A 72,089-nucleotide genomic window follows, 5' to 3' on the forward strand; every position below is an offset into this window, starting at 1 on the left:
GAACATGACACAAAACAGGAGAAAGACAACCCTGGCCCCCAAGGAGCTTGTGCTCTCTGGCTGCTCTGGTTCTAGAAGTGACAGGGCTTCTGTCTCCCACTGGGATTATGGGATTTGGCTCAGTGAGCACATCCCCTACATGATCAGAGGGAAGACCCCTTTGTCTCTGAATCCTGCTCCTCTAATTTGCAAATTCTCACTTATAAAATAAGAGGTTTAACTTATGCTTCCCCACCCCTCACCCCAGCCCTAGCCTCTGTGTCAGTAGTTTGGAAACTTTCTGTCTACTGTTTCACATACGTAGATGAAAGGTGTGCTCACATGTGGCATGCTTATTTGGGTTCATCCCAACTTTTATGGAACTGCAATCCATTTGTAGGTAAAGAGACACGTACTCCGAAGCATTTTAATCATCTTAACTGTCATAACCTTTAGTGAGTCATCTGCAATGTGAGAACATAGGGTCAGTGCCAAGCACAGAACTTATAATGTCACTGTCCAGTAGATAGGCCACATGGAGCCCGCTGTTGAGGAGCTCTTGTTCTAGGTGTTCAGGAAGCTGGGTGTGGTCTATTATTATGGTCTGTGGAGTAGGAAGACCTGGAAGGCCCAATGGTGGAGTTTGTGAGTGCTGCTCCAAACAGCAGTCCAGTCTCCAGTTTCACGTGGACTGGAGACCTCTGTTCATTTGTGGCTATGGCTACTGAGACCTATTAGCAGCTTATTAGATGGCCAAAGGGTATTTTCTCTAAGAATGTTTGCTCGTGATACAAACCAGAGCTTCGTGATTATTCCAAAACCCTTGGCAGAAAGAGGTTCAATTAGATTTGGATCCATTTGGCTTATTATAAACAATTCCATATGTACTGACACAAAAAGGAAGAACTGTTAGGTTTTTAAAATGTAATTTCAACTGTGGAAATTTGTGAATTGGTACACAATTATTTTAAAATTTGAATCACTTCTGTGTGAAAAATTTCTGGTCTGTGATCAAGAATTCGAAGAAGTCATCATTAACATACCATGGTCAGGCTGGGGACATAGCTCAGAGGTAGTGCGTTTTCCTAGCACACAGAAGTCCCTGGGTTCAATCCCCAGCACCACCAAAAGAAAAAGACAGTAATTGCTTGCAGTCATTTGAATAATGATGAAAAATATTTATTTTTAAAAGTTATGTTAATGGAAGTAAGCTTAATTTCTCATGAGAAATTTAGAAACATTTATTTGGAAGTTCTATTTAAATTCAATATTTAATATAAACCTGAACACTTTGTGTTTCATCATTATTATTCTATAGAAAGAAAAACTAAGGATTTTTAAAAAACTAAGCCCCATATAGGCAGTCTCAGATCCTCCCCACCCAATCCTATCTTGACAAATGCTCTTATTTGTCTGGGTGCAATATGAAAGAGCTTAGTAATCACTTTTCTAGAATGCAGATGATCCATGCCTTGATTCACTGGTTGTGAAAAGTTGCTATTCGAGCATTTTAAAATGTTCCATGATGTCCTTCAAACGGAGTGAGTGTTTTAAATCCTTTCTGGACATTTTTCTCATACTTAGGTACATGATATGAACTTATAAGAACCACAATGTTCCCTAATATTTACTGAGTACCTACTGTATTCAGCACCACACTGAGTGCCTCATAAATGTTATTTCCTTTCTTTCAAAAAATACACAAAAATTTTTCAAATTAAATACTTAAATATAGGAAAAATTATGAGAAATGGAAAAAATGGAACAAAAATCTTTGTATAAATAGGGAAAGGTGGAGGGGGTGAAGGGAGGGCTAGGAATGGGGAAAAAATAAGAACCAAGATGCATCATGTAAAGGTACAGTTCCCAATGAGAAATGTGATTGTGTTGTATACCTACAATGTACCAATAAAAGAATTTAACAACAACAAAAAATATATATATATTTTATATACACAAAAGCTTATATGTAATATGTCTGCAAGTTTGAGGCTTAGTACTATAATCTATCACTAAAGAAAACATTATGATCCTCACCACAAAAAGATGAATATCTTTTTTTTTTTTTTTTGGTACCGGGGATCGAACTCGGGTCCTTGTGCTTGCACTTGCGCATCAGGTGGCGAAATCACTGAGCCAAATCCCCGGGTATAACTTTATTATCATTCACTAAACACACACATATGCAAAAATTGAAACTATTCAAAGAAAAACAATGCAAGGGAAAAAAACTATAATATTCAAAATGAACTCAACTAAAGCAAAACTGAAATGTACTTACACATTTTTCCATATAATTTTTTTTAAAAATCTCAAGCATTAACAAGACATCAGAAGATGTGATTTGTTTTAGAAAGATTTTCAAAACTAATGTTGGACAAATAGTGGTCTGGAGAAAAAATTCTAATTAACTAGTAGACTCCACATAGGTCAATTTTTTATTTAAATTTCAATACAGTCATGGGACACGTGATGATAAATATAATCTGAGAAATATGTTATTAGGCAATTTCATCCATGCATATCACAAAGTACCACACAGAGTGCCAACTTCTAAGTGCAAACTGAAAAGGTGTATGTCAATCATCTGTGATGGCCTCTTTATATTATCCAAATACGCAGTTAAACACAAGATGCATGAGGCTACCACTGGCATAACAGCACACAGTTTTACAGTAAACTCTTTTATATAAGTAGGATTATGCTCTAAAGGATGAAAAACACAGCATGTTGTAATAAGTACCTGAAACAGTAACAGTCATTTATCACGCTACTGAGTACTGTGTACTATACATAGCTGTATGTGCTTCTTCTGGAAACATACCCTTCTCTCCTTTGATCTTGGTGACTCTTCCTTCCCAACCCACTGATGAGCTCCAGCCTAGTCTCTGTCTAGATCTCTTCCTATAGTTTTAAACACAATCTATATGTGATTTCTTTCCAGATTCCAGCCTGTAAACTGATCTTTCCCCTTCCCCTCCTGCCACCCCTACCCCTTTGAACCTTTTCTTTGTATTTCAAATTATCCTTTATTCGTTTTAATCATATTAATCCTGAATTACACTTTCAGTGTCTCACACTAGAGAAACTATTCGGTATGTACACATGTGTGTCCTATTTATTTCACTTAAGAGGATGGCCTCAATATGCATCCATTTAGCTATAAATGTCTCTAGTTTCTCATTCTTTATGGCTGAGTAGTACTCCATTTTATAAAAAAAAACAAAACACATCTTCTTTAGCCAGTCTCCAGTTGATGCACACTTGGGTTGTTTCCAAGATTTAGCTATTACAAACTGTGTTGCTATGAACATGGGTGCACATATATCACTGTGGTATGATTCTTTTAATTCCTTTGGGAAGATCCCCAGGAGGGGAAGAGCTGGGTCAAATGGGACCTCTAGTCCTAGTTGTTTGAGGTATCTCCATACTGATTTCCACAGTGGTTGCACCAGTCTGCACTCCCACCAACAGTGGAGAAGGGTTCCTTTCTCCGCACACCCCCGCCAGCATTTGTTTTTGGATGATTTCTTTATAACAGCCATTCTTTCAGGGGTGAGGTGGAATCTCAGTGTTGTTTTCATCTGCATCTCTCAAATAACCAGTGATGTTGAACATTTTTTCATTTATTTATTTGCTGCTTTTACTTCTTTTTCTGATAAATGTCTGTTCATTTCAGATGCCCATTTTTGAATTGGGTCTTTGAATCTGGGGGGTCTGATTTTTTCCTGTTCTTTATATATTCTAGATAGTAGTCCTTTGTCTAAGGTGCAGCTGCTGAAAATTTTTTCCCACATTGTAGGTTGTCTCTTACCTCTGTTGGTGGTTTCTCTTGCAGTCCAGAAGCTTTTTAATAAGACAAGATCCCAGTTGTTGATTCTTTGTGCTAGTTTCCATGCTATTGAGGTTTTGTTCATAAAGTCTTTTCCTATGCCAATGTCTTCAAGAGTTCTACCTAACTTATCTCCCAGAAAATTTAATGTTTCTGTCTTAATATTTAGATCCTTAATCCACTTTGATTTTAGTTTAGTGCATGGTGATAGGTATGGGTCTAGTTTTAATCTTTGGCAGATTGAAATCCAGTTTTTCCAACACCATTTATTCAATAGACTATCTTTGCTCCAATGAGGATGGTTGGCTCCTTTGTCAAAGATGAGGTGCCTGAGTATAGCTGTAGTTGTTTCTGCATCTTCTAATCTATTCCACTGATCCTCAGGTCTGTCTCTTTGCCAGTACCATGCTGTTTTTATCACAGTAGCTTTGTAGTATAGTTTCAAGTTGGGGATTGTAATACCCCCAGCCATCTCTTTGTTGCCTAGAATTTCTTTTCCTATTCTAGGTCTGTTCTGGTTCCAAATGATTTTTTGGATTGTTTCCCCTAGTTCTGTGAAATATATTGATGAATATCTATTGCTCCTTGATAAATGAGGTGAGACACAGAGAAAGTCACAACCCAAGGCTATAGAACAAATTAAATCATTTTGGGTAATTAATACTTGACTAGAGACTTAGATTAGCATGTGTCTAAGGTCCATAGATATACCAATTCAGGAGTCAAAGACCTGAATACCCATTGCAGATGCGGGGGGGGGGGAGTGTTTACATTAATATGATAGATGTTAGAACCAACTACATTTAATATATGAGAAATGGACCCCTTTCCACCATAACTTCTTTAAAAGAAGAAAAGGATGGGGAAGAAAGAGGTGGAGGAAGAAAAAGAAGAGAGTTTGTAGAAGCCTGAGACAAACTCAATAATATAATCATCTCAAATCTCATCATATTTTGAAGCCATGACTTAATGAAGTTGAATGAAAATATTAAAGCTATAGAAAGATATCCAATTACATGAAAATTCAAAAAAAAAATCTATAACTATGCATGTCTCACTGAAGCACTCCAGGAATGTGAACAAGATATTCTATGACCAAAAACACAGACCACAGTGGCTCCACTTCCCTTGCTGTGACAGTGCTCTGACCTGTGTGGCGGTCATCAAAGACACACATTAGCCATTGCGTGGGGTGAGGCCTTCCCTAGAAGAAAGGAAGACAGGACTTCTCTACCAGTTCCCTTTCCACAGGCCCTGCAGGGCTGTCAGAGGGGTTGCGTGGGCCTCTTGCTTGGAAGGCCTTCAGATTGACATGACCAAGACAAGAGAAGATGAGGCCTAGAGGACAGAAGTTTAGATTAAAACTTCATCTTGGGGAAGAACAAGGGAAATGCCAAGAAATTTCATATTTTTACCATATCAGTTCACTGCTGTGGGAAGGAAGAGGGATTATGGTGTCTGACAAAGCTGTGTATATGACAGGTAACTGGGTTCATACTGCATCTTCTAGGGAAATTTAAGCATGACCATGGTGTGACAGGGGGGAAATTGTGTTCAGTGGCAAGCCACTGGTAAGTACATAGCTAAATGTCATTAACAACCTTTCTCTGAGTGCCATGCATGTTGTGTCTGCAGAAATGTTATTATTTCTCCTTCATTTCTCATGGATGGTGGCCAAGAAAATAACAAAAAGAAAAAGTGTTACTTGAAATAAATTTATAACAAAAAAAGATTTAATGTAGTCTTTAGTGATTTAGAAAAAAAAACAATAAATTTGATAACTTGATGACACCTGAAATAAAGGAGAAAAAAAATAAGAAAATTGAGAACCACTAAACTAAATGAAAAATTAGCATATTAGTGTTCTCCAGAGAAACAGAGAACCAATAGGATGTTCACAGAATTAGTAGAGATTTATTTTAAGGAATCAGCTCAGTGATTGTGGAGACTTGATAATTTCAAAATGTTCAGGGTAGACTGGCATACTGAGACCCACGAAATAGTCACAGTTCATATCCAAAGGCATCTGGCAGAATTTTTTCTTGCTTAGGAGAAATGTCTTTGTTATGGTAAGGGCTTTCACTGATTGGATAGAGCACACCTACATTATGGGAAGGGGATTTGCTTTTTTCTAAATTCACTTATTTAACTATTAATTCATCCCCCAAAACATCTCCACCAAAACACCCAGAGTAGTATATGACCACATGTCTGGGCACCATGACCCAGACAGATGGTACATAAAATTAGCCATCACAACTAGTTTATAGAACTTATCTTTGTTTACTGCTTTATATCTCTTACTAGACATTTACAGCCATTATTTCCCTTAATCTACTCAATACATTTTTTATGGTTTAGCAAGCTGAAGTTGAAATGTGGAATAATTCTCCAGGCACACACAACTAGTTAGTGTTGAACAGCTCACTGAATCCACTATACCACTCTGATGGCAGTGGTGACACAGACTCCAAGTCAGCTTCTGACTATGCCCCTTCCATGGCATCAGACCCTCCTTCGAAAATAATAACCCAAGCAAGACAGACTAATGTGACCCAGTCAGCAGAAATAATTTAGTTCCAGCATTGAGGATGGCAAAGAAAAGGGGATAAAAATAGACAATACTTCTTATATTCTTCTTTTTTAAAATATATTATCTATAAGCAATCGTTTTTCTCATGCCTTTGCATTTTTGTTTTGTTTTAGAGATCATGTGGTTCTAACCCTGAAAGTCTTGTCTTTTAAATGAATATTCTTTTAAAAATCAGATTCATACATGGCACTTTTACACATTCACTTCATTGAATATTTGTTCAGTGATTAATGTATGTCAAGGAAGGTGAATCCATAATAAAAAGCTCTGGAAAACTACACAGAATTGTACATGCTAAGTGATCCTAGTTATATGAAGTTCAACAGCAAGTAAAACCAAAGTCAGAATAACTATCACCTTTGACAGGAGGTACTGATGGCCTGGGAATAAATAGACAGGAGGCTTCCACATGCTAGAAGCAGGCATGCTAGAATCAGGGTGGCTGTTACATTGGTGACTATGCTTGCAAAACTCACTGAGCTGTTCACCTGGGACTTGTGCACATTATTGCCTATATATTATTTGTCAATCAAAAAAAGATATAAGTTGGGCCGGGGATTTAGCTCAGTGGTTCCACTGCCTGCCCCACAAGCCCAAGGACCAGAGTTCAATTCCCAGTTCTGGAAAAAAAAAAAATCTTTTCAAAAGAAGAAATGAGTTATACTAGCATTGGGTTCAAAAAGCATCAGGAAGTGCATGTTTCCATCCACTTACTTTCCCACGTAAGTGGGAGCAGAAGCAAAATGAGAAGGAACCCAGTGACTAAGGTGGCAGAGGACAGAATAGCCCAGAAACAGAGGCAGTATGACCATAGGATAAGGACTTTCTGGTCAGTAGAAGTCTGCACAGCAAAGTCCAGCTCTGGGACGGGGTTGCAGGTGAAAAGGAAGTTAAGCAATTGTGTTTGTCATAAGGAAACCACTAATATACTCTTTCCTGAACATCCTGGAGAGGAGGGAATACAAACTCCTGTATATTCTCAAAAGAATGAAGTGGAACATGACCTACTGTACTAACAAGCCTTGGATAAGCTAAATTGCACTTTTTGTAAAAGCATTGTATCCAAAATTCTGGAGCCCCGGGATGTGGCTGAGTAGATGGGGTCTCCTGTGGGATCCTTAAGGAGGTGGTGTGTGCTATGGGGGATCCATTGCAGTTACCTGACCTTCTAGTAGGATGCTCTGCTATGAAGGAACATCCTGAGTGAACGTGTCTTGCCCTTGACTTCAGAACCTTTTCCAGGAGAGACACGGACTTCTATTTACATCTAGGAATAAAAGAACTAAAGGAAAACAAGGTTCTCATCCCTCCTCCGCCTGCAGAGTCAGTACTGACACAAAGGAAATGTGATTGCAGGCGTGGGTTTCTGGATGATTTCTAAGAATTGCTTGGTTTTGATGAAAAAAGATTTCTCCCAAATGGGATGGGCTTGGATTTCCCAATTGCATGCTGTAGTTGCCATGGGGGGCCAGCCTATCGGTGCTCTGCCCACTGCATGCTGTGCTTGACTCTGGAAGCTGCTGGTCAAACCCAGTATGGCCCACAGCCCGGCAGCTGCCTTTGGTTGGTCTCTGCTGCCAGGCTGAGTGCAGAGGGCCTGGCCATGGCCCCTGAGGACTCTGAGAGGGAAAACTTGTGACTAAGAATGCCCCACTTTTGGTTTCTGGATAAGCATGCTCAGGGCCATTGGGTTTGCCAGTTTAAAGGGCCAGCTGGGGCCTCTCTGGTTCCCTCTGAGTAGTGTTTGTGATGCAGGGGCGGTCTGGCTACAGACTTCTGGAGGCCCAGGCTTCTCAGTGAACTGAGGAGTGTGTCACCTTCTCCTGACCCACAGTTACCACCACCAGTCTAAGAGAGAGACCAGGTCTTTACTGTGTAGGGATATGAATGTAGGAGTCCATGCAAGTTTAACCGAGTGGCAGTCTTTTCCTGTGTGTTATATCCCTCATCCAATCCCCATGTCCTCCCCAGCTCCCTCCTTCTTTCTCTTTTTCTTTGTTCATTCATAACCTTATTTACTTTCTCCTCTAAACTGCTAATCTTAACCTTTTAACTGAGTTCTTCCTTTTCAATATGGACACTAAATTCATGGAGAAACCAAGAACAATTCTTGAAATTATAAACATCAGAATGGGGGACATTGCTATGTGACAAACCATGAAACACAAAACTTTGGACTATTATCTACTGACTGCCAGGTACTGAGTAGAATGCCTTGGAAAACCAGGATGGAAGATCAGGAAGGAAAACTGAGTGCCACACATGGAGGATGGCCAACATTTACTGTACACTCGGTATGTCAACTTCCATACTGAGCCCTCGATGGCAATGAGTTCAACAAGTTTCCCATAGCCTTGTTAGGAGGAACTTGTTTGGTTCTATATTGTGGAAGAGAAAACTGAAGTTTAGAAAGTTGAAAACTTGATAGGACCAAGCAGCTAGTTAGTGGGGAAGATGGTACAATCTCAGAGCATGGATGTATACTGCCACTCCCTTCATCCCTTACTCTACCATCATGACTAATTTGCAAAGTAAGTTGCATTATTCTTGTACCGTAGATGATGAAACCCATTCAGAAAGGCCGAGTAACTCATCTAATGTCCACAGCTAATCGATGACAGAAAAATTTGAACTCAACTCTTTTCAGTTGTTGAGTTCTTTTACCACCAAATTATGTGGCGTTGGTCTCTGAAATGAAAGAGTTCTTAATTTACTAAGAGCATTAAGGCAAAAGCAAGATATAGAAATATACCTGCTCTAGTTGGTGGAAAGGAGAATAATAAAGAAGGAGGCATTGGGATGGACTGAAATGGGTTGAAAAACAAGGCCCTACACCACCTCCACATCTCAGGATGAAGAGCTGGCCTTATGCCTCTTTAGCCTGAGTTGCTTTTGTGGTCCAAGTTTTTCTTGGTTGAGTCCTTTTTCTTTGTAGAAATCTTTAAGGATATCTAAATAGAGAAAAATAAAAGGAATAAACATGAAATGGGAGTGGCTTTCCAAGAATTTAAATAATGGTTTTCATAGCATAAAAAAGCAAAAATTTGATTAGTAATAATAATGGTCAAATAATAACCACTTTGAGCTGTGATGGCATCTTTCACCCAAACGCCTACCACTGAATAGTCAGCTTCATTATTACTAACAAGATTGACTCCCTTGTCCTGATTACTATCTTAAAATAGGGAAATGGCTTCCAGGACAGCCCCAGTGGGTTTCTGCAAATGGGTCGCTGAGTGTGTTTTCTTCTCTCCCAAGAGAACTAGCTTTGTATTGATGCTTGCTTTGAACTAGGAGCATCGTTAGGGGTTGGGAAGTGTGATGGCTTTGATAAAAACAAAGCAGAGGTGTGGTCACACTCAAACTAGACTCCAAATCCTTGCTCACAGCAAGGTTCTCCTGTCATTGCACCATGCCAAAGTTACATAACTTTTATTTGAGCAATCTAGAGTCTTGCCTCAAATCAAAGGTTTCAAAATTCCATAGTTGATTTCTAGCCTCCTGTATTGCACTTGGTCTAGTTGTCAGAGGCTATAGAAGAAACTAGGTCAACTCCAACAATTTGTGAAAACAATCATTTCTTGAGGAGCCAAGAAATGTCTCAAAAGTCTTGGGATTTAAAGTCAGAATTGTAGATAGAGTAGAGAAAAGGTGAGGATCAGAAATGGCCTCACAGAGGGACTCCTGAACTGAGGTTTTAAGGGATGAACAGGGACTGTACAGACAGGCAGAGACGCAATAGTTCTTCCAAGCAGAAAGAAAGCAGGTCCAAAGGTAGAGAGGCATGGTGATTCATGAAACTATGGTAATTTGGGGTGACTAAGCCCTAGTGAGTTCTAGTGGAGTATCATAATACAGGAGAACTTCTGAAATCTACCTTAAAAATTCTGGGTCATCTAAGATGCTCTTCAAGCATCTCTATGCATGAATACTCTATAGTCTCCCGGAAGAAATGGTAAACCCAATCCTTTAAGAGAACTCAGGGCTTCAAGGATTACTATCAGGATTAATATGCCAGTTTGTGGAGATAACCAAGGTCCCCAAGTTCTGTGACAGTGCCTCAGGTGAGCCTAGAAATTATGTTGAGTCCTCAGACCCAAAAGCAATGGACCCCAGATGGGGATGCTAGTTGGTGGCTGCTGAGGAAGTCTTCTGAGAATGATGCAAAATAGTGCTGCTTAAATGCCTTCCCCATCGGCCCCTGAAATGGAGATGGATTGAGTCAACTGAGAAAGGGGTCCAGTGGGAGCCACAGTGGATGAGAAATGCTGCTGATGTTGCTCATGGGAACTTGAGAAAGGCCTTTCCCAGGACTTCTCTCTGTGCCATGGTCTCTGCAGCTATTATTCAGAAGAAAATCCACATCCTTGTATCTGCTCCTAATTAGGTCAGGGCCTTATTTACAAATCTTTTCCAGTGATCGGATGTCACTCTGGAGCCTATGAAATGTGTTAACGTCGCTGCTGCAATCCCTCAGCCCAGAACAACAGCCCAAAAGGCACCACATGGCAGCTTCTCTTGTTGCTGGTGATTACTCAATAATAATGAAAATAATCAATAATAACTAACATGTGGATATCGCTTTGCTTTTTAACAAGGCCTTTTCATATACAATATTTTCTTTATCGCCTATAAGGTCAATTTTAGATTGGTACCTCTAACGATATCTCTATTTTACAAATGAGGAAATTTAGCTCCAAAGAGATTGAGCAAATTGCATCCCATCATATAGTTAGTTAGAGGGACAAAGTTAAGATGCTGAGCCAGTTCTCTCCGACTCTAAAACCCATTGGCTTTTTCAATGTGTTTGCTATTAAAGTCTTCTGAAGTTGTGCAAAATAATACCCTTCAGTCTTAGGCCTAGTGCTGCTAAATGTCCTGTAGTTAGAATATCCTTTTGCTCAAATTCAGCTGCTCATCTTCTGGTGAAAGAGGAGCATACTGACTTTTTTGCTTAGCAATCAGGAGCCAAGCCACATGCATACTCAACATCCCCAAATCCTCGAAGCAATCTCACTGGAACCCTCCTGCCTCTGAAGGGGGAATAATTTGGGGCTTTTTGCTCCACTCTGTGTCCCCAGGACAGTGCTTGACACTTGCAAGATACTCAATATGTATTAGTTGAATTGAGATGAGTAGCATTGTCCCTATTTCTTTAAATAGGGACCTGAGACTAAGGAGCACGAGGCAGCACACTTGAGGTCACAGAGCTGGGGACATGTGGAATAGACGCTGCCATGCAAATTCACTGTGGTCACCGCTTCAACTCTGCCTTTCTTCAGGAACCAAAGCTGCCTGGCAATCTTACCAGCTATGAACTGTTTTCTTTCTCTAAACTAAAGAGAGCTAATGCATTGCCACTGTGTTGCCCAGCTTGAAGGTCATGCGTGCATGTGCGTGCTGTGTGCTGTGTGTGATGTGTGAGTGTGTACATGCATATTTGCTTGTTTGGGTGGGGTAGGGAAGATTTACACATGATAAGGCATTCTCATCTAAATTTTATTTGTTTATTGCCGGGAGGTGCTGCCTTTCTGAGAATCTGCTGCTAGAAACACTTCTGGGGCCTGGTCATTGTGCCTACTTCTAGGTAGCTCTATGCATACTTTCATACTTACTGACATTTACCCTCTGGGTTCACTAAGACTATGTAGCTTATATTACCATGTCATGTCCTTTCCCTACAAACTAGATAGCCCCTGGATGGCAGGCTAAGTTAATATCTTAGTGTTTGTAAGACCTGGCTCTCTGGAATTGTCTAAGGCAAAACCTGGATGTTACCATGTTGACCAGTCTTTCAGCTTTGGTGGTGGGAGTGGGGGTGCCTTCTCCATCTAGAGGCAGCAGACATCTATGATTAACTATACAAAAATGCCAGTTTGATGATAAAAGCTGTACTTAGCATTGGCTCCTCTGTGAGAGCAGAAGTCTGGGGGATGTTGCATTTGAGGACTCTTTTTTTTTTAAATGGAAGCTTTTGTTAACATCAGATATCTAATTAACTTAGGTTTTAAAAGATAGAGGTGCTGTGTCCTCAAGAAAGATGGTTATCAAAATAGTTTCATCTAAAGTAATTACCCCAAACCTACTATGGAAGAAAGAATTAAAATGTTTCTTTTTTAAGAAAAGCCAATGTATTGAATAACATGGAAGCATTTTGTTGTGGGCTCCCATCTATGCAGTTGAGGCTAGATCAACTTACCAACCAGCATAATTATCGTACCCAGAGCTCCTCTTGAAAAATGCCTTCCAGAACCAGGGAAAACACTGTCTGTGCCCACAGGACGAGCTGGCTCCCGTCCCCCTGCCCCCAGGATGAAAGGCTCCAGCTGCTCTGCAGTTATAATCAAACTGGCCTCCCTCAGCCTCCTCCGGTGCATCCTCTATGCAGTAATAACAGAGCTTCTGGCTGCCAATCTCCAAAATGGTGTTTAGGACATCAAATGCTTCAACTACCACCTATGTGTGCATAATGATTCCCAAGTGTGTGTCTCCAAACAAGGTCTTCCTAGCCGATCCCTGAAACTCCAGATCTCTGCTCTGCTTAGTGGAGGATGTCTGGACTTTTCACCAGATTCTCCAAGACAGCATCTCCAAACCCAATTCACCATCATCCTCTCCTGGTCTCCTACCACAAGTGAACGCCTTAGCCCCTGTTCCCCACGTGATAGGCACCCCCATCAGACGGTCATCTGCAATCCTTATTTTAAGGGTTGACATTATTGTTTTTCATTCTTTATATCCTGTATTAGAACAATTTTAGATTTACATAAAAAATTGAGCCAATAATACTGGAGTTCCTGTATTCCTGGGACCCAGCTTCCCTGTTCTTGACATATAAGTTACATTTGCTTTGATGAGTAAATCAGTATTGATGCATTATTGTTAATTAAAGTTCATACTTTATTCAGATTTCTTATACTTTACCTAGTAGCCTTTTTTTTTTTTTAATCCAGGGCCCCATCCAAGATACCACATTACATTTAGCCATCACTTCTCCTTAAGCTCCAGGCTATGACCATCCAAACTTTCTTAGCTTTGGATGACTTTCATTGTTTGGAGGAAGACTAGCCAGGTATATTTTAGAATACTCCTCCAGTAGTTTCCTGATGGCTTCTCATGATGGGACACTGGTTTATAGGCTATGAGGAAGGAGACCTCCACACGTAACATGCTGACAATATTTTAAGGCATTGTTTGGACATTAGTTATTGAGAACTACTCTGTGCTTAATACTAGATTAGTCATAAAGGAAAATAAAGCACGTATTTCCTTACAAGAGTGTCAGAGCCTGAGATATAGTAACTGCTTTAAAGTAGATTATTGTTTTTATTATTATTGATTATTGTTGTTGCTGCTGTTAGGTGTCACAGTTCCTGGGAGGTCATCTGTCTTGTGCCAGGGAATTTGACATCACTGACTACTCCTCTCTCAGACTTCCTCCCACTGCATTCTCCTACTACTTCTTGGTTATAACTTGCCTGTGTCCTCCTCTGATGCCACCTCTTGGCTTTGCCTCTTCTCTGTGCCCCTCGTGACTGAGACTGCCTTCATTTGATAGAGAAAGGCCAATTACGAATTGTGATACTGGACCGAGAAAATCACATCATAATGATTCCTTTTCCTTTCCCCTGCTAGGTCTGTAAACCCTCTCAGGGCAGAGACGATGATGGACTCTGTATCTCAGGAAGCTGGCATTGGGATGGAATTGAGTCAGGGTTCACTGATTGTCTGAAGATTTGATGTGTTTCCTCATCTTCAGACACAGGTGACATAACTAACTCCGTAGGACTGCTGAAATGATTAAATTAAAAGATGAAAATACTTGGCATAGGGCCTTGAGCGTTGTAGAGTAAGCACTCAAATATATCAGCCGCTACCATTCTTGTTACCATTATTAGGATCTGTGTCATGCAAGATATATTGGAGGCCTGAAGAATTTGATCCACTCCATATGTAAAGTAGCAAATTTAGTGATTGGATGGATACAAGAGGAGCCAAGCTTAGCTATTCACTTTAGAGCACAGTCTGTAAAATTCATGCTATATTTAGTTTATTTTGATAAGACTTCACTGACCTTCAGTTTTGTCCTTTACAATAGTCTAGATCCAAAAGAAACATTAAGACATGGCTGCTAATCTCAAGACCATATAAATTGACTATCAGATGATAATACAGGACAGCACAAGATGGGGAGCCAAGCAGAGGAAATGTGCATGTGAGAAGTTCAGAAATGTGCCTGTGTGGGCTGTGTTGTTGCTAAGGCCTGGGATGTGGGCACTGAATGATGGGCCACTCAGAACAGGACAGTCAGAGAGAAAGTTAGGAAAGCAAGGATCTAGAAGGAATGTGCACAGAGAAATTCAGTGCTAGGAGGAGGCATTGGGATTTATGCAGAACAAAGCAGGAGGACAAGATAACAGGAAGAATAAAGTAGAGAGGTGGGGGAGGCTTTAAAACTGCTGTAAAGAGTAATGAAGCGTCTTTTTTGACTTTTTGGGGGAGGGGGAACGAAGATATAACTGAATGGAGCTGAAATTTCTGGAGGTAGCTGCACTTGAAGTAGGTGTGATTAGCTGAAGAGGAAGCGCTGATGACAAAGATCACTGTGCTAATTCATTCATTCACCTACCCACTCGTTGGCCATGAATGCACTCAGTATTTGGGAAGAGCCGATCAAATTCTAGACATGTGGACACTTAATAAGCTTTAGTACCCATTGTAAAGTGTCTCACAGACTAGAGGGAAAAAAATGACAGAGGTTTCTGTCATAATCTAGACTAGATCATAGTGAAACAAACCAGAAACAGAGGAACAGAATAATCTGTGGGAGTTAGCTAGATAAATAAATAACATGCTAAATGAAAAGAAACGTGTATATATGTACAAATACATAGACTGTATAAATATATGTATATTCATTATCCACTATAATTGTATTATATGTTTATGTATATTATATAACACACATTTGTTTTGATGAAAGAAATTTGAAAGACTAATTATTAAAATAAACAAAAAGAAGAAAGCAGACTGCTAGAAAAGGATAATTCCAAACAGTAAGCCTGACTGAACTGAAGAGAGGCTGTACTGACAATAAGGAAATCCTTCAGATGGGAGCCATGTAGGCAGGAAGATGAATATATTTGGAATAAGTTGAATGTTACAAGAGATATCAATACAGTCAAACTGTTGCTGACTGGAAACATAGTGGGAGGGAGGGCAAAACTCAAGAGACAGGCTTGAGAATTATCAATCACACTACAGCAAAGGTGGATAAGCATGCAGAGGGAAAGGGCAAGCAATGGCAGACCAGGGCTAAGCCATGAGCTCTCTAAGTCTGGAGGGTCCCAGAAAAGAGGCAAAGCCAAGAGGTGGCATCAGAGAAGGGTGCAGAGAAGTCATGCCCAAGAGATAGGAGGAGAATGTAGCAAAAGGAAGCCTGAGAGAGTAGTAGTCAGTGATGTCAAACACCCTGGCACAAGACAGATGACCGCCCAGGAACCATAACACTTAGCAAAGTAACAATAATAAACAATCAGGAACAATATATACTTTAGAGCAATTACTATGTCTCAGGCTCTGACAACTGTTATAAAGGCACTTAATACATGCTTTATTTTCCCTTTATGCTTAGCCTCACTTTAAGCACATAGTAGTTCTCAATAACTAATTCATGTTCAAGGCCAAACTGGCAGACGCTTAGGAATCTGGGCACTCTGATATTACAGCTAGTGCTGAATGTTAGAAATGCATTTCTTGTTGGCTGATAGAATAATCATTTCTTTCCTCAGGTCATGCTGTCCAGGTTTCGTTACTGGCTTACTCATGGCCAGTAAAATCCTGTCACTAAGATTACTTCCCTTCCTCTGCTCTGAATGAGAATGCTCTGCTTACCCATGTGGGTTGGGTGGAGCCCAGAATGTTCTTTGACCCCAACTCACTGGCAGAAGCAATCTCTAAGTGATAGCCTGCACCTTTGGGGCTTAGCCATGTTTTTCTAAAGTGTTTCCAAGGAAGTGGTGTCTTCTGAACATGGGATAGATTCACACAGAATTTGGGGGTGGTAGGTTGACGAGAGCAGCAAGTACTTCCAAGGACAAGTTGATCAATCAACTGGCTCTTACTTATCTCCCTGGCATCTCTGAATAGCATGGCATTCATACAAAGATTGGCCACGCATTAGGAAAACAGAAAGTGATTGCTGTTGAGTGGCTTTTAGTTTGAGGAAGCAAATCTCTCTTGGGGTCCAGGGAGGACATCACATGAGGAAAGAGTCGCTGGCATAGGTGAACCATCCTTTAGGTGAGAATTCTACTTGTTTGGTAAACTACATGCAGCAACTTTCCATGTATATATGAGTGGCCCACACAACAAATGCCCCTAGACAGAGCTCGCAGACATGCGGCAGGGTGTATTTAAAGTCACAGAATGCAACTGAGAAAAGCAAACATCCTTTTATTTAGCACCCAAATATTTTAAAGGAGGAGGGGCAATTCTGGTGATAAAATAAACCTTTGCTAACAACTCCTTTAAGCCAGCAAGCCTACATCCTGTTCATGGGGCCCGCTCTAATAAAATACAGGCCTCCAACTCCCTTCGTCACAGTTCTCCTTGTCCTGATGTTCACTGTGCATCTGGAAGGCATAGAGCATAACATAGGTATTTATTAGGCTGGAAGATTTCATTCAAGGTCATTCGTACAGGGAGGGAGGGGCAGGATCCAGACATAATTCTGTCTGCTCCCAGGTTCTTCCTCTCTACCCAGTGGCCTTCTGTCAGGTGATACTGATGTTGCCTTTGATCCATCAAACACTGCAGGCCAAATCAGGTTCCTTCAGGAGTCATGAGCTGGTCTGGAAAAAGAGAAAGGGTGGTGGCTGTGGGAACAGAAGGGTAAAGTGATGAGAGTCAACTCCTGTAGGTGGTTTGGCTAAAATGAAGGGAAAGACTCATCACTTCAAGATGCTTCCCTTGTCATTGCAAAGGCCTTTTTGCTCTTCACCCTGAGTTTCCTATAAATACATCCTCGGTTGTACATGGCATTTTGAAATCATGTCTACCAAATATATGATTTGTTGTGAGTTGTGCTTTGCACACATGTATCAAGGCCTGAGTGATGTTGAGAAACTGATTGTGCCTACAGGGCCACACCTGAGGTGGGTGGACCAGCCCACTTGGTGGGTGTATTCTGCTCCAGCCCTTCAAACATTTGACTCTCACCATCAAGAGAATATGAGAAAGCGAAGACATGAAAACCTATGTGGCTAAGAAGTAGCTGGACGGCCCTCAGGGAGCTACCTCCTGAGCCATGCAGGAACTCCTGGAATTTGCCACTTGGCCCAGCAGAGCATGGCTCAGGGATGAGATATGTGCCTAGGTCTGTTTGGTATCAGCTTAATTTATTTTTAATTAAGTATCTCCATATAAAGCTTAAGTGAAGAGTGGAACTGAAATAGGATTTCAGCAGCAGCAGATTCTTATGAAGAGGAACCCTACCTTTTTAACCTATTTGATAATACTTTGGGATTTTCATAAACTCTAAATATCACAGAGACACATAAACATGCACACACACAATACTCAATACACACAAAATTTTCCTGAAGCTCACCTTCCGTGATGCTAATCCAGTGCTTGAAAACCTCCCTAAAACTCACGGCTCCTAAAATTACAGCAGATTCATCAACAAATTATTTGAGATAAATGGCAAGGAAAATAAAATCATCGTACCATATTCAATTTGAAGAAAATTCAATGTTTTTTCAGTATGACTCCACTGCTTATTTAGCAGCTTGATATAGTGAAGCAAACAGGGTTTCAGTTCACTGACTCACAGACAAACTGAACCTCTAGGCTAGTATTTCGTTCAGTGCAGTTCTTAGATCATTTGCCTCAGATTTACCTCGGGAATTTACAAAAATACAGATTCTTCAGCCCTATCTTGTTTGCTAGATTAGAATCTCTAGTTTGGTGGGGCCCAGTAATCTGTTTCAGAAAGCCATCCAGGGTTATTATTTTGCACATAAACTTAAAGCTTTTCTGCTTTAGGTTCTTAACTAAATATCATTTTTTTTTATTTTCCAGATCGCAAGTGTGGAGAACAGGGCAGTATTCCACATGGTTATAGTAAGGGACAGATTAGGGGACAAGTTGTGTCACCACCACCACTTCTACCACACCCAGATACCAACATGCAGGCAATTACAGCTGACTTTACCTGGGATTGCAGAACAAGATGTTCAGTCAAAATCTCCTCTTGGCCCCAAAATCACAGGCATGACCTTCAAAGAAAAAAAAGTGTGAGGAAGAAGAAAATGCAAATGTTATTCCCAGGATCCAGACGTGCCTGTACTTATTGTAGACAGACTTATCTCTTCTACTCCCACAGCACCACTTACAAAAGTCATTGATTATTGTCTTTAACAAAATGAGGACACCAGCTCTACAATATTGAGTGTCCTGTCCATGGTATTAGGTTTTAACCCAAATGCCTTAACTTCAAGTCCGAGATTATTATATGTTTCTAACTTTGGAAGAATTTTTTCATGAAGTCCATTCGAAAAGCACAATGTTTCACTCAACAGGAACTAGAAGAGCAGTAAATTGGTTTGGGTGCTGGGAACTATCTGCAATGTATTATAAGTCTTCACTTTAAGCTTTAGGTCACAGGCCTGGCTGTGCTGGTTGCTAACTAGGTGACCTCAGGCATGCTACCATTGTCCATGTCATTCCCCAAGCCAGACACCCGAGGGTTGTTCTAGACACCTCCCCGTCACTCACCTCCCACATGTAATCAATCCTTATGCATATTTACCCTCCTCTTTCCATCTCCACCTCCGTCACCTTACACTTGAACCACAGAGGGAAAATTAACTGATCCCTGCCCTTCTGTTTTGGCCATTTGTCCCTCCCACTCTCCCCACAACAGCCTGAGTCACAGCATGTCACTCCCTCGCTTAAACTTTCAACAACTCAAAATTTTTCGTAGAGTAAAACTAAATTTCCCACCATGGCCTATACTATCCTACCTGGCCCAGGCCCAGCCTAACCTGACACTCAGTTTAGACTACTTTCTACCTTATTTTCTGGGCTCCAGACACCTTGGTATTTCTGTCTTTCAAATGGTCTCTGCTCCTTCTGCTCAGAAGCCTTCATATATTTTAGTCCTTCCCAGGGGAGGCTTTTCCACATCCTAATCCACTCGCTTAGCTCATTCTTCATATCTCAGTTTATTATCATGCCCAGAGGGCATATTCCTCACGACTCCCGTGACCTTCTCCCCACCCGCAGTCAGCTCCTTCTGTTATACTCTCAAAGTTTCTGCACTCATCACAGTTTGCAATCATATGTTGCCTGGTGCTTTCCTGCCTCACATGCCGGAGTATGAGTTTCATTAGGATGGAGACTATGTCGGTTTTATCAACACCACCTTATGCCCAGCACCTGAACACACAGCCTATAGATATGGTATATATTTTAACATGCTGGTGCTGGTGTTACTGTTGCTGCTGTTCTAGTGGTTAATATTCTTGACTACCTAGCATGTGCATGTCTTGGTTCTAAATGTTTTATTTGCTGTCTTTCTGTTAAACCTTAAAAATCCTGTAAGTTAGTACACATGGTCCTTAGTTCCTTGGTGAGTGAATACACTTCATTTCTCTGATCATCATTTTCCTGTTGACATACTGAAGAAAGTAACATGTGAGCAAATCACACCCCAAGTTGAAATATAATATATTTTCTCCAATTACTTACAAATGAATGAATAGAACCTCTTAAAATGTTTCTAAGGGTAAAAAAATATGTATATGTATATGTATACATACACCTTTTAACTTGGCCTGAAACAGAATTTTCCATCTATTTTTTTAAATTATTGTTCTCCCCTAGTACCAAAAAAATTATTGTTCTCCTCCCCCATATACACAGAAGAAGAAAAAATAAACTAAAATGTAAATTATTCTTAACAGGCCAGGTGTGGTGGCACATGCCTGTAATTCCAGCACTTGGGAGGCTGAGGGCGGAGAATCACTTTGAGTTTGAAGTCAGCCTGGGCTACATAGTAAATTCAAGGATATCCTGGCCCCTGTCTCAAAACAAAAAAAAAAAAATCTAACTAAATAAATGAGTGAATAATTCTTAACAGAAGCAATTAATAAGATTTTGTTGGGTAAGTTGAGCTTTGGAGAGACACAAAGCATTGTTCATAAGTAATCTGCATTGCTTTTTCACTTTTCCGAGAATCAATTTTGTCCTCTTGGTATTAAAAGAGTTTCTCAGAAAATAAATTTTCCAAAAGAAGTAAGAGAGTGAATGAGGAAAAGAAAGAAGACAGGAGAGCTGAGTGTGGTGATGAATGCTTGTAGTCCCAGCTACTTAAGAGACTGAGGCAGAGAATCACAAGTTTGAGGGCAGCCCAGGCAACTTAGAAAGTTCCATCACAAAATTAATTAATTTATTAGTTAATTAAAAATTAAAAGAGCTGGGGATGTAATTCAGTGTCAGGGCTCTTGGCAGCCCAATACAGGGGCTAAGGAGGCATATTTTTAAAAAACAAAGAAAGTAAAAGGAGCCTGTGAGGTTGGACTGGAAGAAGGAGGGGCAGGAGTTGGACAGACAGTGATGGGGAGTGAGAATGAGGGAGAAGAGGTAAAGGCATCAAGGAGGAAAGATATGTGAGCAGGCGTAGGAAGAGGACGCCTGAAACAGCATCCTAACCAGGTAAACTCTAGGCATGAAGGGAATGACGGTGTGGCATGAAGAGGGGAATTGGCAACTAAGACTAGAACTACTTTGGGGAATCTTGAATGACAGCATAAGAGGTTTTCTAGGAGCCACTGAAACTTCTCAGCAGTGAGGTGACATCAGAAGGCATTTGCTATAGAAACTTTAATCTGGAAGCTGGGTAGAAGATGAAGCAGCTTCACAGAGGCAGGAAGTCAATGAGCAAGATGTTCCCACGGGTGACACCAGTACTATAGGGAGTTTTACTGCAAACTGTTGACCAGCATCCCTGGTCACTGGTTGCCAGTTGTGACAACCAAAAGTACCTCTAGACATTACCAACTGTTGCCTGGAGATGATGTTTTAAGAACCACAAGAGCGGATGTGAGGGTGATCTGGCTGTGACATTTGTCAACTCATTGATCACCAGGGTTGATGTGGCTAATCTGGCTGGCTAGGCAGGTGGCCCCTTCCTCCACAGCACTCCATATGTGTCCCTCCCAGTGATGCATACTCAGTCAAAGAGGTTGACCAACACCTGTTTCCTTGGACAAGGGTATACAGGTAGCTGCGCTCTCCTCCTAGAACCTCCAAATAAGCTCTCAAGAACCACAAGTGCTCAAGTGCTTGAGAACCACTGATCCAGTCCAAGACCAATGAGGTACTGACTCAGGATGGCCTCAAAGGGACAGGGGGCCACATATAGACCACTGATTTTTTCAACTCTATACAAAGACATAAGTGATGTCCAAGGGGATTCTCATGTTATAAGGATAAAAAAGCATGTAGGAAGGGATGTATTAGAAGGGCAATAAGGAACTTCATTTTTTAAATATGTAGTTTGATGTTTCTGGATATACCCACATGGAGATAGAGATGCCCTGTGGATTAATGGCTGCTCACTTAAAGTTTATAATGAATGAATGAAGACACAGATGAATGGCCTACATCAAAGGAGATTTGAAGCTTGAGACTGGTGCATGTGAGTGAATGAAATCACTAAAATAACATTTAGAAAAAGATTTTAAAAGACCCGAGTTTAGAACCTTATGTGATATTTCCTACTACAAAGAGCAGGTAGGTATAAACAAAGTTCATTCTCCATAATGTAAACCTAATAGACAATAAGACCAAAGTGATATCCCTCCATTTCATTGTATTTCAAGTGTCTATATTAAAATTCCTTTTAAATTGTATTCTAACCCACATGTGGACTGGTTTATATTACTACGGAAGTATATTAAAGTATTCCCTTTCTTCCCACAATGTTTCAGTAGTATAGTCAGTTGAGTAGATTCTCCACACATGGCCAGCAATTTTACCTACCCCCCCAGCCAGGAATGCCCAGTTTGAAATACAGCAGTAGAGAGTTGGGAGTTGGAGAGACCCAAATGCAAATTTTTCTCCTGCCACTTGCAAAGAGAACTTAAACAAATTATTTTGACTGTCCTGAGCTTTAGTTTCTCAATAGTAAAAAGGAGCTACTACTACCATAGTACCAATCTTTATTGTGCAGATCATCAGAGATAAATATTTAAAGTAAATAAGAGATATTCAATAAGCAGTAGCTTGGTTAGTATCTGTAATAGTAAGAGAAAGCAAAAGGAATATATTGAGGCAGAGGAGCGGCTGATATACTACAAAGACAGCCTTCGTAGCTCAGTACCCAGAAGCTTGAGGAGGATGGAATTCCAAGACTGAAATCACACCGAAACATTATCAACTGGCTCAGAGAGTACTCAGGTGAAGGCACCTGAGAAACATCTGGAATTGATATTTGAGCTGCCTAACTGTGACCTGTAAGAGCAGTGCTAGGAGCCAGTGATGGTGGAGTCCCATTAACCAACAAGTAGAAAGTGAAGAGCAGATAAAAAAAGTCTAGAACATTCTTCCCACAGATTTGGTGAGGATGGAAAATGTCATGTATGGGAGGCAGTGAAACAGAAAAGTCATGAGAATGAATTTGAATTGACTACTCAAAAGTTTAGAAAGATCTACAGTGTTACCTCGGTTGGCAAATATTTTTGTTTGCAATTTGGTTCATAAACAGAAGAACTTGGCAAAATTTTGGTTTTGTCTGTGAAAGGAGATGAATATGACTGGAGCCATCTTTCCTGCATAAATATGAACTTGACTAACTTTTCCAGAACCATGGAATGAAGTAAGTTGGTGAGCCAAGCTACTATTGTATAAGAGTTAATGACAATGGATTCAAAATGGAAAATTCATACATATGACCATGTACTTGGTTTGGTCGTGTGTTTCACAATTTTTAGTCAAACATTAGAATATCATTTACTGTAAGTTTCTTGCATTGTTTTACACACACATACACACACACATGCACACATTCACACTCACACATGCCCACACATGCACCCTATCCACAATGGTCTTGTGGTCAATACAATATAGAAAATACTGTGCTTTTAAAAAATTATTTTAAAAATAGTGTCTGTTATGGTTTAGATCTAAAATGTCCCCCAAAAGTCTAATGTTCGGACGTGGGGCCTGTTTGAAGGGAGTAGGTCACTTGGTGTGTGACCTGAAAGGGTATATTCTTATACCCACATCTCCTCCCTTCTCTCTCTGTTTCCTGGATATCATGAGGTGACCAGCTTTCTTCTGCTATGCCATTCCACCATGCCATTTCTTCTGTTGAACCATCCAACCAGGATTGAACCCTCTAAACTGTAAGCCAATACACACCTCTTCTCCTTTAAATTGAGAGTGCTGGGTATTTTTTCCCAGCAATGGGAAAGTTGACTAATACAATGTCTTTATTGTACTGTGAATCTCCATAGCAAATAAATATGCACCATATCCCAAAGTTAGTACATAATGAACATTTTTTTTCTCCAAATATTTCCTATAACTTGTGTTTGGAGCACACTTTAGAACAATTCTGCCTTAAACAGTACCAGCCTCAAAGCATTTTAACACATTTAATCTATTGTAAGATTACTTCACCATACTGAAATCCTCCACCATCACAGCCCACATCCTTTAGCAATGCAGTTGGGTGGGAGATTTAGCTCAGTGGTTTCGCCACCTGCTATGCAAGCACAAGGACCCGAGTTCAATCCCCAGCACCAAAAATAATAATAATAATAATAATGCATTAACATCCACAGAATCCTTGAGGTGGTAAAAGTCCAAAAGCATTTACACCTCTTCACAGATATGTGTCACGTTGGATAAAATCACATTGCTAACAGCAAGGTTTCTTTAGAATTACTATGTCAATAGTAATTATATTTTTAATTATATTGGAATCAAGAGTTGAAATAAAGCTAGTATCCAATCTCCCACGTAGACGCTTAGGGCAAAAAATATAACCAACAAGAGATACAAGTCACTTTCAGACTTATTTATAAACTCTTACATAGTGTCCTGAAGTATTCTGCCATGACAGGCAATTTGGGATACAGATAAGCATCTGGGAAATGATCAGAAAAGGGAAAAAAAGATGGCTGAAGGAAGACCATTTCTACTTTATGCCAAAAACAAGAAATGAGGAGATTTGGTCACATTTGGCTCTCACTGGGTATTCACCACAGAGAATGGTCTTCTACAGAGAGTCAGTAGACTTCCTTTTATTTAGGATTCCTTTGTTATGCCAAATTCATTGTGACCAGTTGATAGACTAACCTTGAGAGGCAGAAATAGCTCCATTTAAAAAAATTAAAATTCTGAATTCCAAACCTTTTTCCTACTGATTCTAAAAACTATGAGAGAAAACTAGAATTCCAGTTCTTCCTGAGAGCAACAGATTGTCTGTTTTCAGTTCATACTGATATTTTCTTCTTTTATCATTCCTATGCACAAACTATACAAAGAGAATGGAAATTTCCATTTATTTTTGTTTAAAATCCAAAAGAACTCATCTCCTCCAGCCAATCACAAGAGTGACACAATGGTAAAAATCCACCAAACAAGTGAACATGTTCTCTGATGACCTCATCCTGTTTTTAAAGCTCATTGTGAAAGAAGCCTGACAGGCAGTAAAAAAATGCATTGACATCACTTCTTGCTAGGCAGAGACACAGCCATTGCAAGAGGAAAGGACAGCAGTCTTCTGCTATCATGGCTAAAGCCAAAGGTACAAGGAGGAGGCTCTGTTCCCAAAGTCCTAGCAACATCTGGCTACAGTCAGTTGGAGGGCAAGGCAGCTGGGCAGAGAGCCAGAGAGACTGTGCTGACCTCCTAGTTTCTGGAGAAATGGCCCACATACATCCTAGGCAAATGCTTTGAGCTCCTCCAGGCAGCTACTCTTTTCCCACACAGCTCAGATACCCCCCTCTCACCTGTAGGAGGCAGGGGCCACTGTGTCCTGAGAGAACTGGACCACCTGGACCACTGCATCAACGTCTTCCGTATGCTCCTTCTTACCTCTCCACGTCTCCCATCCACCCTTCTAAGGCAAGCTTAGAATGTGTCATCTATCGACCTTAAAATTCTTCACTTGCTCCTCATGATGTAAAACTCATTCTTTAATCTTAATCAGTAGAAGAAACTTCTTCTATGTGACCTAATGTCTCTCTCTAGTTTTTCCTTCCATCTCTTCTCCGCTGTTCTCAATGTGCCAGACACACCAAGATCAAGTTTTCCAAGTCAATTAACTGCTTCCACGTAGGGCTCTGTACAAGGTGTCCTCTCTGCTTTGAAACACTCTCACAATGTGTGGCTTTGGAGAATCCCATCTCATCACACAATATTCAAAATCAAATGCCATTTCCACAGTATTTCCTTCCCTGAAACTTCCTTGCCACCAACAGCAGATGGAAGGATTCCTTCTTTGTTGTCCCCATGTCACTTTCTGCCCACTTTTATGAACAAAGTAGTACCACATAGTGCCAGGAAGACAAACTCCATAGTGGACACCAGGAGTCAAAGCCCAGCTCTGCATCTCCTAGTTCTCTCTGACTTGAACAAATTACCCAATCTGACTCAGTTTCCTCAACTTGAAAGTGGGAAGAACAGTAACCATGGGACTACCGTGAGAAATAGGTGGGTCAGGCATTTTAAACTGTCAGAGAAGAGCCCCATTCCTAATCAGTGCTCAGTAAGTGTGAGCTATTATTACTCTGTTCACTAAATGTGAATGCTGTCATCATCTGTTTAGGTATCTCCTTCTTTCTGTCTGGAGAAGAAGGTGGAGACTGCATCTTATTCATACTTATAATCTTGGTGCCTAACAGTTCTGTGTAACCTTGCTGCAATAAAACTTTTATTAAATAAGTACATTATTTTCTAGGCAGTAAAATGTCTCTATGACTCCACAGATTATATCTTAAGAAACTTTATTTCTTTTTTTTTCCTTTCTGCATGGAGGGGGGTAGACATTATGTAAATCCATAAAAGATTCTGTCCTAAACAGAGATTCAAAGTCAATTCATGAATCCCTTAATGGGCTGGGAGTTTGGCAGTCCTGGTTCTGCTGGGGCTATATGTCTCTGGAAATGTCATTTTTGTTCATTTGTTCAGTATGTATCTGTTGAATGTCAGTCATGTGCCAGATACTGTTCTTGAGGCTGGGGATAAAGCATTGCATAAGATGAGCAAGATTCTTATTCTCATGGGCACTGATGGGAGGAAGAGAGCGTGAATAAAGAAGAAAAGTTGGCTAGTGATAAGTTCTATGACTGAATTAAAATGAGAAAATATATTAGAAATTTGAAAAGGAGGTTAAGAAAGGTTTCTTTAAAGATCAGTGGAAATAAACTGACTTGAGTTTTAGACCTAGGTGAAGAATGTTCCAGGCAGAAAGGCCACTGCTATCAGGGTTTCATTTGAAACCAAGCTTGGAATATTCCAGGAATCAGAAGAAAGTCTGTGTGCCAAGAAAATGAAGGCTAAGGTAGAAACAGGGCCACATGAAGTCAGGGAGGAAAGCAGGAGAAGGAATGTGGATTTTATCATAAGTGTAACAGGTGCTCATTGGAATGTATCATGAAGGAAATTAATATAATTTGAGATGCACTTTCAGAAGACTCACTTACCATGGGTAAAATGAATTCTGATGGACCTGGAGGCATTACTCCCAGGAAGGACACCACTGGGAGGCCAGTGCATTAAGGTAAGAGAGGAGCAAGCAGTGTGAGTTTGGTGGTGTCTGCAGAGCAGGCCTTGATGCATGCTTATCCATCCAGAATCTCCTGCTGGTGAATTGAATGGAGTAGGGAGAGAAAGAGAGGAATCAAGACAATATTTACATTTTTCCCATGGTGCTAGCGGCAATCCTGTTGGGACTTCATTCCACACCTAGTAATATTGCCCCAGTCTGAATACCAGGTGACATGCAAGGCTACCAGTTACTTTGTAAGAACAGCTGGGCAATGTACAGACTGAAGGTGGGAGATCGAGAATCCTGTTTGTTGAACTTTAGATGCCTTGTGTATATTCAAGTGAGAAGGCAGAATGTTGGATATGCAAGGCTTAATTATGGCAGAAGGAGCTCAGAACTGTAAGCATGCAGGTGCAAATGCTTGGCATTTAGGGAGCATTTGAAGCTGTGGTTGGAGATGTGATCACCTAGGCAGAGAAGAGGTAGCAACTCAGAGCAGGGTCTCAGACAGATCAGCATTTGGAGATGGAGCACTGGGAACCAGAAAGAGAGGGCAAGAAGAATTAGCCAGTATTGAAGGACAAACTCTAGAAGAGTATGTTGTCCTGAATCCTAAGAAAAGAGAGTGACTCCAAATGGAGGGAGTGGTAAATCAGGTCAATGCAACCAACTAGAAAGAGGGCAACTAGAAAGAAGGTTGAATTTGACAACTTGAAAGTCTTTGATGACCTTGAAGAGGTTAGTTTCTCTCTTCATCTCTTGGATACAGTTTGTCTATCTCAAATAGACAGTTCTAAAAAAAGAAAATGAGAAAAATTTGTTTTCAAAACTTTTTTAAAGCAGAACTACTCTTCCTTCAAAAAAAGCATTAAAAGTATCCCCAGATATAAAAGAGAATGAAATCAGAGTTGCTGTATTTGAAGTAAGGATTCCAAGAACTTACACAGGTTTATCTCCAGACCCTTATGTTTGATCCTGAGGCAGCTTTGGGAAGCTCTAAGAGGGCAAATAGCTCTCAGGCTGGTGAGCCACAGGCTGTTGACTGACTTGGGACCTCCTTACTCTTGATTATATTTCTGTTGTGAAGAATATAGATCCCAAGATTACAGGGAGGAATACTAGGACCTGCTATATTCACGGTTCATTCTGGTTTCAGAGCCCACTTTCTTCCAGAGTAGGCCATTGGCTGCTTAGGGATGTACCCATTCAACTGGTTTGCCCAGATGCTACAAGCGGCCACACCTCCAAGAAGAATTCAAAGCCCTTCCTTTGTTGCAAAATGACATTGTCATTTCAATAAAATGTGGGGACCTGAGCATGTGTTCACACATGTAACCTGTGTGTATTAGGAGATTTAAAGAGTGACATCTTTTAAGAGATCAGGCCCTCCAGAAATAAATCCTGGTGACTTAAAGGAACCTACAAGTATATCATGGTTTGCATAGTCCATGTTCTTTCCAAAGTGAGCTACTGTGCTGTTTTGCCAGAAATAAACACAAAAGGGATATTTGAGTGTGATTAGTGGAGAAGCAGAATAAAAGAGAATGTGAAGACTCTCTAGAAGTACCCAATAAACTGATAAAGTGAGACAAAAATTCTTAATCCACAGGGTGTCTACACTGTGTCAGGTACTCTACTGGGCCTCGGAAAAGGGTAGGAAAGATATAAAAGATAAAACTCCCAGGGGACATTGCTTGTGCTTATCTAGATTGAGTGTCCTTGTCCTTCAATTAGTTCTAAGACATCAGAGTGTCCATTAGAATTTCAGGTTTTCAAAAAGTACATTCATTCAAGCTACCAACATATGAGACCATGAGTAATTGTACCATGGTGGTGTAGAAGTCACCCAGGCATCTATCTGAGCAGACATGTTACAGTTTACAGAAGTCTTTCCTATGCAGGAAGAGGTGGGCCCTTCCCTTGTTCACTTTTGATTTGTGGAGAATTTATGCTTTCTTATCATTTTCTCATTATTCTGTTTTACTGTCATGGTCACATTAAACTGATTTTGCTACTCTTCTGCCCTTTCAAGGATATTCTGTTATTTGTTTATCAGCTGCATATAGCATACCCTAAAACCAAAGACCTGGCCTGATGCAAATGAAATGTCATTGTGTAGTAGACGCCATTGTTCCAGGACTCTTTACAGAATCACTGGGGCCCATGGCCAGTGTCTCCTGCCTGGCCTTGAGGACAGTGGGAATTGGGAGAGGATCTGTAAGAACTATGGTACAGGCACATACATTTAATCTAGATGGCAAAAGGCAAGAAATCTAACTGGGAAAGCCCTGAGGAGTGTCTACTATCTAACTTTGCCCCATAATCACCCACCAAGAGAAGCCCAAATCCCAGACTAGATCATTTTTACCTAGACTAGACCACTAGTGTGGCCACACCCCAGAGAAGGGCATCTGGGTGATAGTCTAAGGAGGAAGAATTTCTCAGTGTAGCCTTCTGAGGAACAGGAGACATGACAGAAGTGACAGGGCTTATAAGCATGATATACGCACTACCTGTACCTTTATGCTGAGCTCATAGATGGCTCGTGTGTGACAAACCTTCCTTCCAATTTATACTCAATGGTTACAGAATCCTGTTATCTCACAACCATCCTATGGGGATATATATATATATATTTATATTCCCACTTTACAGAAGGGGCAGAGAAGTTAAATTATGTGAGCCAAGTCACAGAGTTTATAATAGTAGCTGGCTTTACCTGTATCCAAATCATATGGTCCTAACTGCCCCACCATCCAGGTCACACTTGAAGCCAGACCTGAGCTGAGATTAGAACCTAAGTGTCCTTTACTGGTCCAACAGCTGACCAAAGAAGTCCCCTCTCCATCCTTTTGCTAAATCTTGGGCCCATGCCTTGAGTTTTGATGTTTGAATGGCTGGCATCCTTGTCTTTCAACTTTTACAGCTTTTGTCATCAAGGTGTTTCCCTTGGAGAATATCTTGTTTAGCAAACTCCCCTGGCCACTAGGGATTTGGCTCGAAGAGAAGCTCTTGGAAAACACGTTTGATGACTCTGGAATTTGAAGTGATCACACCATTTTGAGCTAGATTTCTCCCAGAGAACCCTCCTTTAGTCCTGCGGAAGCCAGGCAAGTGGGTAGCGGTGGCAGGCAAGCTCCCCCGGGTGGGAGGGGCAATGACGTGTGTCGGCTCAAGGTTACCTCTGGTCATTCATAGCCTGAGATTAATGGGCCACAGATCCTAATGCAGCAAAGATAGAAATCACACCCAGATTTTCATCTTAATCTATGGAGCTGAGCAAACATCAAAAAGCTCAGCAGGTTGGTCCAGATCATTATGATAATGATTAATAACAGGCTTGTTGGAGGTGCTTCTACCTGCATAGCTTGCCATGGCCTTTATGCAGAAGACTCTGTTGCACAAAGAGAAGAACAACAACTACTGGGAACTGAATGAGTTTCCCCAAATAAATTAGTCTCTCAAGATCAGAACCCAACTTTGTTCCTAAAGATCCCTGAAATGTAACTTTCTTTTACTCCACTGATTCAAAGGCTAGTTTGTCCACGTTCATGAATATAAAGAGAACATTTCCTAGAATAAAGGATCCAATAAGTTTCTAATACAACATATATATATTATGTTGACCTTATCAGTATCTGCCTCTCCCTCTAGGTCCTAAAAGCTTAGAAGATGGACCATCTCTGACTCAGCTTTTCACTTGAAGCCCGTGTCTCAAACATAGTAGATGCTCAATAAATGTTTTCTGTCTTGCTATAAGGAGTTTTTGGGTAAATCTCCTTTATTTTACAGATAAGAAAGACCAAAATTTACCAGGTGGACATGAGTTACCTTGGGTCACTGACCTAGTGACTAGAGCAGACTTGAGTCTAGAAATATTGTTCCTTGCCCAACCTCCCACCTCTTTCCACACTATCTCTGAAAGTCTGAAAATGACAGGCCAGTCAAAGATACCAGCCTTCCAGGAAATCAACTATCAGTAAGGTCTGAATGACAAGGAACTCTATGATCAGTATGGTTTGAGTGATATTACCTAGTGTGACCTTGTTGTCAAATCTCCAGACCTCTCTGACAACCTCCCAAGGAAAAGTTCAACAGCAGCGGGATGGAATTACACTAGCCAGTCTGGCTCTTAGACTATTGAGCCAGAAGCTATAAGAATATATTCTCCTCATAGTCCTGCTCCCTTAGAATTGATGTAGAGAAATCAAATGAAAGTTCATATTATTTTGACATTGCATAGGAATAGAAGTGGTTCTAAATTGAACAGCGCTTAGCTCTGCTCATGACATTAGGAAGTAATGAACAAAGCCACAGTAATTACTGCCACCATTCATTCACTACCAAATGGAAAGTCTCAAGTGGAAAAAAAAAAATCTGGGTAATTATTTCAACTCTTACCCTTTCAACCTATTAAAACCAAAAAAACATTTTCAATTTTTTCTGACCCCAAAGGAGTGGAGGCATACCAAGCTTTTGGAAATCTAAAGGTTGAGGACTGGCCAGATGCTTGTCTCTCTGTCTCAGACCACCAGAGCTGTGCTTGGTGCTGATGTCCTGGTCAATGACCCCATGCTCAGAGTGATTATTCTTGCCGATGGATGGGTTTGTACACAACAGTGCACTTGCTCTCTGTCCTCAGAGAAAAAGATGGTGAATCTGAGAGTATGAGATAAAATTGGGCTGAATCTGCATTTATCAGGTCCAGAACTTTCTCAGTGAAGAATCTACAATAGGTCCCCTTTGCCATGCATCAGATAATGAGAGCTGTGTGGTTCCAGACAAGTGGCAGGTATGTATATATTGGCTCGTCCAAACATGTCTCATTTGTGTTCTTATGGCAGGAAGGGGAGAACCCACACCTACTATTCTTCCACTGGGATGTATCATGTCTCCACCAGGCCCAGGGTCAACTTACTTGCTGAAAACAAAAACAGATACTCATTGATTTACAATGGGATTGTGTCCCATACTGTAAGTTGAAAACGTCACAGGCTAAAAATGTATGTAATAGAACTAACCTAACATGACCACACATCATAGCTTAGCAAGACAGCTCACTGGAGAATGCCAGTTGTTTACCTGTGTGATCACATGGCTGACTGTGAACTATGGATTCCTGTGGCTGCCCATGGAGCAGGGAGAGATCATGCACGGAGCAGGGAGAGATCAAAATTTAAATTGTGAATTCAATTTCTACTGCTGAAAGAGTATCACTTTTATACCATCAAAAAGTCAAAAAATTCTAAGTCAAGACATCTGTAAATCATATGTTGGAAACCATCTACAAATGATTAATTTGATGAAATATACAATGATTTATTTGATGGAAAAAATGTAATTATCCCCTCCATTCTTGTCAGGAGAGAGAGCAGCTTTTTACTGCAAGAGACCGAATTGCGGGTAGACTGTCCTGGGCTGCACTCCTTGGCTCACACTCCGGGTGGCACTGATTGGCGGTTAGTCCCTGTAAGCCTCCATTTCTTCATCTTCAAAAGGTGAACATTAATTTCTCCACTGCTGTGTTGCTCTGAAAATCAGGTTTGAAAACGTACTACATCAAGAGTGTGAAACATCAAGGGGATGTGGTAAATGTCTCTTTTCTTCTCCTTACCCTGGAATCTTTGGTTTCATGTTCTTTAAAAATAAAAATCCTGAACTAAATAAATTCAAACGCATGCCTCTCTTTCTGTTCAGCACCTTAGCCAAACAGAAGACTGATTCACTGGCTAATGAAAGCGAATGGTTATAGGCACCTTGGCACAAGCACTGGCCAGGCCAAATCTGCCAGCTGGTGTGATGGATTGCTCCGCTCACTTGATGGGAAAACTTCCTTTACTGCTAGTCAACCCCAGATCAGACTTGCGCTGTAAGATGAGGGTGTGTCTTGGAGGGCACCTGGGTCATTTTCTATATGTGTAAAAGGGTATGTTTCCATTTGTAGCCACACCTAGCAGGAGCACCCATGTGCTTTGTTGGGAGCTGTGGCTGTGTCTGTGTGTGTGGTATATGTCAAGGTCTGAGTTTGCGGAGTTCACTTGATTACCTGCATATTTTTGTGGAGATTCCTCAAAATGTTGTACCTGGACTTTGACCCAGTTTCTGAGGAGAAGAGCATGAGGTGGCTCTGGTCTGACCACTAAGCCTCATCCTATGTCTAGCTCCTGTTTCTCTTTCCGGGCCTCTGCTCGACCTCTATCCACCTGCTTGTGTATATTTATAGGTTCATGTACCTAAACACATACACATGTGGGGATATATAACTTAGTCACAGTGAACTCCTCATAGCTTCCTGAAATCCATAGACCTCTTTCTCTAAATCATGTAAAAGAAAGTTTTGCCTATGCTGGTTCTTCTGCCTCTAACACCCTACCCCCTCTCACACCTACTCAGGCTTTCTAGAATCAGCTCAGGAGTCCCTCCCCTTAGACCCTTATCTGACTTCTCCAAAGTAGGCAAGGACACTCCTTTGTGTACTCCTCCTGAACATTTTTTTATTGCAGTACTTTCACATTGAAGCTTAATCACCTGTTGAAGAGCTTCATGTCCCATCCTAGCCAAAACTGAGTTTCCAAAAGACCTAGAGCATGTTTAGTTTAGCTCAGCATCTGCAATGCCTGGCAGAGCATGTGGCATACTGAAATTCTCAATATATATCAAATGAATAAATGAATGAAAGAATGAGTAAATTAATGATCCTAGGGCCAGGGCCAGGACCAACCTCAGTCTGGTCATACCGAAAAAAGGACAGACAGCTTTGTAAGGCAGGATGGAATCTTGATCAGTAATCCTCAAAGCATTAAAACTTCAGGGAGGAAACAGCTTCTTATAGCAGGTGCACTGGCTTGTATGACACTGTGATCTTGGAGTGGGTAATAGATCAGGTAATTTGTCCACTTTCCTGGAATGAAGTTTTCAGCTTGGGCTGGCCTCCACTTAGAACGCCGAGTGCATGATGCCACATGCCTCCTTCAATGGAGTTCAATTAAGCTTAATATCTTATGACTCAAGAGTTTGCACACCAAGGCTTGGCACTTAATATTGTAATTACTCCCTTTTGATTTGATCTGTCTTTCATAAGCAAATTGACGCAGTGGTTTGACAAGCTTGAGGAATTGTTTTTGGAGCTCACTCTACAAGTTCCACAGGGAATTATAGTTGTGGTAATTACTATAGAAGCAAGATTCCAGTTCTCGATGTACTGGGTGTACTGGGAGGTGAGTGAATAAGAGTCACACACTGTACCCTTTTCTGTCTGGGGACAGGCGGCAGGGCTGAAAACAAGGAAGAAGATAGAAGTAAGCACAGTATGACCCCCAGTTGGCCACAGGCTGGGATGTAGGGATTTGGTACAGTGAAAAAAATTCTTTAGTTGCCATGTGTTTTTTGTTTTTGTTTCTTCCCACTTCCCCCAGTTGGACGCATGGGTGGTGGCACCTACTCCATGGGTCTGTGCTAACTTTGAGGACTACATGGATACTGTGGTTGTGAATCCACAGGCTTTGCCCTTCGAGGAGCTCCCAAAATGTTAGTAGACTAAATCAGTGAAAACCAGGGTCTCGTGATTCAGGTCAAAGCTTGGCTCAGACTCATTGAGGTCTCAATTTATAGATAAAGCAGCTACTGAAAAATGAGCTCAGACTCTATGGCAGGTACTCATAGCATCGTAGACTGGTTTTCATAGGACAAATGCCTCTCCAGGGACAGAAACTTCATTCCTAAGTGCAGGGAGCCTTGCAGTCACAGTAGGATTCAGCTTGCAGAAGGGCAATGCTGCCTTTCTGTCCCATAGCATTGTGCTGGCTTCCCTGGGTGGCTGGAACCAGCTCCAAATGCTAAAGGAGACCATTTCCCTACGCGTTCAAGAGGAGGACCTAAGCAGTGGTTACTTCCTTTTTTCTTAGAGAGTGTCTACGTTAGAGGACCCCTGCTCTTTGGAAATACACTGTCATGTGCCAAAACTTCACTGACCATGCTTTACAGTCCCTTCCTAACCCTTGGCTTCTCCCTCCATCATCCACAGCCTGAAAATTCATTTAAAAATTAACAGCACAAGAAGGAAAATGCTACAAGACCCAGATTACTAGCAGATGCTCTGGGGAGCTGGCAGGAGAAAGGCAAGTGAAAAAGTCATTGTGAGACTGGGGTTCCCTTCTCTGCTTCTGTGAAAGCTTTGTAGAATCAGGGGAAGATCTCTACACACACCTCCATCTGCTCACTCACTCACTTGTTCTTTCAACAAACACCTTATGAGTAAGAGAATGTGCCAAGCCTGCTGCTGAGCTTGGCAGCCTGGAAGGTAATGATAACTTTTGAGAGCTTGTTACATGTAAGGCACTATTCTAAATATTTAGTTTATAATATATTAACTCAGTTTTCTTGATAGCCCTAATTTTAATCCTCTGATGAGGAAACAGTGGTAGAGAGAGTTTGAATATTTTGTCCAGAGTCGCAAAGGCAGGCGGAAGAAGTAGTCTGGATCTATAGCCAAAGGCAGGGGTCAACGAACTTTTCCTGTAAAGGACCAGATAGTAACTGACTTAGACTTCATAGGCTGCAGAGTCTCTGTCACAACCTCTAGACTCTGCTGTGAGAGCTCAAAAGCAGCCCTAGATAAAGCATAAATAATCAGATGAGGCTGTGACCCAGTAAAGCTATATTTATGGATGCTGAAATCTGAGTTGCATAGAATCTTTATGGATCATGAAATAGTCTTCTTCTGCTGTTTTCCCCCCAGCCACTTAAAAATATAAAGCCATTTCTAAATCACTGACCACACAAAAGTAGGCATTAGGCTGGATTTTTTCCCCTCCAGGTCACAGTCTGTCAACCCTTGGCCTAAGTTACTATTTCTCTATTAATAAATCAGAAAGAACTGTTATCCTGAAGGCTCTCACTGCCTAGTTGAGGAGACTGCATAGTGGCAGAGACATGAGGGCTTAGAGCCTTTCATCTCTACACTTGTTGCCTGTTTTTCCCAAATCACTCTACCTCCCTTCTTCTGCCCTCCAGCCAGCTAAGTCCTTGTGCCTGCCCAGCTTAGCAGCAGCCTCTTGTAAAAAGTTTTTGTGATTTGCCCTCTCCCTGGTCCCTGCTGTTTTCCCCAGCACCGTGTCCTCTCCTTTATCATAATACATAATATAATATCATAATGATTCATACACTTGTCTAATTCCAAGGCTGCTTTACTCGATCCTAACCTGGTCCTGAGATAGACAAGCAGGCAGCACATGTTTATGAAATTAACTTATGGATGGGGGACCTCACAATGGGTGAAGGGAGAAAGGAACTTTTAGAGTTTGAATTGAATGAAAGATTACTCCAAGCCACTAAGATGGGGAAGAAGAGTGTTTTGAGGATACAGTGAAATGCAAGTGGGGACACATGAAAAGACCAGAAGCAGGGGTGAGAGAAACATGGCACAAGGAGGATATCAGCAGGGACGGGCTGAAGTACCATGCCAAGAATGAGGTAGTACCCTTTGAAGGAGAAGCCTTGAAGTCAGTGCTGACCTTAGCAATCAATTCCCACTGAGCACATTTGCAACATTCATTGAACTTGTCTTATATTAGTAAAACTGTCAATTATATAAAGCTCCTTGCTTCTGTCACCTAGCTGAGTTTGCTCTGAAAGGATCAGAACATGCCACCCCAAAATATGTGGCGTTGGCCCAAGAACTTAACTAGCTGAAGGCAACTGAGACTCAGAAGAAATAGAAAAAGACCTGAACTTTGCTTTTTCTGCCTGAAAAGCAAGACACAGACTGCCCTGTGAAGAAGGTTGCCCGGTACCTTGGAGGCAGGATCACTGGTCTCACTGAAGACAGAGCCAACACCAAGGAGAGTGTATCAGCAGGCCTTAATGGCATTGGCTTGACCCTCCATTAATTTACCCATTGATTTCTATATTTCCTATTCACTTGAAGTCAATTAAAATTCAAAATAACAAAAGAATTAGTTTAAAGATCTAATTGGATTTTTCTAGAATTATTTCAGTTTTCTTGCAGAGCATTTCCTTATGCTGGCTTAGGTAACCAGGGCCTCTCCAATAGCTATTTGCTCTGAATCTCCTGTTTTGTCTTTTTATTTTTTGAAAACTGGCGCATTTCAAAGTTTGATTACATGGCACCTAGATCCAAGAATTCCATTTTGTTTTGGTCAGTCTAAACAATCAAAGAATTGCCTTCCATAAACTGGTTGACAAGCTCAGATCCTTATTTCTTAGAGAATAAAAAGGTCCTAAATAAGTCTAACCTGTCAATTCTAACCAACCCATTTTCTGTGAACTCCAATGCATATATATTCATTGTGCTGTTTCCAGAGAGAGAGAGTGAGAGAGAGAGAAAGAGAGAGAGAGAGATGGGGTAGGTGACATCCATATTGACAAGGGTCCAATGCCTGCAGGTGATGGCATGGAGCATGGAGGTGACATGCTGAGATTTGTGCTTTAGAATAGGAGTTAGCAAAACAGAGCCCATGAATCAAATCCAGCCCTCAATCACCCAGGTACAAAAGGATGGAGCTAGGGATAAAACTTAAGGGTGTAAGGCTAATTCTGTGCTCTTTCTATCTACCAAACTGCTTTCACTGTCTGTTTAGTTGGCCCTAAATCAGAACTGGCCTGGATGTGTCCTGCCATCTTGGACTCAATTAGGAGAGGAGAAAATCAGGTTGTATGTGCCACTTTGGACTTACTCCTAAATGCATGGCTGTGTGCAACTTGAGGCTCATGACCTCTATATGACCTTTCCATTGATCCCTGGGCATGTGCCTGTTTCTCCTGGGCCTCGTGTTCTCATCAGTGCAATGAGTTGAAGGAGATGCTTTCTAAGGGCCCTCATTATGGTAGGATCCCAAACATTATAGGGATTCCGTGGGCCATATTAAAATACCTGTGGCTAGAATTTGAAAAGGATGAAAGTCCCAAAAATGGAGGAAGCAGGACAAGAGACATAACTCTCAGCCTCCAGGTACAGAGGTCAGCAACTATAGGGATTTTAGGAGGGAGAAAAGAGATTCACACCAGATTAGCTCAGAGCGGGTAGAGCTTGTTAAGAGGATTTGAAGTCTACCTTAATAACCCTTTGTAGTTCTTTGGTGCCTGTCTTTTCTTGAAGCTCAAAGTATTTTGCAAACACTAGCTCTTTAATCCTTCCAGAAGCCTTGTGAAGTGGGTAGGTATGAATGTCTTATCCCACTTAGGGAACTTTGGAATTGAGGTAAGAGGACTCAAACAAGTGATTAGTATGGGACAGATCAAACTGAATTATCACTTTTCATTCTACTAGAGGAGCAGGAGATGGAGGAAAAGCTTCATCTGGAACCAGGCAGACTTGGATACCAGGTCCTATTTGCCACTATGTTGACTTTGAGCAAGTTCTTCAACTTCTATGAAAGACAGTCTTCTCTTTGGAAAGGTGAGTAAAGATACTTACAGAACCAACATACAATCTGAGAATATAAATGTCATATGCATGTCACAGTGAATATGGGATTCTCAATGAATATATTTATGATTTTAAACTATTATTAAAACTCATCAGATGTTTGGCACAATGTTCAGTGGGGTTTTGTGTTTTGGGGAGTAAAGTTAAATGCACTGAGCTCAAATCTCAAAGAGAGGAGGGAACACCTGGAAATGGCTTCTGAGATGGGAGAACAAATGAGGAACTAAGACCCGGCTTGTTCAGAGAAACCAACCAATCAGCCCAAGCAAAGTTATCTAGAGATAAAGACAAAGAAGGAGATCAGATCCCCCTACCTGGGGAAGGTATTTGGACTATCTTTTAATTAGGCATCTTGGAAGGTGTGATCAGAGAACCTGATCAGACTTACAGTGTGAAGATTGTTCTGACTCAGCATAGAGAAGCAATGGGAGCAATGGGCTCAGCAACTAATTGGAAAGATCATCTTTTGTAGTACAAGGAAAAATGCTATAACATTTACTTAGACATTTTCTAAATCTCATGCTTTTAAAAATTACTTTTCTGTGTATGTTTTAAAGATAGTATATTTTAAAGTGGTATACTTGTGTACTTAATAAATGAATATGAATAGAAAGTAATGAATATATACATGTAAAGTATGATCAACAAATACGGTGAATGTCTACATTTTTTAAAAATTTATTACAGTAAAAGGTACATTGCCATTAATTCCCCCAAATATACCTCCTTGCTTTGAACATACATTCTATCATTATTACCACTTTCTGAAGCACCTCCTGAAGTCCTCTTTTTTGAGCATCTTTGTGCTATTGTGGTCACCTTGGTGTTCTGAATCAGCTAAACTTTCGCCTTCCGTGGTCATTTTGACTTTGTGGAAGAGCAAGAAGTCACATATGAATAAGGTGGATGAAGACATATTGTAATGTTTTCATGTGACAGAAATTGCCATAAATATTTTGAGTCAATTCAGGACATTGAGACAGCCATGAAAAGATATTCATGAAATAAGACATCCAGAACTGCTTCAGAAAGCAGCAAAATGATGGAATAAGTGTGTTTTCTGTTAGCAGGTATGTTTGGTCATGGTTTCTTTTACTGGATTGATGGTCATAGTTTCTTTTACTGTCATCTTTTTAATTTTTAATTTAATTATCATATTTTTCAATTACACCATATAAATAGGCATATTCAAATTTTTTCTTAATGAAACACATGATCCAAAGTTTGGAGGCCACTTACTGCCTTAGTCAGGGAGAAACTACATGCAGGATCCCATTCAAATTACTTCAATACATGTGAGAGCTCCAGAGATAACAGTGCTTTACATGAGAACCAAGAGGAAAAAATATAAAGAATTTATTACCCAGGAGGATGATTATTCTAGTTCCCCAATCTCTTTGTCCAATCTGACCCTCTAGGACTCATTCACCAATGGCTATAGATAAACAACCAACAGCTCCTATGCTAGGTCCTTCAGAATCCCAGTAAGGGTGATACAATTCTCCTGAGCTTAGGTTCTGCCTCTTTTTGATTCATAGTGAGGTCTTAGTTTCTGATGACCTCAATAGCCAGCCTTCTTTGTTAAATCATAGTGATCATGGTAGTATTTGAGGATAGCAATAACCAGGACATGAAAGGCTAAGTGTTAGGAGCAACAGACACAGAGATGAAAATGTTGTACATGTTAGGTGTCTCTTACCTGAAATGCTTGGGACCAGAAACGTTGCAGATTTTAGATTTTTCTGAATTTTGAAATATTTACATTTACCTAATGAGACTTCTTTGAGATGGAGCCTAAGTCTAATATATTGCATTGTGACTGAACCATCACATGAGGTCAAGTGTGGAATTTTTTTTGTCCTTATGTCTGTGCTCCAAAGTTTCAGATTTTGGAGCATTTTGGATTTCAGAATAGGGCTGCTCAGACTATGCCACAACATGGGGAAATAATTTGATATTTCTCTATCTGTCTTATATGTAACAGATCAGAAATATGGGTCTTGATGTACTCACCCGTGTCATTGATCTTACTGTCTTCACTTGACTCTGTTTCCTGTGAGCTGATATTCACACTCCATAGCAAGTCACTTGAGGCCTTTGATGCCTGCTTCTTTAGCTCTCTCCTACTTCTCCTCAGCCTCATTTATCCTCTCCCCTAGCCACCTCAGTCTTTTGGCCTTTTCCAAATACACATACCCATTCTTACCTCTCTGCCTGCGTGTAGACCTCCCTCTGTGTAATTCTCTTTTTTTCTTCACCCTAAGACCCACTCAATCTCAATTGCTCCAGAAGACTTCCTGAATCTTCCAGGCAAGGCAGAGGCTCCCTCCAGTTTGTTTCCCAGGTGCAGAGGCTTCATTCAACAATCAATCTACAAATATTTGTGGAGGGCCCAAGCATAAACTCTGCACTGTGCTCCCATAATCTCTCACACTATGTCTATTACAGCAAGTGCTACATTGGGTTTCATTATTTGTTTACCTGTCTGCAAGGTGCAGCCTGGCGACAGGCAGCTATGAGAAATGTTTGGTTAAGACAATGGCTCTATTTCCTCTCTTCCCTGGAGCCGCCCAGCTAGAGTCACTTGTGCCAGCCACTTCTAAATCCAGCCCAGGACAAGGAGAGCATGCTACCTCGGATGCAGCCACAGAGAACCCTGGAGAAGGGCACATTCTCCTCGTCCCCTGGCCATCAGTATTTTCCTCAGCCCTTGTGTTAGTGTAGACCATATGGTTGGGTTTCTACCTCTGTTCCTCTGCCAAGCCTGTTATGTCCTTGCTCCCTTTGGAAGCTGCTGGTCTTTCCAAACTTATCTTGTTCTTGCCAGACTCTTCCTCCACAGGGTGGACTTCTTCAAGGTAAACCCATTGGTGGCTGGGATTCTGCATGCTGTTTGGTAGGGACTTAGAACTTCCCAGGTGACGTTGTCATTTCCTGCTCCAAGAGTTCTTGTGGACGCTTATCATTCCTCACTTGCTGAAACAGATGTTCTCCTGGAGCAGAATGTCCCTATGCACTGTGGACTCCCTTGGATATTCCCTCCCCTAAAAAGGCTGAGTGACTCTGGCTTCTGGCCTGCTGGGGAAGCCTCTTCTTTCCCACAGAAAATTTATCCAGCAAGAACAAATAGCTGATGATTTGTCATGGCACAGGGAGAAGCCAAGATGACAGGCAAAAGCAGTATTTAAAATAGCCACAGAGAAAGATATTAGTGGAGTTTCATTTAAAGTAAAGGAGATTGTAAGCAGAAAGAAACGTGTAATTGGGTATGAAAAGTCTAAGAATGAAAACGTCAAGGTCTTTGCATATTTAGTCTGAAATAGGACTGGGTAAACCAATAAAGTATTTTATGGAAAATAATAATATTACCTAACACTTATTGAACACTTAGAACATGCTGGAAATTCTACTGTTTTAGATGAATTTTCTATACAGAGTAATGTGCATAGTATGATTACACTTCAGGAAAAAAAAATAATAGAACCTTATGTGTGGCTTTTATATTGGTTACATATGAATGAGATAGGAAAAATATATAGAAGAATTCATACTAATTTGTTGACCTTGATCACTGGGGAGAGGACAGAGGGAGTAGAGAAGAGAGTTTCTAGGTTACAAATCTTTCCATCTTTGGTCTCGCTAGACCAATTATGTATTGCTTTCACAATCTGAAACCACCAGATAAGGAAAATTATTTATAACAAACAGATACTTCTTCTCAAAGTTTCTTGCTAAGTACTGAAGAAGAATGAACTGTACTCTTGCAATCTCCCTTCACATATGCCCTGCCCATATTGGTTCAGAAGTCCACAAAGTCCTTTCATTGTCTATTCGCCTCTGGGATATTCTCATCTTGACTGGAATGTAAGCTCGCTTGTATGAAGTTTGACTTTTCAGAGACTATATGTTGCATGTCTAATGCTGTACAGAAGACCCTGGGAAAAGGGACTGAATTACAGCCTAGTGCTTTGGACTCCAAATCCAGTGTTTTTTGTGTTGAAGGTGTGAAATTGTACAACATAAAAACACTTGTTAAATGACAATTTTAAAGCTGTGCAAGAATAAATCTAGTTGACACAATGAAAACTTTTAGAAGTATAAAGTAGTACACATATCATTATTATAATTAACCCTTCCTTTTTGCCTATCATTAGAGCAAGATGTCATCAGTTACATGAATAGTGGGTCCTTGATTATAGCCTCACACACATTCATTCAACAAATATTTATTGAGCACCTAACATATGCCCAGCACTCAGTTAGGAGCTATGTCAGCCTTGCAATATGAACAAACAAATTTCCCATAGGCATTTAGCCAAGAGTGATTAGTATATGGCTTCAACATTTGTCTTTTTAAAATTAAAGAGCCTTGGAGGTTTAGTAAACATGAAAGACTTTTTATTTCAGAAGTACTCTGAATCAGAAATGTTTGAAAGACATGAGCATCTCTGCACGACTTCCCACGTCACTCAGAATATCCACAAGGGCTTTAGAGCAAACTCCAAGTCCAACACCTCCTTGACCTCCTGTCCTACTGCTTTTCTCTTTGTTCCTTGACTCTTGCCCTTTGATTGCAAGAACTTGGGTATCCTAATTGGTGAAATTGTTAAATTTTTAATATATAATTTGACATTCATGTCCAGATGCAAGCCTCCTTGCAGTTCCACATGTACTCCAAGCCCACTCCAGTCTCAGGGATTTGTGCCTCCTGTAGGAAAGCATTCCCATCCCTGAAATGCTTTCCCACAGGCATCCATCCAAATTGCCCACCTCCTCATCAACATCAAGCCCTTGCTCCAATGTCATCCTCTCAGTGAGGTCTCCCAACCACTGTATTTATCACTGTGTAGCACCACAGCACTGGGTACACCTTGCTGTCACAACTTTCTCTAGTATAACTTATCATCTTCTAATTTATTATATGATTTATTTATGTCATTCATTGCCTGTCTTCCTCTTCTGGAATATAAGCACCACAAGAAATTTTTGTTTGATTTGTTCCCTGATTGTATTCCCATCACTTAGAGCAGTATCAAGTAGAGCAGGCAGTCAATAAGTGTTCACTGAACTGATGAATAAACATTCTCCCCAACGCCATAAAGATGACTGTTTTATTAAATAAGTAAATTACTATTTATCATTTTAAAGTTTCAGAAACTCAAGATCAGGCGTTTGGTATCAAGTCAACAGCTGAAGAGTGGTAGAGACAGAACTGAAAACAACAGTGTGTCCTCAGGAAGCAAATGAGGGAAGAGGAAAAAGTAGAAGATATCTGTTCCACACCCCTCACCAGCAACCCCAACTAAGATCGCCTCTTCTTCTGTTGTGACATCCAAGGAGTAAAAATAAGTATGTGGAGATGGTTTCTGCCACTGCTGTTAGTCCCTGCTATTGGATTTTAGGAGCCAAGGTTGAGAGCTAGGCACAATACACAATTCCAGGGAATTAATAAAAAAAAAAGATGTTAATAATACACAAGAATGTGTAGGGGTGAGCCCAGGAGTCCAGTGTTTTGAGTCTCTCATGTGAACGGTTCTTTATACATACCAAATGCCAAATATGAAGATTAACAGGTGTTAGACGATAGCACCAGCCGTGCTGGGAAGGTTCCTGTTTTCCCAACCCAAATCTCCTGAATTGGGACAGTCACACATCCTTGGCACCCTCTGACCTGAAATTACCGCCTAGATACTGAGGACTGGGCACTGACCCTTCTAAGGTTAATTTCAGCACAGACCCCAGAAACTCTTGAATGTGCTTGTTAAGTTAATTTATTTTTAAAGATGGATTTTGCATCTTGTCCTTTCTGGGCCCACTACCAGGTTCTGAGAGCACAGCCAGGAAGCAGGTGACTGCTTTCAGTGAATCGATATTAGAGTTCAGAGACAGACACAGCATCGTAATGAAAGCCATGTGAGCTTGTCCAGAGGGAGGAGCAAGCTGCTGATGGCCCCAGCTCTAAAAACTTGTGAAGATGTCAGCATGTAAGTGAGCAAGCTTCCCTTCAGAGGATGTGGGTTGGTAGGCCTTAAGAGTGAATGCTAAATTAGTTCTCCAGCCTGCAACCTCCAAAGAGGATGGAAGGAGGCTCCCATACTGCATGTGTCTAAAATGGATCCCTGAGAAGCAAGCAGCCTTAGGTACCTGCTGTAAACTAGAAGTGATGACTAATTAGAGCCAGAGTGCTAGGCCCTGCCCTAAACTTGAAGAACCCCTAACAACAACATCCATATCTATTGAACTATGGGTCAAGCTCTATGCCAGGTACCTTTCATTCTCATCTGATTTCACTGCTACGTGAACTGTCACAAATGAAAAAAACAGAAGCTCACAAAAGTAGTAAAAGACTTGAAAAACCCTCAGAGCTGAAAGCAGTACAAGAATCTAGGCTTTGGGTTTCAAAACTCAGTGCTCTTTTACAGACTCCTTCATCCACCCTCGTAATGCTGACATTGCTCACCGACCTTCTGCTACACTCACCTTTGAAATCAATGTCTGGAAGAACTTGGGCCAACACCTAATACAAGAGGGCAAAGAAGAGACAGAATTTCAGCACTCAATAATCCCATTTGCAACCTCTGAAAGTTGTTTTACTTCCCTGGAGTCCTTGATTTTCCTTCTGGAAAATGGACATCTCTGAATTGGGAGCCTCAGTGGAATAAAGTCTGGGATGTGCCCTGCACTGGCTAGCAGTCAGCACAAGTAGGAGGTGTCTTTCTTCTGCAGTACTCATGCTAAGTGTTTCTGCCAAGGTTCCCTTCTGGGAGGCAAGTGAAGATATGGTCACTACCATATGCCAACAAATTGTCATCATGTCCTTCTTGAGTTAATTTTTTTGCACTAAATAGAAAAATGAACCATTTTTTTGGAGCAATAATTCTTGAACACAAACTGCACTTATTGTTAGGACACCACACATTTTCCCAACTTATTAATAGTCATGCTAGACAGGATTATAGGCTATTGTGCTACAAATCCCGCCTTCAAATTTAGCTGACTTCTTTATTTCTTAACAGTTTATCTGCGATCAACTGCAAGTTGTCCACTGCCAAAGGTGTATGGCCCTGAGTGTACAGCCTACATTCCTAAGGGAATGTGGTGATTTCCAGCCTGGGGAGTATAGTGCAGGTCCCATTGTAATTACTGTAGGTCCCATGGGATATAATTAACCACCAGGCTGCACAAATGGTATCTGCTGGCACTGCTAGACCAGTCTGTGCTCTTGCTACCAAGAGCAACAGTCATACCCTTTTATTGTATGAAATTAGGTATCCAAATTGATCTGATTTTTAAATTAAACTTTCCCTTTTTAGATAGTTCTAAATTCATATATGTTACTATATTATATGTAAGAAATAGCACAGATACTTTTGATAAGTTTTATCCAATGGTAGCATCTATAGTACAGTATCACATTTAGGATATTGACATTGGTACAGTCAAGATACAGAACATTTCCACCAGGGAAAGATTCTCTCATTTTTCTGTAGCCATACTGACTTCATTCTTGTCCACATCCTTCCCTCCTGCCAACTAATGATCTTGTCTCCATTTTTATAATTTTTCATTTCAAGAAAGTTATGTAAATAGAACCAAACAATATGTAATCTTTTGAGCTTGGTTTCTGCACTGTCTGTTTCTCTGGATATTCATCCACATTATTTCATGTATCAATAGTTTTTTCATTTTTTTATTGTTTTAGTCCTGCAGGCCTTTTGCTTTTTTGTCTATTTTTTCCACTGTCATTTACAATGGTGACAATTTTACTTCTTCCTTTCTAGTTTTTATGCTTATTAGTTCTTTTTCTTGTTTAATTGCTCTGGCTAAGACTTGCAATATGAGCTGGTAAGAAATAAAAGAATATTCAAAGGACTGATAAAGGCAGAAACTCAGACTGGTAGAGCCCAGCACTAGTTTTTACTTCAGTGGTATTTGCCAAGTCTAGTGAATATGTGCCTCATTTTGCTGCCTTGTGTTGTGAATGACAGAAGGCTTAGGATCTTCAGAGCCTAATAGAGATCCACAAAGCTGGCTTTCATAGTGATCATCTTCACTGCAAAGGTGAGCACCTGACCTCCACTACTTGAGAGAAGGTTAGAAGGAAAACTGCACATGTCACACACTGGTAGAGGGGGGGCGGGGTTGGGAGCATTTCCCCTTAAGAATTTGTAACTTTTGTCTCTCTTTTTTCCCCCATTGTCTATATTTTATTTTGCACTTCATTTACATACTGAGTTTCTCATATAAGAAAAACCATGTGATGTTTAAGACTGTGTGAAAAAATGTTATTATAATCCATCATGGACAATGTATCTAAAAGCATACCTTGATTTATTATAATTGTCTTGTTTCATATATGTTTTTTGGCCTGCTAGTCTGACTGTTAATCTACATGTATGATAATTAACTTTATAAGGACTTATAAGATAAGATAGATAAGTGAATCTGATGCTGGCCAAAAGGGAAATGGAGCAGAAGGGGAAAAAAAGAATTGAGATGGGTTATGTACAAGTACCAATTTTCCACAATGCTGTAGTCAGTATGTACTGCAAACGTGTACTGATAAAAATTAAAAATTAAAGAAAATAATTCATAGCCTTCGGCCTGGGGATGGAGCTCAGAGCTAGAGTGCTGGCCTAAGGTGTGAAAGGCCCCAGGTGCCATCCCAAGTGCTGGGGAGAAAAAAGAATTCATAGCTACCAATCACCATCCTATCAGCTGACTGCCTAAATTCATACTCTCCTGGGGACCTCAGTTACCACAAGCAAGAATTTATTTTAAAGAATCCATCTTACAATTTATCGTAAAGACCAGCAGTGCCATCAGACATATAGCAAAAACAGACACAAGTCCTTTCTGCAAAAATTCACATGAATGCCAGCCTTAAAGGATTTCCACAAAATTCCAAAGAAAAATGAGTAAATTATAGTGAAAACTCACTAAATGTGCAAGTAACTAAGTTATTAAGTATGAAAACTGCAGCAAGAGCAGTTAGCAGAAACATACCCAAGTGTTAGAGATCATAAACAGAAAATATGAAATAAATATATCCATTTAATTTCAGAAATCAAAAAGAGACTAGAAGATGAGTACACTTAAAAAATAAGACAAGCTGGGTGTATTGGCATACACTTGTGATTTTGGTATTCGGGAGGCTTAGACAAGACGGTTGCTTGAGCTCAGAAGTCCAAGGTCAGCCTATTCAAGCCAGCTGTGGTGCTACATGCCTTCAATCCCAGCACTCAGGCAGCCGAGGCAGGAGGATTGCTGGGAGTCTGAGGCCAGCCTGGACTGAAGAGTGAGTTCAAGGCCAGCCTGAACGACACAGCAAGACCCTGTCTCAACCACCACCCCTCAAAAGAAGACCAACCTAAGTCAACATAGTGAGACCCTGTCTCAAAAGAATTAAATTAATAAAATAAGACCATGTTTAATGAGCTATCAGAATTTTTAGAAGTGAAAAATATAATAACATGGCATATTACAATTTATTTTATATTGGATTACAAATGATATATAACTTTAATAATGTGGATTATATAATATATAAATAGTTAAATCATTACATTTATAGTAATATTTTATGTTGTGTATACTATAACGATGTTACACTGTTATAAATTATATAACATATTTTATATATAATAAATATATTATGACACTACTAAAAATAATAATTAAATTCAAAACTCAATGGATATTAAGAGTTCATAAACAGTTAAAATGGAATTAGTGACCTGGAAGATGGAGCTGAAAAAAAATTATTCAAACTAGAACCCAGAAGAATAATGTAAAGAGAAATGTAAAAACTGAGTTTAAAGTATATGAAAGACAAGAGTGAGAAAATCTAATATATATCTTATTGAAGTGCCCTAAAATGAGAGAGAAAATGGCAGAGATGAGATTAGAAGAAAGAATAAATAAGGAGCATTTTACTGGTAAACTGATGAAAAGTGAAGTCCCCTCAGAGCTTTGTTCAAGAAAGCCAAATAATTCTACTCAGGAAAATAAAAAGAAATCCACATCTGAACATATTATAGTAAAACAACAGAACTTGTTACACATGGAGGAGAACTGAAAAGCAGCCAGAGAGAAGAGACAAGGTGCCTTGGGAGCAGCAGTACCCAACTGATCACTGACTGCCTGACAGCAGCACCCGAAAACCAGGCAGTGACATCAGGTCTTCTGAGCGCCGAGAAAAATAACTTTCAATTTATACCAACAAAAACTGTCTTCCTAAAGCAGAGGCAAAATAAAAGCTTTTCCAGGCAAACAAAAATTCAGATAGCTTATTAGTAGCAAATTCTCATTAAAGGTGATTCTAAGGATGCTCTTCGGCTGTGTGACCTAAACAAATTATTTAAACTCTGTGCTAAAATTTCCTCATTGAAAAATGGAAATAATAATTAGGTAAGTGATAAGAATTAAATGGCTTAAAGCCTTTAGACTGGTACCTGGAGTATAATAAAGGTTATTTGTGCTAACTGCTAGTTTTATTGTTGTTAGACAAAGAAACTGTTCCTAGATGAAAGCTCTGAGATTAAAGAATGAATAAAAATTCAAACTGAGATCATACAAAATCAAACAATATCTTACAAGGCTAAAATGAAACCAGGAGAGAATTTAAATAAGTAGCAATAAAGATACAGAAATCAAAGTGACAAGAATTATAAAGAGGTTTAATGTTTTGTGTTATTTGGAAGGACACTGAAGATATTGATTAACTTTGTAACTTAAAAAGTTAAATATAAATGTTTAAATTTCTTGAGCAACTACTAAAAAAATGGAAATAGTGTGCATAATTTCCAAATTAGAGAATCATCATAGGGATTAGCTAAAATTATAAACATGTAACAGTTATAATAATTCTTCATATATAATAAGCAATGCATAAGTATTCTTTACCTGCTTTAGGGAAATCTGGGAGGGATATACAAATATGAAAATATTGGTTAGGTCTGGATGGTTATATTTAATTATTATAAAATTTTCTATTATGTTCACACACTCATGTTAATAAGAAAAAAACCCAATACTTTAAAGAACTCTTTTCAGAAAAAAAGGAGGCTATTGAAAAAATAATGAAATGGCAAGAGACTACTAAAATTATCCAAGCAGTTATAAAAGAGCCAAGTAGAATGTCCACAAATTAAAAATATAGTCACTGAAATAAGACATTCAATATATGGATAAAATGTTCAACAGCTAAAGAGAGAATTACTGAACTAGACTACGGTTTTGAGGAAGTTTTTTGTTTTGTTTTTTTTTTTAGTACAGGGATCGAACTCAGGACCTTGCGCTTGCGAGAGCACACCGGCACCTCTGAGCTAAATCCCTGGGCCCGGGTCTGAAGAAGTTTTGAAGAATGTATCCCATGAAAACAAGGAGTATCCAGATGTGGCGGTGCTTGACTGTAGTCCCAGGACATGGAAGGCTGAGGCAGGAGGATTGCCATGAGTTAAAGTCCAGCCTGAGCTAGTGAGTTCAAGACCAGCCTGGACTACATAGGGAGACCCTGTCTCAAAAAGAAAAGAAATGGGAAAATCTGAAAGAGAAGTTGAGAGATATTGATTTTGGAGGGAGAAACTTGTGACAATCAGAGAAAATAGATATAAAATTGGGCCGGGGATTTAGCTCAGTGGTTTCGCAGCCTGCTGCACAAGCACAAGGACCCGAGTTTGATCCCTGGTACAAAAAAGACACAGAGATAATAGATATAAAATGTACAGCACCAAATTGGCACATCAAAAATGGTCAAGAAGTGGTAGCTATGATTATTATTCAAGTATCTAAATGGTTTCAGAGAGTGTCATACATTTTATGACATAGAGATTCAAATATATCCAAATAATAAAAGATAAAAGATAGTTTTGCATGATTTTCTGGGGAAAAAAAAAGAAAAGAATCAAAAAAACTGACCAATTCAAACTTCAGCAGTTAATAAAATGAAACGCCATTTTGGTATGAAGCATGTCCTCTGAGACCCTCTTTGTTAATTAATTAAGCTTAGCAAACCTCTTTGGTGCTTTAAAACTTTCTTTAACTAACATAGTCTGTCAGCCTGATCTCAAAAATAGATAAATGAATAACTAGAAAAGTCTTAGCTCTCTTTTAACCAAAAATTTAGATATGACTACATGTACATTTTCCACATGGAGTTGTATTTAGTTACTGCTTTGGCTTCTGAAATTCTGAGACCTATATTCTCAGTTTTTTCAAATGAATCAATTCAAAGATTTGGAAAAATACAACAAAATAAAAACAAAATTCTCTCTAGCCATTACTCTCTATCTTCATTTTTCTCATTATCTTTTCTTTCCTAATCTAGTTCTTTCAGTACCACACTATTTTCATCCCTTCACATGTATCTTCCTTTGGGCCACCACACTCTGCCTCTTGACCAGCAGTGACCACCAGCATGTTTTTAACCACGCAGAATTTATCCCAGATGACTAGAGATTCCCGGGGCTCCGTGTTCCTGATCCTCTTTGATTTCAGGTAGAGGGAATGACACAGTCCCTAGTACAATGAAGTTCTTCTGTATGATTCTTAAATTCTCATGATGAATACAATTTTCGCTTTGTTCCATCACAAAATCTTATCTACCATGTTAATTTAGGGAACTCACACAAACCAATACCCTTACTGTCAAAACCACACTGTCTGCTAATTGTATAATTGGAACTATACTGTTTTTAACACCCAGAACGCTGAAGTATACTCCAGGGGAGTCTGTTGAAAGAACATAAGATTTGCAATCATGAGAGGAGGAGGCTTTTACCAGAGTTCTTGTGTGGGAGAAAGAAACAAATCTCATCCTGAGACGTTTTGCTACATAAACCATACTGTAAAATTCAAATGTATAAAAATTGTTCCAATCACTGGGGGAATTCCAGAATACTAGAAAATGCCATTTCTGGAAATATCTACAATTATAAGGAACAGTCGCCAGTAATTATCTGTGCAATAGTCACCAGATGTTTCATCCCCAGAATTACAAAAGTTCTTATTGCTGCAATCAATTAGCTGCACAGTGATATGCAGTCCTTCTTGAGTTTCCTTCCTTCAAGCTCCCTGGTACATTAAAGTTACCTATTAATGCAAAGTGTAATTTTGGCATCAAAAATATAACACAGAACATGATGTAAAAAGAACATGATGCAAAATACCAGATTCAAATGAGCCACATGTGTGAGAATATATATATATATATATATATATATAGAGAGAGAGAGAGAGAGAGAGAGAGAGGGGTTGATTTGGGGACTCTCACAACTCCTTGTTCAATATAGTTCTCAAAAATTTAGCCAGAGAAATCAGGCAAGAGAAAGAAATAGAAAGGATATGTATAAGAAAGGAAGAAGCCAAACTATCCTTTTTTGCAAATGACATGATCTTTTATATAGAAGACCCAAAAAATTCTACCAAAAGACTCCTAGAACTAATAAACAAATTCTTATGTATATATTTGCAATCCTGATAACAGCAGCATGAATTATCTACATTTTACAGATAATTCAATGAAGAACCTGACAGTCTAAGTATCTTGACCCAAACCAGATGCCAGTGAATGTCATTCCTGAAACCTTGGGCCCAGTTTCTGACTCTAAGTATCATGCTCATTTCACTGACCAAGGTGGGAATTAAGGCAGGAGAATTAGGCCACCTACAAAGGGCAAGTGGGGTACTGTCAAGAGCACTATGCTATAGAGGCCAAGACTGTAAACCTGGTTTGGAGAAATTAGCTTTCCTGTGTCCCAGTGGCCTGAACTATAAATCTTCCCAGAACTTAGGTAGATTGATCTTTTTTTATTTTTTGTACTGGGGCTCAAACTCGGAACCTCGCGCTTGTGAGGCAGACAGCAGAACCACTAAGCTAAATCCCTGGCCCCAGGCAGATTGATCTTAAAAGAAACACAATAAGAATTTGGGATAGCTAACAAAATTAATAATTTCTCACATGTGTACTGGATTTCTGCAAATTGTTTCATATTTATTATTTGTTTAAACCTCCAAAATAGTGTGGGATGTTATCTGCTTGCTACCTATAAAGAAACTGGGGCTCAAAGGAAGAATGAGCTGTGACTACCTAAGACCACACAAAACTGTTAACCAGAATGAGAACCACTTTCCAGGCCAGTGCACTTCCCAGACTTGCACTGAATAATCCCTCATTCAGTTATCCTCTCCCTAAGGCTCACAACATTGTTTTGGTGGAGACATTCCAGGGTGACAGCTGTGCACTTATACCTTCCCAGCTGAGTCCTTGTTGCCCTCCATTGCTTCAGTGATAATCTGGCTTCTAAAGTATTCTCTTACCTAAAACAAATGCTAACAAAGCCACTGTTAAGGCCTCACCTCCAAGGCCTCTTTGCTTAAGAATTTACTCCAAGAAGATGGAAAAGCTTAGGCCTCGCTCAGCTGATGTAGACACTGGGGGCTGTTCCAGTCATCCATGCCCCTCCCTACCCAAACTTTATCTGGACTTTCTTAGCATGGTGCTTTGAATGCGATTAAACCTCAACTGTTAATTTTTTAAAATCATCAAAATAATTGGTTGATGTGTGTATGTATTCTTTCAAGGAAAAGAGAATTCTATAATGACCAAGTTTTAGTAAAATCGGAGGACAAAATTGGGATATTTATAAGATTTGGGGACTTTGCAACTACTGTTCAGGATAGTACTTGAAAGTTTAGCCAGGGCAATCAGGCAAAAGAAAGAAATAAAAGAAGTATGTACAAGACAGGAAGAAGTCAAACTATCCATTTTCACAAATGACATGATCTTTTTACATAGAAGACCCAAGAAAACTCCATCAACAGACTCCTAGAACTAATAAACAAATTCACCAAATTAGTAGGATACAAAATCAAAAAATAAAAATCAGTACCATTCCTGTACATCAACAATAAATCCACTAAGAAAGAAATCAGAAAAATAAGCTATTCACAATAGCTTCCAAAAATACCTAGAAATTAACCTAAGAATGTGAAAGACTTTTATAATAAAAAATATAGTACTCTGAAAAAAAGATTGAAGAGCACATCAGAAAATGGAAAAGAAAATTCCTGTTCCTAAATAGGCAGAACCAATATTGTCAAAATGACCGTATTAGCAAAAATGTTACAAGATTTAATGCAACGTCAATCAAAATACCAGCAGTATTCTTCACAGAACCAGAAAAAAAATTCCTCAAATTTATACGCAGCTAGAAGAGACTCAGAGTAATTAAAGCAATCCTGGGCAACAAATGCAAAGTAGGAAGCACCACAATCCTGATTTTCAAGTTATAATACTAAGCAACAGTGACAACAACAGTGAGGTACTAGCACAAAGACAGTCATGGGAACTGGTGGAACAGATTAGAGAATGCAGCATCAGTCCCAGGCACCTTTAGCTGTTTGATTTTGAACAGATAGACCAAAAACATATACTGGAGAAAATACAATCTCATTAGCAAATGGGACTGGGAAAGCCGGTTATTCACATGCAAAAGAAAGACTCTAGACACATATCCCTCACTCTGTACTAAAATCAAATTAAATTGGATCAAAGAACTAAATATTAAAACAGAAACACTGAGTTTACTGAAGATAAAATAGATAAAACTCTTAAAGACATAGTCATAGGCAAGTACTTTCTGAGTAGAATTCCAATTGCACAAGAAGTAACACCAATGATCAACAAATGGGACTATAAAAAATTAAAAAGTTTCTGCACAGTGAAAGAAACAAGAAACAGAGTGAAGACACAACCTACAGAGTTGGAAAAAATTTTGCCACCTACTCCTCAGAGAAAGGACTAGTATCTAGAACATATAAAAAGGTCCAAAAAATTAGACACCCCCCCAAGTAAAAGACCCAATCAAAAAATGTTCAATCAAAATGAATAGAAACTTCTACAAAAAGAGAGTACAAATGGTCAGTGGGTACATGAAGAAATGTTTGGCATCTGTGGCCATTAGAAAATTGCCACTTAAAATAATACTGAGATTTCATCTTACTATAGAAAGAATGATTATCATCAAGAACTCAAAAAAAAAAATGCTAGCAAGGCTATGAGAAAAAAAAGAAAGGACTCATCTACATTCTTGGTGGGAATGTAAACTATTGCAACCACTGTGGAAATCAGTGTGAAAATTCCTCAGAAAACTAGGTTCCACTTGACGGAATTATACTTTTGAGTACCTTCTTGAAAGAGTTAAAGATATCATAGTACAGTGATACATGCACACTCATGTTTATAGAAGCATAACTCATAATAGCCAAATGTTGGAACTAGCCTACATGTCCATCATCAAATAAATGGATGAAGAGAATGAAACTAAAAAGAAGGATAAATTTGAGTTATGTAAGAAATGGATGCACCTTGAGACCATAATGCTAAGTGAAATAAATCAGGCAAAAAAAGGTGAAATATCACATGATTTCTTTTGTATGAGAAATTTAAACTATAAATAATTTAAAATGCAAAATAAAAAATAGATGATAAAAGATAAGGAGATAGATTTTGTGGAGATAGGAAGGGGATCTGAGGATGGGGAAGACAGGAGGGAGGGGAAGGGGAAGGGGAAGTTAAAAGGGTCAACATGAGATAGGTAGGCAGGTGTATGTACCAATTCCCCATGATGAATGTATTTATTATTTATTGCAAACATATACTAATAAAAAAAGAAAAAAAGATTTTAGAGTCTGGTCTAAGATGAGCTTTCAATGGAAAGAGGTTTAAGCAGGATCGGATAAAGTTCATGACATCACAGTTAAGATTAGTACACAATCAAGGATTTCAAGGCAGGATTTCAAAGAGTCCTGGAGGTAGACAGTCATTTGATGTTATTTGCTGAAAATTCCATGTTTGATGCTTATCTGAGTGGGCTCCAGGGAGGAAATTCCTGAAATGAACATGAAGTACTCGGCAATTTTTATCTTCCTGGGCAAGAATTTCCTGAAAGAATAACACCACATTGATGAAGATAGCAGAAGGGTAAAGTTACGTTAATGAAGATGGCTGAATAGTAATGTCTGGTGAATGTATAGTAAATTGCATGGGTATAGACGGAATCAGTTCTGAATCTCACCCTCATTCCCAGGAGTGTACATGGATTTACTTGAATGAACCTGTGTGTTTCAGCCCCCTGGTTCAGTGACTGGCTCAGCTGTAGGCACAAAAATAAATCAAGACGCCTGGAACCAATGAGCCATAGGCAAAGCAGAGTTGAAATCCCAGAGTCTAAAGCTCCACAAGTTGCTGGCAGCAATCATAATGAAAAAGTCTTGGAAGGGAGCTAGTAAAAAGGTTGAGATAGAAGAGAGAGAATCCAGAGTCTAGTCTAATCACCTCAACCATTGACTCAAAACTCGAAGCCAGCCTTCCTGAAGCTATGTATAATTACATCAGCAACATATTTTCTTAGTAAACTAAGCTATTTAAAAGTAGATCATCTATCATTTGCAGTGAAAGGCATTCTAATAAATAAAAATAAATGATAATTTCTCTTCATGTTTCTTACATGTGTGAGTGTGGAATAGTTATTTCATTTTTTCTGAGCCTTGTCTATCTTAGACAGATTCAGAATCAGATTCACTAATGCATAGGATTGTGAGAACTGAAATGATACATGCAAAGTGCTCATTGCCTTGCCCTAGTCATTACTCCATAAATGGTAACTCTAGTCATAACAACTATAGCTATGACTTTTCAACTAACCAACCAAGTGACCAAGGTAAGTCACTAATCCTCTCTGAAGGATTTGGCATGTCTTGGGACCATTCCCTCATCATTGAACCCTCAACCAACACCTGGATTTCATTATTTTGTGCATTATCTTTATACAAACTAGAATGAATTAAACTGGAAATCCCCCTACTACATGATTCAACAAGCCAGTCCTAGAAGGATGACCTATTGGTATTTGATACCAGCCTGGGTTCTTGGCTGTGATAACAAACAGTGCAGTCAGATAACTAACCTTGATTACCACTGAGCAGATTCCAAGTAGCAAGTCAAATTTGGGAAGCTGGCTAGATAAATATTAGCCTTTATCACAGCTCAAACAATCCCTATTGCCAAACCAAAGAGTTCTCGGGAGGAATTGTGTTCCCTCTTCCGCTTTAGAGAACCAAGAATCACAATGTCATTTTGTCACAGTGCCCAGCAGATAACTCTATTTTCTAGTTGGTAAATGAAGGTAGGCACCACCCTCTATGTTTAAAGGTGCTGATGACTGTATTCACTCTCCTTCAGGTGGAAAGGAGCAGGGTTGGATTAAAAGAGACACTGTAAAGAAACCGAAGGCAGGTTTGCCTTTGACCAATTGAGAACTCTGGTCCTAGCAACCATCTAGTCAGCCTTTTATCTGTCTCCACCATGGTTGTAGTACTCATCATCTTTTCCCTAAATCAACACAACAATTGTCCAAATGAGACTACAGCCTCTACCCTCTTTCTACTTCAATCTCATTATTTATATGATACGTAGAATAATACAAGCCTCTTGATACTTTATGAGCATTCTACGTGACACATATTTTTTCTAAGTACCAGAAAACTATAGTGGAGAAACACACACACACACACACACACACACACACACACACACACACGTCCCAGCTCTCATTGATCTATGTTCTATAGATATGACCATGTAATAATGACTCTCACCAACTTCAGAATGCAATTTCATTCTTTTAACATATCAGACAAGCTCTCCCATGCTCACCTCTTTTCACGTCCTCCATCTCCTTTGTCAACACTCCCTCCTTAACGTTTCAACTCTAGCTTATCTAACAGCATGTAGGTTCCTGAATAAATTGTGGTATTTTGTAACTTCATGTCTTCCCTCATGTTACCTAAAACCCTTCCCTACCTCATCACCTCTTCCCAACTACCCTTTAAGTTTCAGTTTGGTTATCCTTTCCTCTGAGAAGCTGTGGCAGAAATGATGCTATGTGATTATCAAACCTATTTCATTTTTCTATTTCTGGGCATGTATGAAGACTGCACTTCCCAGCACCCTTTGCAATTAAGCTGAGCCTATGTAATTAGCTCTGGGCAAGTGAAAGCACTGAATATTCCCTTACTGCAACGACCCAGAAGCCATATTTTAAAACAGTAGCAGAATCACAAGGTAGAGGCAACCTGGATCCCTGAGACATTGCAAAGAAGAGAGCTGCTCTGGAGAGTCATCTAGACCCACAATACTCTTCTGTATATCCAAGGTACAAACCTTTGGTTTGTTAGGCTAATGGGATTGGGGTGTTGTTGTTGTTGTTGTTGTTACCACAGCAGGTTATAGCCCATCCAACCCAATACAGAAGCTGTATAATGAGGTAAAAAAACACCCTGCCCCCAAGATGCCCATGTTCAGAAGATGCTCCAGAAATTGTAATTAAGTTATATTGCATAGCAAAGAGGCATTGGGTTACAGCTGAAATTGAGATTGTTAGTCAGCGAACTCTGAGACGGGAAATTATTCTAGGTGATCTGAGAAGTTCTATGTAATAACAAAGATTTTTAAAAATAAAAGAGGGAGTCAAGGGAGACAAAGAGAGGGCAACATGAAAAGCCCAATGTTGCTAGCTATAAAGATGGAGAAATGAGACCAGGAGCTATACAATACCTTCTCGGTGCAGGAAAAGGCAAGAAAACCATTCTCTCCTAGAACATTCAGAAAGGATGCACCCTGACAATACCTTGATCTATCCTTCATAAGATCCAACCAAGTTCAGCTTCTGAGCTACAGACCTATGAGATGATTTTTTTTGTTTTAAGCTACTAAGTCTGTGATCATTTGTTACTGCAGTAATAGGACACTAATACAGAGTACTTTCTCGAAGTTAAAATTCATTCAAGAATGAGACTCAAGAATTGAAGCATTCCCATCTGTTTCTCCATAATGCTGTAAGCATGTTATATTATGGAATCACCTGTGTTATATATTTGGTTGGTGTTCGTCTGCTAGTTTCTTCCCTAGTCTAGTTTTCTTGAGGCCAAAACAGACTTCACTTTTATATTCTTTTATAAATTAATTTTATTGGTACATTTTAGCTATAAAATATAATGACATTCATCATTGGAAATTTGCATCATTATATAATCTCTCTTGGTTCTTATTTTTTCCCCATTAACCTGCCCTCCCTTCAACACCTCCATCCCTCCCTATTTACAAAGACTTTGTTTCCATTTTCTCATATTTATTCCATTCCCTTCTTTCCTTTCCCCTACCCCTCCCACTTCCTTCCACTTTGCCTCTTTTCTTCCTATTTCACATTATCTATTATATCTTTTAGTCCTGATTTGCACTTTCAGTTTCTCACACTAGAGAAATTATTTGGCATTTACACACGTGTGTCCTATTTATTTCACTTAAGAATATCGCCTGAATGTGCATCCATTTAGCTATAAATGTCTCTAATTTCTCATTTTTTATGGCTGAGTAGTACTCCATTTTATTAAAAAACCACATTTTCTTTATTCAGTCACCAGATGATGGACAATCGGGCTGCTTCCAAGTTTCAACTATTACAAATTCTGCTTCTATGAACATGGGTATACATATATCACTGTGGTGTGATTCTTTTAATTCTTTGGGGAAGATCCCCAGCAGGGGGATAGCTGGGTTAAATGGGACTTCCAGTTTTAGTTCTCTGGGTTATCTCCATACTGATTTTCACAGTGGTTGCCCCAGTCTACACTCTCACCAGCAGTGGAGCAGGGTTCCTCTTTCCCCACAGCCCCGCCAGCATTTGTTATTGGTTGATTTCATGATAGCAGCCATTCTTTGTGGGGTGAGGTGGAATTTCAGCGTTGTTTTCATTTGCATCTCTCAAATGACCAGTGATGTTGAACATTTTTTCATATATTTATTTGCTATTTCTACTTCTTTGTCTGAGAAATGTCTGTTCATTTCAGGTCCCCATTTTTGGATTGGGTGTTTAAATTTGGGAGGTCTGATCTTTTTTAAGTTCTTTATAGATTCTAGAAAGTAGACCTTTATCTGAGGAACAGCAGGTGAAAATTTTTTCCCAGATTGTGGGCTGTCTCTTCACATGGTTGGTGGTTTCTCTTGCTGTGGAGAAGCTTTTTAATAAGAAGAGATCCCACTTGTTGATTGTTTGTGCTAGTTCACAGGAAACTGAGGTCTTGTTCATAAAAATCCTTCCCTACACCAATGTGTTCAAGAGTTCTACCTAACCTCTGTTCCAGCCGGTTCAGCATTTCTGTTTTAATATTTAGATCTTTAATCCATTTGGATTTTAGTTTAGTGCATGGTGAGAGATATGGGTCTAGTTTTAATCTTTGGCAAGTTGAAACCCAATTTTTCCAGCATCATTTATTAAAGAGGCTATCATTCCTCCAGTGAGAGTATCTGGCTCCTTTATCAAAGATGAAGTGGCTGAATGTGTCTGGAGTTGTTTCCAGATCTTCTAAACTATTCCACTGGTCCTCAGGTCTGTTTCTTTGCCAGTACCATGCTGTTTTTATCACAGTAGCTTTGTAGCATAGTTTGAAGTTGGGGATTGTGATACCCCCTGCCATGTCTCTGTTGCCTAGAATTGCTTTTGCTCTTCTAGGTCTCTTCTTGTTCCAAATGAATTTAAATTGTGTTCTCAAGGTCCATGAAGCATGCTGCTGGGATTTCAATTGGAATTGCATTGAATCTATATAGTAGTATGGAAGTATGGCCACTTTCACTATGCAGATTCTTCCTATCCAGGAGCAAGGCATGTCTTTCCATTTCCTGATATCATCTTCAATCTCTCTTTTCAGAGTGCTATAGTTTTCAGAGAAGAGGTCTTTGATTTCTTTTGTTAGGTCGATTCCTAGGTATTTCAGTTTTTTGGATGCTATTGTGAAAGGAATTGTTTGCTCTGTTTCTCTCTCAGTGAGTCTGTTTTTCATGTAGAGGAAGCTATCGATTTTGGTGTTGACCTTGTATCCAGCTAATTTAACAAATTTGGTTATTAAGTCTAGAAGACTTTTGGTGGGGTTCTTGGGGTCTTCTGTATAGAATATTATGTCATCTGCAAATAATGACAATTTGACTTCTTCAATTCCTATCTTTATTCCTTTTATTTTTTTCTCTTGTCTAATTGTTGTGGCTAATGTTTCTAAAACTATATGGAACAGGAGTGGTGATAGCGGACATCCTTGTCTTGTTCCTGATTTTAGTGTGAAGGATTTCAGTTTTTGACCATTTAGTATGATATTCGCTGTTGGTTTTTCATAGATGCCTTTTAAGAGATTGCAGTAGAAACCATCTATTCCAATTTTTTGCAGGGTTTTTATCATAAATGCATGTTGGATTTTGTCAAATGCTTTTTCTGCATCTATTGAGATGATCATATGGTTTTTGTCCTTGGCTCTATTGATATAGTGCCTTATCTTTATTGATTTGCATATGTTGAACCATCCCTGCGACCTTGGGATGAATCCACTTGGTCAGGGTGTATGATCTTCTTGGTGATCTTCTGCATTCTATTTGCCAGTATCTTATTAGGGATTTTTGCATCTATGTTCATTAGTGAGATTGGCCTATAGTTCTCTTTCATGGTTGAGTCTTTCTCTGCTTTGGGGATCAAGGTGATGCTTGCTTTCAGGAGTGAATTTGGGAGTATTGCTTCCCTTTCAATTTCGTTGAAGAGTTTAAAGAGTAGTGGCAGTAGTTCCTGTCTAAATGTCTTGTAGAATTCAACAGTGAAGCCATCGGGACCTGGGGTTTTCTTAGTTGGTAAGTTTTTAATTACGTTTTCAATTTCACTGATTGATATTGGGTGGTTTAGAATTTTTTTAGGTCTTCTTCGTTCAACTTTGGGAATTCATACTTATGCAGGAATCTGTCTATTTCTTCTATGTTTTCCATCTTAGTGGTGTATATAGGTTGCTGAAGTAGGTATTGATGATCCTCTGGATATCTTCTGGGTCTGTTTTAATTTCACCCTTTTCATTTCTAATTGCATGGATTTGGGCCTTTCTCTTCCTTTTTCTGATAAGTTTGGCTAAGGGTTTGTCAATTTTGTTTATTCTTTCATAGAAACAACTCTTGGCTTCATTGAGTTTTTGTATCATTCTCTTAGTTTCCATTGCATTGATTTCTCCTCTGATCTTTATAATTTCCTCCATTGTATGAGCTTTGGGTTTGTCCACCTTTTTTTTTCTAGAAGCTTGAGGTCCACCATCGGGTTGTCTATTTGGGTTCTCTCTGTTTTCCTAATACGAGTATTCACTGCTATGAATCTCCCTCGTAAGAATGCTTTCATTGTATCCCATCAATTCCAATATGTTGTATTATCATTGTCATTTAATTGAAGGAACTGTCTGATTTCTTCTTTAATTTCCTCAGTGACCCATTGGTTATTCAGAAGTGTGTTGTTCAATTTCCACATGTTTATGAAATTTTTTGAGTTTCTTTTGCTATGGATCTCCAATTTCATCACACTATGGTCTGATAATATAGAGGGGATAACTTCAATTCCTTTGCACTTACTTAAACATATTCTATGAGTGAGTATGTGGTCTATTTTGGAGAATGACCCATGTGCAGCTGAAAAGAATGTGTATTCTGATTTTGTGGGGTGGAAGACTCTGTAAACATCTGTTAAGTTCATTTGTTCAAGAGTTTGATTGAGATCTAGTATTTCATTGTTTATTTTTTGTCTAGTTGATCTATCTATTTGTGACACTGGGGTATTAAGATACCCCACTACTATCGTATTAGTACTTATTCAATTTTCCATGTCCATTAGTATTTGTTTCATATAGTTGGGCGCACTAGTGTTTGGTGCATATATATTTATGATTGACATCTCTTCCTCTTGGATTATTCCCTTTACACAGATGTACTGTCCTTCTTTGTCTCTCTTAATCAGTGTTGGTTTGAAATCCACTTGACGTGCAAACAGGATAGCTGCTCCTGCTTTTTTTCAGGTTCCTGTCACATGGAGTATTGTTTCCCACCCTTTAACTTTCAATCTATGAGTTTCTTTTTGAATGAAGTATGTTTCTTTTATGCAGCACTTTGTTGGATCTTGCTTCTTGACCCATTCTGCCAGTCTATTTCTTTTGATTGGTGAATTGAGACCATTAACATTGATGGTTATAACTGATACATATTGACTTATCATCATCATGACTTTTTTTGTTGTTGAATTCTCTCCCTTGCATTTAATTTCTTGTCATGCGGGATGGATTCATTCTGCTGGGCTTCCTAGGGCTGTGATCCTCATTGTCTTTTCCTAGGATATTGTCTAAAATTTTTTGGAGTGCTCATTTGGTATTCCTGAAGTTCCAAAGGTGCTCTTTGTCATGAAAGTATCTTATTTCTCCGTCAGTTTTGAAAGATAGTTTTGCAGGGTACACCAATCTGGGTTGAAGGCTGTTTTCTTTTAGAGCTTGAAATATGTCACTCCAAGTTCTTCTAGCCTTGAGGGTTTGCATTGAGAAGTCTGTTGTGATTCTGATGAACTTTTCTTTGTATGTGATTTGTTTCTTTTCTCTAACTGCTTGTAGAATGTGTACTTCTGTTGGGTTTCTGGAACCTTAACTATTGTATGCCTATGTGTAGATATTTTTTGATCAAGGTTGGTTAGAGTTCTATATGTCTCACTTATCTGTATATCAAGTTCTTTTCCACTGCTTGGGAAGTTTTCTGCCATCACTTCTGTGAACAGTTTTTTATGTTGTCTGCACTCTCTCCTGTTTCTTCATTGACTCCAATCCGTCTTATGTTATTCTTCTTTGCATTATCTAGCAGCTGCTGAATTGATTTCTTATGGTCCCTTACTATTTTAAAGAAGGTTTTCTTTTCCTAGTCACTAATTGCAATCTTATCTTCTATATCTGAAATTCCATCCTCACATTGGCTCATTCTGCTGCGTAAACTTTCAGTGGAGTTTTTAATCTCCTGGAAATCTGTTTGCATCTACTTTATGGATTCCATTTGTTTCCTATGTTGGGATTCTATCATGTTAACCAGCTCCTCTATTTTTTTATCTGTATCCTCTCTAGATTTATTAATCATGTCTTGCACTACTGGCACTATCTCTGCTGTGATTTCATTTTTTCCAGATCCTCTTTGGTTGCTATTTCAGAAAGTCCAGGTGCTTGAGTATCAGATTGTTCCATCTCATTTCCCTTTGGAGTTCCTTCAGGTAATCTAGAAGTCTGGTTTTGAGATTTGTTTATGTGTCTTCTAATTTCAACGGGGAAGGGGGTACTGTAGGCACCTACACTGCTCACCTCCTTGGCACTGGGGGCAGTGGTACAGCAGTCTGGAATGTTCACCTCCTCTGTGCTGGGGGCAACTCTGCTCCTCTTCACTATCATATTCTTGTCAATGAGCTCAGAGACAATCCACCAGTATTCCATGTGCTCCATGAAGGATGACTGAATAATGTATGTGCAATACAACATAAAAAGTACCAAGATGCAGTATATGCTTGGTGGTATGAGAGCACAAAGGAAGGAGACAATATTCTAATTGGTAGAGCCTGAAAAGGCTCCTCAGAAAAGGTGATGGTGGGACTAGCTGTGAAGCCTGCAGTACACAGGGATCACAAACTATAAAGTCTTTATGTAGATTGGGTAGAGATGAAGGTAAACCAATGTGGCTGTACTCACTTCCACAGTACAGTTACTACCCAGTTCTCACCAATTGTTACTTTCCAAAAACATGGGAAGAGTTTCCTAGTATACTAATTTCTCAAGAAGGACTGAGACTAAATTTTTATGTAAAATCATGATTTTTAGTTACTGGCAAATAAATGTAATACACAATCAACAAATGGAAAACACCAAGAGAGCCATTTTTTAAAAAATAAATCATTTGATAAGAACCAAGATACATCATGTACAGGTACAAGCACCCAATGATAAATGTAAATGTACTGTATATCTAAAATGTACCAATAAAAGAATTTAAGTAAATAAATAAATAAATCACTTGACAGGGTTTACCCAATTTCTTAAAGATCCCTAGATGAAAAAACCTAAGAATGGCATTCTAGGGACATGGAACAGGATAGGAAAAAAGGCAACTATGTGAAAGACAAAGAGGCATTCGGGGAGGAGTTGAGAAGTGACTCTCAGTGTCCTCTGACTCTGGCACATGGGGTAAGACAGCTGAGCCTGGTGTAGTTGGTAGGAATCTGAATGACATGTTCCAGATCTCAAATTTCATCACAGCACTAGTGGGAGTTGGCCTATGAAAATGTGTTAAAGAGAGAAACACAGTAAGATCTGTGTTTTAGAATAATCGTTCTGGCATAAGGGAAAGACAGAGCAGGGGTCAGGGACTGGCTGGAAGTGAGGAGTGAGAACTATAATCTCCTTTCCATATTTGTAGCACCAAGCAGTACCTTGCTATAGGAGCACCCAGAATGACTCATTCGTGGGAACAGAACACTGGGGACAAGTCTTTCTTCTAATTGAAATGAATCCAAATGCCACCCTGGCATCACTGGCCCCAGGAAATCTATAGCCTGGAAGAGGAGATTGTGACACAAATGAGAGAGAGAAAGAGAGAGGTAATGCGGGCCTGTGTACGTGTATCTGCAGCACAAACTTACTCTGGGGGCGCAGAGTGTCTCATAATCCTTTTGGATGAGAGTCAGTTTACGCCCATAAATCACCAGGATCATCATATCTGTAGGGAGATGTTTGCAACAGGCCTTGGGTCAGAAGGAATGTAAATTTTCTGGAAGCCAGAAAAAGATGAGTAAGCATTTCTTCTCTGGTTATTCATGCAGAGTGCATAGCCACTCTCCCTCCTGAAATAAAACAGAACTGTCAACTTCACTCTAGGTTTCTGGAAAGCATAACGTATCAGAGTCCAGGAAGATACACCCCCACTGACTCTCCCTGTAGGCTCTGTGACGTGGCCATTCTGGTGCAGATTGTCAGGCACCAAAGCACAAACCCAAGCCAAGTTAGAGCTGTGTAGAACTCAGCATAGCAAGAGAGGTGCATATCTCTCCAGCCAGAATACCCAGAGGCTGAGGCAATGAGTGCACAGAGAATGAGAGGTTATACATGCTCTCAAAGCAGGCTTTGGACTAGGGATTCCAGATCCAGCCTGAGCCTCCAGAAAAGTAACTCCTTTCTGAGTTCAGAAGTCTTCATACACAAGATGGTGAGGTAAACTGGTTCAGTTTAGAGATTGCTTTCACTGAGAAATCTCTATCATCAACAATTCATCCATCCACCCATCCATTCAATGCATAGTCGGTGGGAATTTCTGCCTTCTAGGCCCTGGTCTAGAGCTAGAATTAGGGATGGGATTAGATCCAGTACCTGCTCTCAAAGAGCATCCATCTCAGTGCCTGCAGCAGCAATGACTTGCAGTTGAAAATACTGACAATGGATTTGTGGAAACGGGAAGCAATGGGGAGAAAGGAGTGGGCAGTATGGGGGGAATTTCACCGGGGAGAAAGATCCAAAGGTGATTCTCTGAAGGACAAAGGAGACTGAGCAGCATGAATAAAACCTGCAAAGAGGAGTGCTGACCACATGGAATAAAGAAGTCTAGCTTGTGTCTGGAGCATACAAGGAGGCTCCATCATCTCCAGGACTGTGCCTTCCCTGTCCTGCTCTGGCCCTCATTTACTTAGAGTGGCCTTGCCCCTTGCCCTCTGCTCAGTGAGGGAGGGCAAGGAAGAAAGGCTCATGGGAACTTCCTTTTCTGGGCTTGGCTAGCAGAAGGCACACAGGCAAAAAGGAGTAAGCACAGAGAGTGAAGCTGCTTCTAACATCACTGTTGTGAAGAAAGGATGGAGACTGGGAAAATGTGTGTGTGTGTGTGTGTGTGTCTTTAAATCTTCTTCTTTTCTATTACATAACTCCACTGCACAGATGCCCACGCATATATGTAAAATTGTATTTGACTCATAGGTGCATTGTTGTTTTTTTTTCTTTTTCTACTAAGCTCCCTGTCATTTTCTTTTCTCTCTTCTACCACTGTCTTGCTTCCACCTTAGCAATTATATCAGGCAGGGTCCTCACAGAAAATTGAGGGCAAATTCATACCAAGCACCCAAGGAGATTCTCATAAAAGGACAATCCTCAAGGTATGAACAGGATGAGGAAAAACTAGCAAAAGGTGGTGACACCACAGCAAATAGGCCTCTAGTCTTGAAGAGCCAAAGACAGGTTAGAAAGGGGAAGAGTGGCCCTGTGGAGGTCCCTCCCAGGACCAGTGACCTTCAATAAGTGGGGTGGCCCCTACCTGCAGCCACCACCACTGGCAGAAAAGAAGCTGGGAAATACCTGGAACTCACGTTCCTTCCCCCTTCTCATCTCCTGCTGGCCCTTCCTTCAGGCCAAACCAGCTGGAAGTCAAAGGGGACCCTGGAAACAGCCCAGAGGCCACTGTGCTGCTTGGAGGAGAGGGTAGGCGAGGAGAGAGGAGGGGAGAAAAGGGGAGGACAGGGGAGGAAGTAGATCTGGGAGACAAACAGAAAATACCCAGCACAAACCTGTGTGCATCCTTCCACGGATCTCTCTGGAGGCCTGTGTATCTGTATATACCCTACATTTTTACAACTGATTTTTATCAGTTTTATTTAAAAAATAGTAGCATGCTGCATATTTGTTTGTTTATGTAACTTTTCTCACTCAACAACAGCTCACAGACATCCTTTGTATTGCCTTTTAGAGTTGCCCTCATTCTTTTTTTTTCTTTTATATAGAGTTTTTAAAGATCCCGTAAGATGAATGTGTGATTAGAGATTAGGAAATGTTCTTATTTTTCAGCTTCTTTCTTGCCAGTATAAACAGTGCTGCCATAAAACATCTGTGTAAACTGGGTGCGGTGGCACACTTGTAATCCCAGCACATTTGGGAGGCTGAGACAGGATGATCACAAGTTTAAGCTCAGCCTCGGCCATATAGCGATTCAGCAAGATCATGTCTTTAAAAAAAAAAAAAAGAGTTTAAAAAAGGCTGGGATGTAGCTCAGTGAAAAGGCCCTGGGTTCAATCCCCAGAATAACAATAAATATATATAACAATAACAATAATATTGTTTTTGTTCTGCTGTAGGTCCCAAGAAATGGTATAGTTTAACAGTATGTTTACAAATATGTATAAGTATGTACATTTTCTTAGTACATGTTTGTAGTACACGTAGGGAGTGGGTACATGTATTTAACATATCTTGATTCTTTTTATTCCCTTCCTCTCCCCACCTACCTTCCTCCCTCCCTCCATCTCTAGGTCCTCTTTCTCTATTTTCATTATTATTATATCATTATTATTTGTAATTCATGTTTGCAGTATATAATGTTCATATTCATTGTGGGTCTTTGGTACATGTACATGACACATCTTAAATCTTCTGTGTACATTTTTAATTAAACCTGCCTGAATGCAATCACACCATAACTGTTTCTCAAGCACTCATGATCAAGTAGGGGAGTAGGGGAAACAAGGGAACAAGGGAACAAGGAAAACAAGGTCCTCATATCCCTTCCTACATCTCCTCTGGGAAGCCATCTGTGGCATCCCACCCCCTTCCCTATATCATCACTGTTCACTACATACCACTCCTTGGCCACACTCCCTGCGCTCCAGCTTGAGGTCTTCTTGTCTCAGCCTCCCCCCAGAATGCTGGGATGACAGCCATGCACCACACTACTCAGCTTACACAGATGTTTTGTAAGGTTAGAGACTGTCTCTCACCATCTCTGAACTTACAGCATGGAACCTGACATGTGTCAGGCTTCCACATTTATTAAATAAAAGAATGAAGAAAAAAATAAGGTTTCCCAGAAACCTTACTTCCTCGTCCTTTTCCCAGGGCTGGGAAAACATCATGGACTCAGGACTAAGGCTTTGGAGAGAGTACAGCAAATATGCTTTTGGGTGAAATGCATTCCACGGGCCACTTCTCAGCTCCTGAGTTTACAGACAAGGTACAAATGGCAAGAAGCCACCTTAGACCTAGGGTGAAATTAGACCTAGTAACATGAAATTACTATAGGACATAGAGCAAACCTTTCTCAGACGCCCAGTGCTCATCGCATTGACTCCAGGGCAGGGAAAATTAAAACAAGACTCCTGCTCATTAAAAACCTCTAGGAAGAAGGCTCAGAAAACACAGCTCCAGGAGCACTGAGGAGGCCTCCTTCAGCCCTCCCCCTCCCTCTGGGTGACAGCATAGAACAAGCTTCTGTCTACCATCTGGGAAGCCTTTGGCAAAAGTCCTTCTTCCCCCAGTCAAGCCCTTCAGAAGAAAGAAGAAGCAACAAAATAACAATGCTCCCTCTGCTCTTCCAGAAAGGCAAACTGGAAAGGTTGTTTTGAGTGTTTTCTTGTTTTTGTATTTGTCTTCCTGGTGTCACTCCAGAAAGCCTGGCTACATTGTGTTGTTCCAGAGAAGGTGACTGTCCTTATCCAACACTGACAGCAGGGTTCTCCTGGGTCCTGGTGGGTGTTAAATGAAGACAGACCACTGACCTTGCATGACTGACTCAGACTGGGGCTCAGTGTCCTCCACCTGGGCCCCTCCTTGGGTCCTGAGAGAGACAGAAGAGGAAAAGCAACTGTACCTGCTTCCACCTGTCACAGGCATCGAAGAGAACGCTGGTGGAGGAGGATGCTCACATGAAGCCAGGATGCCAGTGTATTAATCCACCCAGATTGCTATAACAAAAATAGCATAGACTAGTTAGCTTATAAACAATGGAAACTGCATCAATTAAGCTGACTAGGCTCCTTTGATGGGTGTCCGGTGTTCAAAGGCTGCAAACAGCTCCTCTTCGGTAATGTACGTAGCCTGTTGCTTGTACGGGCTGCCCTAAGGGACCTTAAAAACACTGCTTCCTAGTGAATGTCCCTGTATCTGACCTTGTGCTGTCCCCAGTCTAGGCTCCAGACAGTCATGCAGGGTGCCTTTGGGAAGCCTCAGGGCCCAGTAGCAAGAGTTCACATTGGACAAATCATGGTGTCCATCTGCACCAAGCTGCAGAGCAAGGAACATGTGATTGAGGCCCTACACAGGGCCAGGTTCAAATTCCCTGGCCGCCAGAAGATCCACATCTCCGAGAAGCGGGGCTTCACCAAATTCAGTGCAGACAAATTTGAAGACATGGTGACTGAGAAGCACCTCATCACTGATGGCTGCGGGGTGAAATACATCCCAAATCATGGTTCCCTGGACAAGCGGTGGGCCTTGCACTCTTGAAGGTTTCCATTGTGCCATCTTCATAACAAGTTCACCCATAAATCTTATCTCTGCCTCCCAATAATAAAAATAAACAACAGAAATTTATTTCTCATGGTTTTGGAGCCTGGGAAGTCCAAGCTCAAAGTGCCAGCAGATTCTGCATCTGCTGAGGTTCTGCTTTCAGTTTATAGCTGGTTTCTCATTGCTGATAAAAGAGACAAAGATGGAAGGGACCAGGAAATTCTCTGGGGTTTCTTCATAAGGCATTAATCCCAAATACCCCACCTCCTGCTGGTATCCAGCAGGTTGAGGATTAGGCTTGAACAAGTGAATTTTAAGGGGACACAAACATTCCATCTACAATAAAGGTGATGCATGAGTTTGAGGGCAGGAGGCTTCAATGTGCTGGTCCCAACAGGTAGTTCACCAAAAGTAGCTGTAGGCAAGAAAGTCAGGGGGACCAGGAGCATAGCCAAGAGTGGAACAAGGTTTCTCAACCTTAGCATACTTACCATTTGGCACTGCAACCTAATCTCAGAATCCTGTCACGTTTCCCATATTCAAGTATGATTGTGATGCTTCCAGTCACAATTTGGAAAAAAAAGAAAACTGAAGGTCTTGTTAAATCAGCACCAATAGATAAAAGGAAGTGTGAATGCCTACTTTTATTTCTTTACTGTCATGAAATGAGCCTGGCTTTTCAAGACCCTGTTCCTCTAACTGTGCCTCATTATTAAAAAATAATTAAAAATCCAATGGACTTTTCAACCCTAAAGGAAAGACTACAAGAAGATTCTTCCTTATACACAAAGCCTGAAGATTTTGTGGCTGATTTCAGGTTGATCTTTCAGAACTGTGATGAATGTAATGAGCCTGATTCAGAAGTAGCCAATGCTGGTATAAAACTTGAAAGCTATTTTGAAGAACTTCTAAAGAATCTTTATCCAGAAAAAAGGTTTCCTAAAGTAGAATTCAGGAATGAATCAGAAGATAATAAATTTAGTGATGATTCAGGTGATGATTTTGTACAGCCCTGGAAGAGGCGCCTCAAAAGCATCAAGAAGCACCAGTTGCTTCAATAAAGCAGCACCATTGGCGTATGTCTGTTGGAGAATTTTTGTATGTCAGTAATTTAACATCATTATAAAGAAGAATTTGTGAGCTGTTAAAAAAACAAGCAAATCAGTAAGGGGGAGTTTACACAAGCTTGAATACAGGAAGTAGGGGTCAGTGGGAGCCATTTCAGAAGCTGCTGACCACAAAAAAACTGTCGAGCACCTTCACCATGAGAACCATTGCCACTAGGCAAGATGTACGCCTTTGTGTCATGGTATGGACTCTGTGGGCAAGATGGATGAGAAGATCAGCTGAACAACAAAGGTGTTGGGTCTAGTTCCTCCAATGTGATCTGTCCCTATTTCAAGGATCAGTTGTATTCCGACACCCTCTCTGGCTCACCACCACCATGGTATGTTATGATCTGTTTGCTCATTCATCTCTCTTATTGACAGGGTCTCATTCACCCCTGTAGCCTATTGGCAGCTCAGGGCTTGAAACAGAGTGGGGCTCCACATGTATGGTAAATGAAACTGCAATTATATTTTGCCATCCATTTTTCCATCAAGGACATGGAGCTACCATTTTTTCATTGGACTCATCTTTTGTTGATATGAGAAAATTTGCTGCTGGAAATGGTTATTGGATACTAACTGTGAAAGATTCTAGAAGGGCAAAAACTTGCCCCTGGATTGTGCTCAGTTGGCTTTTCCTAAATGAGACAAAAACAACATAAATGCTAAGGAGGAGTGTCTTTGTATTTGGATGGCTCCTACTCTCCAAGGAGTAATAATTGAATATATAAGTGTTTTTGTTTTGCTTTGCTTTGCTTTTTTAAAGGAAATTCTCCCTTGGAGTTTAAGGAGTGCTAGAAAATAACCTGTGTGAAGAATTACCCTACTGTAGAAAATTCTCAATTTGTTTCATCTCAACCTTAGTTCATTATATTAACATCCTCAATGTGTTTTATCTTTTTTACAACTGAAGAAGTAGGACAGCCAATTGGATTCATTCATGGTTTGAAAGCAAGGCAGAGGCCATCTCCTTAATTTCTGAATGTCACTCCTGCTTAGGAAAGTTGTGGATATCTTTCGGCAGTTTGTACTATTTATTATCCTGGGTTGTGAATATTGACAGTGGTGGTAGTGCTGGCTTCTTGATCTATTTTATTTTATTTTTGGAAGTACTGGGGACTGAAGCCAAGGTTTCATATATGGTAGGCAAGTGCCCTACC

General features: G+C 40.0%; 1 protein-coding gene, 1 long non-coding RNA gene and 1 other non-coding gene across 3 annotated transcripts; 2 read left to right on the forward strand and 1 right to left on the reverse strand.

The window, feature by feature from the left end:
- Window positions 1-16,835: 16,835 nt before the first annotated feature.
- LOC110349972 (uncharacterized) lies at window positions 16,836-41,232 on the reverse strand. The gene is made up of 4 exons (XR_002396206.2): window positions 40,655-41,232; window positions 18,622-18,685; window positions 18,016-18,066; window positions 16,836-17,257 (listed from the first exon to the last, which is right to left on the reverse strand). It is a non-coding gene; the product is annotated as an uncharacterized LOC110349972 (long non-coding RNA).
- Window positions 41,233-69,322: 28,090 nt separating this feature from the next.
- On the forward strand, window positions 69,323-69,452 carry LOC147825794 (small nucleolar RNA SNORA70). Its single transcript, XR_015440165.1, has one exon. It is a non-coding gene; the product is annotated as a small nucleolar RNA SNORA70 (small nucleolar RNA).
- A 62-nt stretch (window positions 69,453-69,514) lies between these two features.
- LOC147825795 (large ribosomal subunit protein uL16-like) lies at window positions 69,515-69,817 on the forward strand. Its single transcript, XM_087183532.1, has one exon. The coding sequence runs from the start codon at window positions 69,515-69,517 to the stop codon at window positions 69,815-69,817; it is 303 nt and encodes a 100-aa protein (XP_087039658.1).
- The last annotated feature ends 2,272 nt before the right edge of the window (window positions 69,818-72,089 follow it).

The sequence above is a fragment of the Heterocephalus glaber genome, unplaced genomic scaffold, assembly GCF_053883595.1.
Source record: "Heterocephalus glaber isolate CG9 unplaced genomic scaffold, H.glaber_assembly_v1.0 deba00001481, whole genome shotgun sequence".
Classification (NCBI taxonomy): Eukaryota; Metazoa; Chordata; class Mammalia; order Rodentia; family Bathyergidae; genus Heterocephalus; species Heterocephalus glaber.

Bases quoted from the DNA above. Each gene is read 5' to 3' on its own strand.
- LOC147825795 (XM_087183532.1), top strand. From the start codon at position 69,515: ATGCAGGGTGCCTTTGGGAAGCCTCAGGGCCCAGTAGCAAGAGTTCAC.